Below are 72,089 nucleotides of genomic sequence, written 5' to 3'. Positions count from 1 at the left end.
GAAAAACAAAGTTATATAGAAAGGAATTATATGAGGAATATTGAAAGAGCAACTAACTTTAAAATTTATTATTCATCTTCATTAAAATTTGCCCAATATTAGCACATCTATCTACAAGAGTCTATTTATCTTCCCATAAACCTAATGTGTTTGATTTAATAAGTATGAAACTACTGGTATACCATTCACCCTAAATTGCTCATTGAATGTATATTATGCTAGATTTGTTGAGATGGGGCCGAAGTGGGAATATATGAGGAATATTGGATAACTATTTAGGTTGTTTTGCATATATATCACTATAAAATCCTATAATTCATTGTTTTCTTCTATAAATATGTAATGTTATTGTCTTTTCACATATACCCCTTGAAACACCCGAATTTAATGTAATAATTTTCACTTTCTAAAAATTATCAGTTTTAATTAGAATGTCTTATTAAATATTTAATTGTAAACCAATTTAATTCCCTTAACCAAATTAATGCCATTAAATCTTTTCTAATAACAATAATTATTTTACAACATGAGATTTTTATAAATAATCATTGTTGATTGGAATTCGTTATATTTACTTAATTATAATTGTAAAGTTCCTCAAAGGGATAATTAAATTATAAAATGCTCTTTCATTGCTTCTTTTGAAATAGAATCTATCGCTCCAGTATTTGTTTTTTAATTTTTCATATTTAATGCAATACCAAATAGGTTTAAAAGAATTAGTTAAGATTTCTGCTTTTCCAAAGAGTATTGGTTTCCATTGTCAGGTATTAATAAATATTTAATGGGAAACAAATTTACCCTTAACAAATTAACAACATTCACTTTATTATTATTATTATTATTATTATTATTATTATTATTATTATTATTATTATTATTATTTTTTTAAATAATTTCTTTCGATAGAAATTCATTTTATTCACTTAATAATAATTTTAAAGTTCCCAAAGGGTATAACGAAATTATAAAATGCTATTGTTTCTTAAAATATTATCTATTGTTCTCAAATTGGTTTCTTTTCTTTTCTTTCCTTTTTCTAAGTTATCATATTTAATGTAATACCAAATACATATTTTTAAATATTTTTTAAGCAAGAAAGTTAAAAAAATTTTAGAAAAGATTTCTAATTTACATACAATATCAAGTTTGATTGGAAGTTCTTATTGATTTTTTAACAGAAAAACAATTTAATTCCTTTAATAAAATGTTAAACTAGGTATTCTTGTCTGCTTCGCATCAGAGTTTTTAAAATTTTGTGAGGAGGTTTTGAGGTAATATATAAAAAATGATATAATTAACGGCTCGTTTGGCATCATTTTTGTTGTTTTTGTTTTTGTTTCACTTTTGTTTCATTTTTGCTTCGTTTTTGTTTTGTTTTCAATTTTTTGAAAATAAAAACATGTTTGGTTATATTAACTATTTTTTATTTTAAAAAGCTAAAAACAAAAACACATTTGGTTAACACAAAATTTTATGATATTTTTTTATCAATTTTTGTTTCAAATTCTCATTTTTATATATTTTTTTATAAAACTTTATTTTTCATATTAGGTAGTGTTTGTTTTGAAGTATTTGAAGTTACATTGTAACTTCAAATATTACATCCAAAATTCTTTTGTTTGGTTTGAGAGATTTTAAAATACCAAGATAAAACCAAATACTCCAATAAATGTATTTGACTTACATCCAAATTGGGCGTAAGTCAAAATCCCGGGAGTTGAAAATCTTTAGGTGATGTATATATATACATATATGTGTATACATTAGCATACACAAATATATACATATATATATATACATACACATATAAAAATATATACACATACACATAGGCATACTTATATACATATATATATATATATATACATATATAGAAATATATACATATACACATACACATATGCATAATATACACATACATATACTTATACACATATATATATACATATACATTTATATATTTATATAAACATACATAGGTATTTTTACATATGTATACATACATATAAATGTATGTATATATATGCATATACACACACATGCATAGACGACATGGTTTGGCATTATATGACAAGCCAAGAGGTGACATGGCAAGAGAAGATGACGTAACAATGATGACTTGACAAAAAGAAGGAATGACTAGGATGATGATGTGGGAAAATATGGATGTCATGACATGTGAAGATACAAGGGTTAGAAGATCAAGATGAAGATTATGTTTAGAACATATTCCTCTCAACGGAGTCATGTGATGATCAACTATTTTCGAAAGAGCTTCAAGTCTAAAGGATCTCTTCAAGAAGAGTAAATTTTATTTAAAATATGTTTATCTATCCTTGGTAAGATCTGGGATGATAAATCATATCTTTGATAGAACTTTTGTTTTGGAAAGATCTATTTTGGAGAGAGAGAGAGGAATATTTTAACATTGGCAAGAATAGAAGATCATAAAGATTGCATGAAACCTAGTATAGTGTAAAGCTAATTGAAGACACAAACTAAGTTAGGCAAGGACAAGACAATGAGATTATCAAGACCATATTTAGCAACACAATTTGAAGGAAGATCCAAGAGCTAATTATGGGGAACTATTCATGGAGACTAATCATGTAATAAAGATTGTGTGAAGATGACATGAGAAATTTGAAGATCCAAGCATGGATGATTGAAGATCATGCTTGAAGTTATTGAAGGATAAACTTGGATGAAGATGAGATCAAGTTTAGTAACAATATTTTCATGAGTTAAATGAAAATCTTTTGGGAAGACCAAACTTGGGCCAAGTTTGGAAAGAAGATCGGGAGATCTTCAGTGACCATCTTTGGCGAGATGGTTGCGTATGCCTTGGTAGCACATTCCTCGGGAAAGGAGACCTACTGAAGTGATGTGAGACGGACTGAAGGAACTGGGAAGGTTGAAGATCGCAGATTCGAGTGCAACTGGCTAGAACTCAGTCATGTTAAGTAAAGTGGGTCATGTTGCAACTGGGTGTTGCAACATCTAACTTTGGAAGATGTCTAAGTTAGGAAGCCACGGAGAATTCTAAAAGTGGAAGATTTATTTGGACGTCGGTGCGTCTATATAAGAGATCATGCTTGAAGATTTAGGATGAGCCACCAAGTAAGAAGACCCTTGGGTGGGGGTTGAGGAGTGTGGCCATCGGTCAATCTTAAGGGGATATTTTTGTTTTGAGAGAAAGAGTGTGTGTTGTACTCATAATTCTTAAGCCTCTTTTAGTGGATTGATTCTCCGGGCCTGGCCCCCCAGATGTAGGTAAGATTGTGCCGAACTGGGTTACCAATTTGCTTGTCTTCTTTCTCTTGCATGATTGTGTGTGTGTGTCCAATCTTCAAGTGAGTTTTTAAGTGATTCTCCTTGTCACACCACCAACCAGAACCATCATACTCATACACATCTATGTATACATATGTATGTACACACACATATACATATATATATATATATACATACATAGGTATTTTTACATATGTATGCATATATACACGTGTTTTCCAATTCCTGATTTATAAATCCTTCCAAACAAACATAAAATCTTATAATACTGTTATTCCAGTTACATTCAACCAAACAGAAGATTTGACTGCACTGTATTTTGAAAGCCAAGTATTTTCAGTTACATTGTAACTAAAAATTCACTGCATTTGGAATTACATCCAACCAAACACCCCCTTAGTGTACATGATTGCATTATCAAATAAAATTAATAACATAGACTAGTATTGTATATGTAAAAAAATTTTCATAAAAACTTACACCATTTGAAACTTAAAATTTTTTTGAGTTTGCCTTAAAAAAAATTAATATATATATATATTTAAAATGGACCCATCCAATTTAAAAAAAAAAATAATAATGGGAAGGAGGGGCACTATAAAAACAGTCATAATTCTTTTTAGATCAACTAAAAAATCAATAGCTCAAACAATAGATTTTTGCAAATATTTTTCCAATATATATATATATATATATATATATGTATTTTATATGGTATATCTTAGTTTACAAAAATCATGTTCAAACAATAATTTTCACAAATACACTAAAAATATAATTTTTTATACTATATAAACTAATTTGTAAAATATCAAGCCCAAATAATAAATTTTTATAAATATTTTTTAAAAAAAAATAAAAATTATCAGTATTAATTTGTAAAATTTTTTTTTAAAAAATAAAAATCAAAAGGAATTAAAAAATTAAAAGGAGTGATGGAGAGATAGAGGAGTAGAAGAAAAAATGTTTTATGGTAGAATGAGTTTAGAAAATGTTTCCAAAAAAGTTGAAAACATAAAAATGTTGTTTCCTCTTTTTTTGGAAACACGAGGATTGTTGCCAAAATTTTTGAAAACAAAAACAATGTGCCAAACATGTTTTATTAGTTTTATTTCCAAAACATAAAATTGAAAAAAAAACAAGAATTAGCCTTTAGCGGCACTTATATAAACGCCACTAAATTTATGACAAGCGTTTTTATAAAACCCCGCGGCCAGTGCCGTTAAAGAGAACGTCGGTATTTTAGCGGCGTTTACTTAGTAAAACACCGGAAACCTAGTGGCGTTTTATAACTAAATGCCAGAAAAATTGGTAGCGAAGTAGACATATAAGGCATCAAACTAGTGGCACTTCTCCAAACAAATGCCGCTATTATTGAGGTGATTATTACTATAAACGCGTGCAATGGTGGGTTGTAATTTTTTTAAAAAAAATGAAAATTAGCAGTGTTTTTATGAAAAATGCCACTATGTTATTTCCAAGCTTCACATTATCAGAGAAGTGCACATTAAAGTTCTCAAATTATTCTTATCTGTTGCATATGTGATTGCTGCAGCCGGAGTCCAAGAACCTAATGAATGGGGAACAGATGCATGGCAATCCAAATAAGGTAAAGCAAAGACAAACCGCTTAACAGAGAAAGAAGGAAGATTACAAAGCACATGGGTGGTTCACGACCTTTTGCTGTTCATGGTATCAAGTTGGTATGTATTTATATTTTATAAATATCTTGTGATATCTTAATAGTAACCTATGATCCTTCTAAAGATAGGTTCATACTTAAAGGTTTATACTTCAAGGGTTATACTTCAAGGGTTAGCTTTCACTCAACTTATCATGAAGAAGGTAGTCTCATTAGCCTTAATACACTAATAATCCCTTAACTATATCATTATAAACAAGGTAGTCTCTAAATTATATTTTGTAATAAAATTTTCGTTGAACATGGCATAATTTGTAAGATAGTAATTTTCAATGATGATGAGTACGAATTCACCTAAAGTTTCATAAAATCTACTTAAAATGCTTTATTAATCTTTGTTAGAACATGGCATGATTTGGTTGAACGTGGCACTATTAGTGATAGTTATTATTTATTATTTTATTATTTTTAATCTTTGTTTAATGTTTTATTTTAATATTTATTCTTATATTCAAATTTCTCAAATTTGAAACTCATGCATGAATGAACATTATCCAAATATTTGTTTTACCATTGTGCTCTTGCATTATTTGAGTGGGCCTTGATGCTCTTGCATTATTTTGAGTTCAACTAAAAATAAACGAAATGTGAATGAATGAAAAGGACATGGATTGTGATGCTTGTTCATGAATGAAAAGGACATGGATTGTAAATGAATGAAAAGGACATGAATGAAATGAACTTAAATATTAGTTCATTTTGCTCACCTACTCCAACAAGAAAGAACCAAGATCTTATTTATACTTGTTCTTATTTATGTTATAGCACTAGCTATTACTATGTTGTTGCTATTTTTTTTTTCTTTTTTGTCATTTTGAATTGAAGTACTTTGTGTCACTTTTGTTAAATTATTAGTACTTATAATGAACAATCTATTTCTTTTATTTATGTCTTCCTACACTTTAAATTAAAATACAGGCAGAGAAACTAGGTAGGGAGGTTGGATATTCAGAAATTTTTCAGGCTACACACAAGCGCAAGTGTGGAGAGGGTGATTTTATAGACAACAAGTCAAGAGTTGTTAATGTAAGTGAATTTGAGTCATTTTTCATTTTTTTTAATTGTTATCATTAAAGTTTTGATTCACAAGTGTGATGGAATTTTTGTTTTATATATATTAGATGTAATTTGCATGAAGCCATTGTTTAAGTGTATTACATGTAATTTGCATGAAGCCATAAAAGTTAATGAGTTTTCCTTTTTATCATTCATTTTTATTGTATGAGTTATAAATGTTAATATTTACTTTTAAACGTGTTATAGGAAAAGTATAATGCTGCATTGATCGACAAATATGGTGATGATATCTCTTCCCATCCAAGTTTTGATGGTTAGTCATGGTATGATGCAATTGGGGGATTAAAGGCTACACACACATGTGTATATGGTTTTGGGAGTAGGGTAGACTCAAGACAATTGTTTAGTGTAGCATCTACATGTCCTTCCACATCTGATTCAGCGTGTGGACCTTCAACTTATCAAACTTTTGCAATATATGAATCTATGTTGCAAACCCAGCAACTTGCGGAGAAAGTTCAGAATTTAGAAAGTACAGTTCTTGATATTCAACAAGGTCAAGCAGGGTTACAAAGTAAATTGGACAAAATATTGGAGTTGGTAGAACGCGGTCATCCAACATTATTCTCAAGCAAGCCAATCGGGAATTAATTCAAGAGATGCCAGTACTGGAGATGGTGGAGAAGATGCATAAGTAGATTCAGATGACCTTTACAATGTTGTTGTTAACTTTTGTTTTGTTAGAGTACCTCTAAAACTATTTTAATATTTTTTGTGATTGCTTGCAACTTTATAACTTCATATACCTTACATGTGTTGTTGGATTGTAGTATGAATTTAAGTTTTTTTTTGTTGTTGTGATGAACAAGTGATTGTATTATGGTTTGTAACTTTGTTATATGGATATGATATTATGTTCATGTTATGCATAATACAAGTTTAATGTGTGAAATATGTATGTATAATGAATTAATAATAGTATTCCATACAGAAAAGTATATTATTTACCGATGGAATTGCAATTATTACCGACAAAGAAATTAGTTTTTGGTGAATATAAAATACATTTACCAACGGAATTCCTAAATTTTAATGTTTATTACCAACGAAAAAATGCAATACCGACAAAAATTATAGTAATGATATTATGCTTCACCGACTAATAATAATATTTGCTCCTACGGAACTATAACTTCTACCGACGAATAGTATTAAATTAATAGTTTTTTACCAACAGAAAAAAAAACTTTCTACCGACGGAAAACTTTCTTTACCGAAATATTTTTCATTATTAAATTATTTTTAGTGACAAGAAAAATACCTATTTCCGATAGAAATTTGCCTTTTACCGACGGAATTATCGTAATTTAATATTTTCACCAACGGAAAAAATAGTTTTTACCGACAAATACATTCCATTAACGACAAACAACACCGACAAAATGAATTAAATTTTTATTTTTAAATAATTATTACCGACGGAAATGTAATCATTACACAAAGTTCCGTCAGTAAGTATTTATTTTTACCGACAGATTTTCTTATTACCGATGAAAAAGCATTACCGACACGAGATTTAGTGACGGATTATTTCCGACCAAAGTTCCGTCGGTAATGATTTCTACAGACGGAATGTCTACTATTACCGACAAAAATTTCTGTAGGTAGTGGACTGTTTTCTTGTAGTGGTATCACCGTACTCTATTGGGTAACATAGGCAAAGATGGAAACAATGGTTTTTTCCATATCGCCTTCGGTATTGTCGACAACGAGACCGATGCCAATTGGACGTGGCTCATTTTCAAGTTAGGTGATGCTTTATACGATGAAGGAGATTATCAAGAGATAATTACATTCATGTCAGACAAGTCTAAGGGCCGTGTGAACGCCATTGCAAGAGTCTTCCTATCTTCCCCACATGCATACTGTCTTCGACACTTGGAGGCCAATTTTATGAAAGCCAATGTCAGACTTGGGAAGGCATTGAGGGAGGAGTGCTGGTCCATATACTTTCATATTGCGTGGGCATCTACGGATAAAGAATTCGATGATACCGTGAATGAACTGCAGGCCACATTACCCAAAGCCTATTAGTGGTTGATTCATAAATCGGATATGTCACATTGGTCGAATTATCTGTTCAGAGGTGATCGCTTGGGAAATATGTATTCAAATGTCGCGGAGTCATTCAATGCGTGGATCTAAGAAGCTCGGCATTTACCGATGACAAAAATGATAGACTCCATAAGGTATTTGAATGTTGATTTTATTTAACGCTTAAGAATTGTTCTTATCCTTTAAAAAGTTTTCCAAATCATTGTCTGTGTTTAACTATCTGGCTCTTCGTTGAATTTCTTATCCTACCATTTAAAAATATTTGTTTCTGTTTAAACATCAGTGTCTTTGCTTAACCTTGTTTAAGTGTTCGTGTTCTACGTTGTATAAGTTCAAGTTGATGCGCATGTTATGCAACCGTCCTGAGCAAGTGAACAAATGGGAGACCTACTTATGCCCGGATATACATTTAAAGGTAGAGATACTTGTTGAGGAAAGCCAAAATCTTCATGTTGGTCGTTGTGTCGATGATCGTTATGAAGTGATTGACCAGTGCAACAACTCTGTAGATCTTGCCAATAGAACTTGCTCATGTCACAGATGGCAAGTTTATGGTATCCCGTGCAAATACGCTTGCGCTGCAATAATGTAGATAGACACCAATGTTCATCGATTTATTAGCAGCTACTTCACCGTTGACAATTACAAACTGGCTTATAAGGAAGCTATATTCCTCATACCTGACAATGAGAAGCCTATGGACAAAAATCGTGAACTGCGTCTATGATCACTTGTGACGAGAAGGCAACCTGGGTGTCCTAGATGAAAGAGGATCGAGTCACAAGTGTTTGAGGTCCGCGAGTTACGTTGCAGCCGCTGTCATGCGTCCAGTCACAATCGTAGATCTTGCAATGAAACCTGTCACCAACTAGGCATTGTAAATAGACAAATATTTAAAAAGAAACAAACTTATTTGAGTATCAACTTTTGATATTTAAACAGAGACATTGTCTCTTAAACATTTTGAGAAATAAAAATGACATTGTAAATAAATAAAAATTTAAATAGAAACGCTTAGTATTTAAACAGAGACAATGATATTTAAACAAAATCAATAATATTTAAACAGGGAAACAATGTTATTTAAATGGTAACTCTGAAAGATAAATAGAAAATTAAGAATTTAAACAGAGAAACTTAGAAATTAAACAGTGACAATGATATTTAAACAAAAGCAATGATAATTAAATGAGATACAGTGTTATTTACACGGTAACTCTATTTTACATGATTACATATTAATCTTTTTTCACCCGGTGAATGAATACCTTTTCTCAGTGATTCCGGCTGCACTCCCTTCCTTAAGTATGCGGGTAACATATTTTAAGCACCAGTAAGGGACGCCCGCTTGCGGTAGCCGTAGCTTTTCACTGTTGAGTAGTTGTTCGATAAACCGCATGACATAGACGGCGCAGTCGACACTTCCTTGTTTCTCCCTTAGGATGTCAGTGTCATGAACAAAGGGGTCAGTTATAGTCGCCGAGATTTAAAATTTGATGTTAGAATCCCGATCAAGAGAGCACTATTCATAAAACTCTAGTTATCAAAGCACTTACCATCTCGGCGGCATCTCTTTCATACTCCTCACTTTCTGCAGAAGTATAGTGGCTGTATTCTTGCTTGTCGTTATCAAGAACGACCAAATGGAAGTGGCCATTTATGATGATTGACAGGATGACTATGTCAACATCATACAGGTTACACGTTGCATCTCCCATCATAGTGAGAGTTGTTTCATTCGCGCCCTCCTGCTTGGACATAAATAGTGCCAATGGTCGTGTGATGGAGGCGCGCTTCATATATGGATATGGTACTGTCGTCATAGATTTCTGGATTATGCAAACGAACACGTCCATCACATTATCTGTCACCATTTTCTTCCTGTCCAGCATCGTGTATAGGCTGGCTCGTGTGGTGCTGACATAGTCATTCTTCTATACGACAGTCTTGTGGTTAAACGGTAAAAGATAAAGTTAAACGGAGACAAAATAATTTAAGTGGTAACTCATAAATTTAAATGGTAACATAAATATTTAAATGAAAACTAAGTTATTTAAATGGTAACTCATAATGTTAAATGATATCATATATATTTAAAGTATAACGAAAATACTTGATAATTACGAATCCATCATGCAATTCAAGTAGATCTTTAATAACTCCTGCTCGAAAGTGTCTAGGTGCCCCTGTCTGGGCTATCTTTTCTTCTTCGGTAGAAAGTTTGTCCGCACTTCCTTATATTGTTGGTTGGCGAGGATCATACTGTCAACTGCAGCACCGGTCATCGTTGTTTTTTCGCTGATGTTTTCTTGCCCCTCGTCAGCAGAATCTTTCAGTTTATCTCTAGGTGCTATTGTTGACAGTTGTGGGAGTGTTCCTCTCTTCGATGCGGCGGTGCCGTCCGCCGATTCGACCAAGATAGGGATTTTGTTGACAATGCTGTCAATGATCTTGTCAATCGCGGCTATGACGACAGCATCAACCGGAGACACAATCTTTGCTGGTTCTTATTGTTGAGGGATTGTGTCTACCTTCAATGCGATACTGTCAACCGCCGGTTCCACAAAGATGGGAATCTCTTTGGCCATCGCATTGACTATAGCAGCAGCTTCTTCCGGAGTAATTTCCTCAGACGTTGTTATTGTAGCCGACAGATCAACCATAGATGGTGCTGCTATTGTTTCATCATCGGCCGGTGGAGGGAGAGACATTATTGTTTTTCTTCTTTTGGTGATTCTCTTTAAATGTGGCCCTCTTCGAACGACCGTCCAAATGACGTCGTCGTTATCAAAATCTGACGCCATCTCACTCACGTCCTCGGCAATTGAGGGAACTACCTCGGCTGCATCCAAGCTTTCCTGGATGACGTTCATGTTGGGTGCTTCATTTGTTTGTAGGGACAGCGTATTCGATTGTACCCATCCTTCTAATGACTCAACCTGAGCAACAAGCCGAGGGAACTCAGCTATCAATATGTGGCATGCCTATAGTAGACGCACGGTGACATCGTTGCCAAAGGGGGCCGTAGCTGTTGGGGGGGCTGTTGCGATCGGGGGGCTGTTCTGGTAGGAGGGGATGTTGCTGTCAGGGGAGGGGGTGTTTCAGCCTGGCGGGATAGGGCGGGGCTCCTGTGACACCGACGAATTCATGCACAGGTTGGGTTGTTATTATGTGAACGGTGTTGAGGGCGCCTTGAAGAAGATGACCTCTCATCCTACCTTCGCGCCAGTGGATCGGGAGCAGTAGCATTCCCTCGGCGGATGGCCCGAACAAAGATTTCTTCATCCGCATTCACCATGACCAGCTCAGTAAACTAACATAGTTAAACAACATAATGTCAGTGAAAGCATTCCATTTAAACAATAACAAATGGTTTTAAACAGTTAACTCAATTATTTAAACAATTTACATAGGATTTTAAACGATATCCCAAATAGTAAAACAGAAAACCGATATTTTAAATACTAAATCATATTTTTAAACATAAAAGTTTGATATTTAAACAGAGACTCATGATTTATTACCTCTTTTTCTTCGAGTGATGACAATATTGCTTTTATCGACGCTTGTTTCTGGTAACTAGTTTCACCGTAGCACAGCATCCTCGGGGTCATGCCAAATCGCACCTTCTTTCCGGTGCCAGTCAGCTGGTAAAACCAGATCTTCAGTGTAATAGAGCAACCTTTGACGTACCATGTGTTTGTCTTCTTCCCGGTGTATCTCATTTGCACTCAGTGGCTGCTTGTAGGACGTCCTCCATCAGCTACTTGTATATTGCTTGTATCCATGCATATTGTCCCATGTCAGGTAGGTCATCGACATAGTCAATGATCCAGTTCGGAACCGAGCATGACATGTTTGGGAAGAGGATTGTACCCATGACGTATACCAGCAGGAGCTTGATAAAATTTTCTTCTTCTCCCCTCTGCTGAATAAACTGCTTAAGTGTTCTCTTGATGGAGTCTCTGTGTCTTTCATAGGTTCTGAAAAAAATATCTATCTTCAAAAGCGGAGTGCCATTATATCTCTGTAGAAAAGAATCAAGGAGGGCCCTCTCTTGGAACACAGCTTCAATCTCGGTGAATGCTGCAAACGGTGTCCTCCGGATTATCTCCCAGTGTCGTCCACTCATGTGAACTTTCAACTCAGCCACAGTCTCCACTATCGGTGTCAAGTAGCATCGTCCATTAACTAGGTTGACCGCCATAATCACAAGCCTGCGACAATAACTATACATTAAATAGTATTCAGATAAATTTAAGAGGAAAGTAAAGTTTTTTAAACAGTAACCTAAATATTATTAAACGGAAACATAAATATTTAAACAGAAACAACAACTCTTAAACAGAAACATCAAATGTTTAAATAAAATCCCATTACTTAAACGAAAACCTCGTTTTTAAAAATGCAACCATATCAACGTAAAGGGGAAACCAACATTGTAAACATTACACAGCATAACAATCGAAAAATCTCTTTCGATCGTGTACATAGATGAAAATGAAAACCAAAACAAAATCCAAGCTGATAAATCTCCCTGCATACTTCAATATCGTACAATAAAAATAGAATCACAAAACAAAACCGAAAAATCTCTTTTTCTAACAGAATCATTTATAAAAAAAACCATAAGCACAACTTCTTCAACTGCGTCCACCTCGGCTCAATACCTTACACTGCAAACTGATGAAATGCCGAATACTTGAGCGGGAATTCTTCTTTGAGACAACATTGGAAAGTGAAGTTCTTCTTCAAGACAAGGATGCCCAGGTAAAGACAACTTTGGAAATAGAAAAGCTGAAGAGGTGAAGAGAGAAAAAAAGTATAACCGGTGCCAATAATGGTTGTCTGTAGGGATTACCCAAAAAAAAAATAACCCCCCACTTCCTCTCAAACCGGAAACATAATTGCACTGCCATAACTTCCCATGCAAGGGGCAATTTCATCCATAAAATTCAAAAGTAACTCTGTTAACGCCGGTTACAACCTTTGGGATTTGAAAATCATTGAGTTTAAAAGGAATGTGTTTTTAGGAATACACAAAGTTAGGGAGTGTTTTTGTGCATATTGCAAAGTTAGGGTTTTTTTTGGCAATTTCCTATAATAATAATAATAATAATAATAATAATAGTAATAATAGCTAGCAACCTAGGTCTAGCACTAGTGAAACTTCACAGTCCATGCATCAACTTAGTGGACCTAATGTCAGCATGGCATGGCATGGATTCTAGATCACGACCTAGCATTGCATTAGTTGGCCCATGCTAGCCCATGGGTGCCTTGCTAGGCCTGTAAAATAGTGAAAACACTATGTTTTAACTAGTAAATTTGAATTGCATCAAATGTTTCTTCATTGACAATAGAAACATAGAACTTCAAAAAACTAATAACAAACTTTCGGGTTATTATGACGTGTCCTGTTCTTTAATTTTTTTTTTTGTTTTTGATCAATTTTTTTTAACAGGTGAACAAACCACATGAGCATTGAGATCCCCAATTCAATGGGTGTGCATAGGAGTTAAATTATCATGTGCTTTTATACTATACCAGTGAGGAGTTGAGCTCAGGACTCATTTTGAAAACATGAGACTGAATGTCACCAAGCTATGTGTGTTTTGACAGATTCTGTTTTTTATATATTTCAATTACTTGAGGTATTGATAAAGTAGTTAAATATTTCTTCAAATGTGGAAATAACTTTTTTTTAAAAGGTGGATAAACCACTTTCATTAAAGCAAAGGAACAGAAATACAAACCTCCAACAACCACTGAGGAGAGACAACACTAAGAGCTACAGACCACAAGCAGTGGCACAACAACAACAAAATAGAGCCTCCTCAACACAACAACAACATAACAACGACAAGAAATGACAAAAAAAAAACAACAAAAGGGAAGGATAGCAAACATCCTCCAAGATCCCCAAAAGAGCACTAGCCCGAGCCCTGATCTGAAGCCTCCTCGACTGGCGGAGCCTCCAAAGAATTCGCCACATGAGGACCAAGGAACTCCAAACTTCGACGGATAGCCGACATGGAATCACTCAACTTCTCTTGAGTACCCTCTGTAACAAATGAGAAACAGGATAAAAGTATAGTGTCAATTTTCAAAATAATCACATGCGAAGGCAAAACATTGGCGTTAAAAATACAATCATTCATAGCAAGCCAAATATTCCAAACAAGAGCTTTGACGACAAGATCTCCCATCCCCCTCGGGTAAGGTTGAATCGACATCCTCCACGAATCTCAGGGTAAGCTCATGGAAGGTGGTGGCTCAGGCAAATGGAGGAGCCTGATAAAATAATCCCAAACGTGTCTAGCGAAGGGGCAAAGGAAGAAAAGATGATTAAACGATTCTATCCTAGAGTGACACAACACACATGTAGTAGTTGGTAATTTGTTGCATCTTCTTTTCTCAAGATTATGGAGAGTCATGATCTTATCCTTCCAGACCAACCAATTAAAAAGATTGATTTTACGCCGGTATGTGTTATGCTAGAAGAACTTTACCACCGGGCAGCGCAAAGCTCTTGTTTTTGTAACATTTATTAAAAGTTTATTATTATTGTAACATTTATTGAAAGTTTTCAACTTTCTTTTTACCGATAATATCTTCTTGGTAGGCCCTCATTTGATTTACCATTTCTTGGTTTTTTTTTCTCATGGGGAGCTTTCATGGCCTCATACTTTTTCATTTTAAGATTTTCCAAAGTTATTCTTAAAAATTGCAATGTTAAAGTTGTAGTTTAATGATGTGTACCATAGTACAATGCTATTAAAACCATATCTGACAAAAACTGGCCTCACATTTGGGTCAAAGATAATTATTATTATATTATAAATATATTTTGTAACAATTAAATAACATATATATAACTTACGATGTAAAAATATATATATTTATAAATGAGATAGAAATATTTTTTTAATCTAATGATTACAATCAAAAAGTGAAATCATAACCAAGTTAATTCGATATCCAGCAAGAAAGCAAATACAATTCCACATAATTCCAAATTGCATTAAGAAAATTTAAATAGTTGACCACAAAGTCCACAATATCCAAAGGTGAATATAAAAACCTATCAAATCAACAACATAACATAAGCATTTTCATTAAATTTAAGGGCAAATGACCCAAATGGTCACTAAACTATGCGCCAATTCCTATTTTGGCCACTGGAGTAAAAACAAATTCTATTCGAGTCACTAAACTTATTAAATCTTTCCAATCAAGTCACTCATGCATATGTCGTTAACGGAAGGCTTAGCTGGCTTGCCACCTCACCATTGGCCCCGTCCCGTCAGCGACACTCGCACATTGTTCATCCTCACTATTCTCCTATTACATACAAACAACTCCTTCATCTCCTTCCAAACTCCTCTCTTTCTCTTCTTTTCTATCTTCTCCATCTCCTTCTTCATCTCTTCAACCTTCATATCCTTCTCCCCCATTATCATCACCTTCTTCTTCCTCTCATTCTCACTACTAAGCTTATCTCCATTAATGAGCACCTCCCTTATCCTTATCTGCTCAATTGTGGGGTTAATACCAACCAAGAGAGGATCAATGCATGCATAAAATCTCCTTCAAATTCTACATACCGCCATTGACGTGTGTGCAAATAAGGCATGCATTCATGGGCTTGACTCCATAATAGCCATGCAGCTCACTGAAGTCTCCACTAAAGATCTTTTAACCCATGACATAGAGTGCATGAAGAGAATACTTGGTTACTTTCATTGCAAGCAGTGAAAGTGAATCAAATGCAAAAGAAGCAGAGGTTATGATTGAGATCATGGAGGAGTATGCAGGAGAGATGGCAAGAGAAGATAGTTTGGGGAAGGATGAGTTTGTGGAGTTTATGGATAGAATGAGAGTGTTGTTGGATCCTTTGGAGAGATGTTATGATGGAGCTTATAGAGCGATGTATATATACTTGGATGCTCATGGCGATTTGAGTGAGATGGAGAGGGAGAAAGTTTGTAGAGTATTAAGTTGCAAGAGAATGTCTGAAGAAACATGCGTGCATGCTACACAGAATGAGAGATTGCCAGTGAGGTATGTAGCTCAAGTGTTGTTTATTGGGCAGATAAGGATAAGAGAGGTGCTCATTAATGGAGATGAGCTAAGTAATAGTAAGAAGGAGAGGAAGAAGAAGGTGATGATAATGGGGGGAGGGAGGGGGAGGACGAGATGAAGGTTGAAAAGATGAATAAGGAGATGGAGAAGATAGAGAAGAAGAGAAAAAGAGGAGTTTGGAAAGAGATGAATGAGTTGTTTGGACGTAAGAGGAGAATTGTGAGGATGAACAGTATACGGGTGTCGCTGACGGGGTGAGGCCAATGGTGAGGTGGCAATCCAACTCTGCCTTCCGTTAACGTCGTTTGCCTGGGGGACTTGATTGGAAGGATTTGATAAGTTTAGTGACTCGAATAGAATTTTTTTTATTTCAGTGACCAAAATAGGAATTGGCGCATAGTTTAGTGACCATTTGGGTCATTTACCCTAAATTTAAAAAACTTGCTAAAGGTTTGAAGGATTTAATTTTTCGTTTCTAAATAATTCTTTTTTTTTTCTTTTTGGAGTTTTCATAAAAAGATCAGTTATAAATTTATTTTAAAAAAATAAAATATACATACCTAAAACTTGAGGTTGCCAAGAATTTTTAAAAAAAAGTTTATATATACTTTATCGTGATTAAACAACCATGGAGGGATGCCACAGGTGAACTACATAGTCAAACGTTACAATTAACATTAAGATAATGAATGCGGCTTTTTTTTTTTATTTCATTTTTTTTTAAAATGTGAAGTGTTCGAAAATGAAATAGTCAATAAAGGAAAGAAGGAAAACTATTGCTCCATAAAAAATTATTATGAAAACCAAACCCTAATAGGTATATTCTCATTTTACGCCTTTAAGATGGGGCTTGGTTAGGGGTAATCTAATATTTCCGGAATTTGATAATTTTGACAACATTGCTAGTAATGTAAGATCCATGGCAGAATGTAATGTTTTTTCCATTATACCCTTTAAATCAAATAAAATCACAAAAATATTAATTTTTTAAAATAAAAAATCATGTTTTTTCTTTTCATATAAATCTTTTATATGAAAAATATTTATCAAAATAAGTTGAAGAGAAAATTTAAATTTATTTAAAATAATTAAGCTTCACTTAATTAATATTAATAAAAATTAAATATTTTAAAATAAAAACTTTATTTATTTTCAATAAATATACATTTTATTATTAAATAATTTTTAATATATATATATATATATATATATATCAAAATATAAATTTTGATATATTTAACACCTATTACTCAAGAATATTTTAGTAAATAAGACAATTGATAATATAAGATTTCTGGTTAACTAGATATGATCGATTATGTTATTGGTAACTAAATAGCAATTGCACATATTCTTATCAAGGAATCACGAGAGATTCAATGGCTAATAGATCAAGAGATAGTTGGCAAAGCTCTTAAATCAATTACAACCAATGCTCAACAAATTTTTAGAAAAAAATGTGGACAAGCCACAAGATGGATTCAAACCTTCCACCAGGTCGGGAGAATAATGACATACTAACTACCATATTATATGAGTGGTGGTCTCAACAAAAATATTAATTTCGATAGTATGAATTATGAAAAGAAACACAATAAATCAAAGCTCTTTATACAAGTCATATCTCATGCTATAAAAATGTATTAACTTGTTTTTGGGAAGAGGAGCAGGGCGAACCCACTAGAGACCCTAGGGACGTGCACAAGTCTCGGTGGAACAAGTGGGGACGAGACCGCGCTCACGTGGGCGCTGGAACCACTCGTACACAACCACTATTCATAACTCCCAGAAATGTACCCTCAGCCGAAAATCGAACTCTCACCACTCGGTGAGAGCTCTATCGGCGACCCGTATACCAATAGACCCGCATGTCGTTAAAAATATATTAACTTGTTAAAAGGTCTTTAGTCTAGTGGTATTGGAATCACCACAAAAGGAGTTGTTTGAGGGATGTTAATTGTGAGGGATTGAAATACACTAGACGTAAATGAGTGTTAAAAATACCTCGCTAGACTTGAAACCCAAATCTTACAGTGTTGGAATGAGGGGAGCACAGACGGAACCTCATTGCTAGCTAGCTGGGTGCACACTCCTTAATATTGACCATCTTCTAAAAATAAAAAAATGTATTAACTTCAACAATAATGTATTCTAAACGAAATGTAAATCAAAGCCTTATACAATATCGCCCAAGAAAGGTATTATATATACTATTTCAACATAGTTGGAGCTTGCAAAACAATATAATATACAATAAATCAAAGCCTTTGACCAACAATGGCTACAGAGCCGCCACCATCAACAACAGCAGCAGCAACGACAACAACAGCTAACAAAACAAGCGCAACAGTTGAAAGCAAAAGTCAAGAAAACAAAGACGAGTGGTCTAAAGAAATACGTGGCTCTGGTTCCTGGTCCTTGCCATCCTCGCCGTTGTTGGTTTAATCCATACGAGATTCGCGGGTTGGTGGGTGTTTCTCATCCAAAATTTCGTGAGCCCTATGGAGAAAAGCCAGCTGGGTTGGTTGTGTTGGGATTTGAAGCACATGCGTTGTTTGTCACTGTACACGTGAAGAGCTGGAGCTCGTACATTGGGGAGATTTGTTTTTGAATCGCTGTATCTTTTGTCTGTATGGCTCCTTGTCACTTCAGTCTTTTCTTTAGTACTGGTCAGAGTTAATGGCTCACATGGGGCTGTTTTAGTTTATTTTTTTTAAAATCTTTTGGAGTATTAGTAGTATGTTTTGTATCTTCAAAAGCATGAGAGAAAGAAAAAAAAGTTAGTTGTCTTGTTGCTCATCCTCTCCTTGTTGTATTTGAACTTTGAGAAGAAGTGAATCCATGTACTGAAGATCATTGACTTCAGGAGTTTCACCTTGGTGTTGGCTTGTGTTCGTGGTGATCTCGCTCTGGCTCTTAATCAACACGTGGTATCAGAGCTCCGGGTGCATGCCAAAGTACTTACGGCCGGAAGACATGGTGATCACCACCCAGCAAGCGGCGAAGGAGGGAGTCGTACCGCTGCACTATCCTATGTTAACGCCCACAAACTACTCCACATGGGCGATTAAGATGGAGGCTAATATGGATGCTCAAGGTGTGTGGGAGGCGATCGAGCCAGCCGATAGAGTGACGGTGGACGTGAGGAAGGATAAGATGGCTCGCGCTTGTATTTTCCAGGCGGTGCCGGAGGATATACTGCTGCAGATCGCGAAGAAAAAGACCGCAAAGGAGGCGTGGGAGAGTATTAAAACCCGTTATCTTGGTGTGGATAGGGTGAAGAAGGCGAGGGTGTAGACTCTTAAGAGTGAGTTTGAAGCCCTAAGAATGAAGGAAAATGATTCCATTGATGAATTTGTCGGAAAACCGAGTGCACTGGCTAACAAGTTTGGTGAACTTGGACAAACTCTGGATGATGCCACTCTTGTGAAGAAACTGTTTGGCTCCGCTCCAGCTAGATTTTTGCAGGTTGTTGCTTCAATCGAACAACTGGTTGACGTGGAAACAATGCCGTTTGAGGAGGCCATCGGACGCCTGAAGGCATACGAGGAACGAATCCGAAAGGATGATAGTCATGGAGACCAACTGCTCCTCACTCATGAAGAGTGGAGTGCAAGAGCAAGAAGAAACAATGAAGAGACCTGGAAACTAAACAGGGGAGGACTGGATGGACGAAGCTGGGGTAGGGGACGCAGCAGAGGCCAAGGACGTGGGAGGAGAGGTCGAGGGCTTCCTACTTCGTCGCACCAAGAAGGTAGCAGCAGTGGAAGCAGGGACAAAAGACATATAAAATGTTACAACTGTAGCAAAACAGGGCACTATGCGTCTGAATGTTGGAATGAGAAAAAGGAAGAGGAGATTAATCTCATCCAGGATGAAGAACCGGCTCTTATGTTGGCTATGTCACAAGAGAAAACACAAATGGGAGGAAAGATGCAAGGTTTTGTAATGCTAACTGAGGAAGAAGTGTTCCCAGAACTACATTGTGCAGAGAAAGAACAATCCTATAATAGCATATGGTACTTAGACAATGGAGCTAGCAACCACATGACCGGTGATCGTGCGAAGTTCCAGAGTTTGGATGAAAGCATCACTGGGTTTGTGAAATTTGGAGATGGCTCCACTGTTGAAATAAAGGGAAGAGGTTCCATACTACTGCAGTGCAAAAACGGTGATCACCGTGTTCTCCCTGAAGTGTATTTCATACCAAAGCTTCGAAGTAACATCATAAGCTTGGGTCAGATGACAGAGGATGGATATCAAGTCGAGATGGTCGGTGAATTCTTGAGAATCTATGATGAAGATGGAGTGCTCTTGATGTCTGTAAGGCGCACGTCGAATAGGCTTTACAAGATCCAGCTTGAAACAAGTGAGCCGTCTTGCCTCATGGCAAGCCTTGATAATCCTGCATGGCTCTGGCATACAAGACTCGGCCACGTGAATTTCCATGCACTAAAGATGATGGTTGACAAACATATGGTCAATGGACTCCCGATGATTACACACCCAAATAGAATCTGTGAAGGTTGCCTCGTTGCAAAGCAAACCCGAAACCCACTCCCAGCTCAAGCTAACTTCAGAGCAGAGGAACCCTTGGAGCTTTTGCATGTGGATCTATGCGGGCCTATTACACCATGCACATTAGCAGGTAACAAGTATTTTTTCTTGATCGTAGATGACCACACTCGTTGGATGTGGGTTTATTTTGTAAAGACTAAGAGTCAAGTATGTGATGAATTTAAAAAATTCAAAAATCTAGCAGAAAATTTGTCAGGGCATAAAATTAAAACTGTAAGGTCAGATCGTGGCGGGGAATTTATATCAAACATGTTTGCAGAGATGTGTGGCGAATGGGGCATCAAGCGACATCTCACTGCGCCATATACACCGCAGCAGAATGGCGTGGTGCAGAGGAGAAATCGCACCGTCATGAACACCGCGAGAGCTCTTCTCAAAAGCAAACACATGCCCGGGAGGTTCTGGGGAGAAGCCGTAAGACATGCTGTGTATCTATTGAATCGTCTACCAACGAAAGCTTTGAAGAATTGCACCCCGTTTGAAGCTTGGAATGGGAAGAAGCCTCACCTGGGACATGTGAGGGTGTTTGGTTGTGTGGCGCATGCTAAGGTGACGGAGCCACACCTTTAGAAACTAGATGATCGTAGCAAGGCCTTGGTATATCTTGGGGTGGAGGAAGGAAGCAAAGCGCACCGTTTGTATGACCCTCACTGCAACAAATTACTTGTGAGCCACGATGTGTTATTCCAAGAAGATATAGAATGGGAGTGGTGCAAAAACAATGAAGTAAATACTCATGACTGCCCTGATTTCATAGTGTCGACAACAGCGAGAGAGACTGCGATATCGGGGCGTTCTGCTGGTGCAGAGGAGAGAGGTATGATAGATACAATGGGAACCCCATCAACACCAACATCTGAGATAAAAGGAGGGACGAGAGAAAGTCCCTTGCTGCATGAGGAAGTAACACCATGCATTGAAGCTGCACCTCATGCTGGTGGGACCATGTACACTAGGGAAGAAGCAGAGACCTTATCAGACACAGACGGGAGACAAGAGAGGTACAGGACACTTGCAGATATATATGCAGAGACTGTGAGTGAACCAGCGGTTGAAGATCTCTTGTTGTTGGAAGCTGAAGAACCTTCTTCATACTCCAATGCAGCAGGTGAAACCATATGGAAGGAGGCCATGAAGAGAGAAATAGAGGCCATTGAAGAGAATGATACCTGGACCTTGACTGAACTACCACTCGGTCATAAACTCATCGGACTGAAATGGGTCAAGATGAAGCGAGACTCGGAGGGCAAGATCATCAAGCACAAGGCAAGGGTGGTGGCAAAGGGGTACGCTCAGCGCTATGGGGTTAATTTCGATGAAGTTTTTGCTCCGGTAGCAAAACTTGATACCGTACGGGTAATACTCGCAATTGCCGCCAATCGAGGCTGGGAAGTCCACCACATGGACGTAAAGTCGGCTTTTTTGAATGGGTTTCTAACGGAAGAGGTATATGTTACTCAACCGGAGGGGTTTGTGGTGACGGGCAAGGAACACATGGTGTACAAACTATCGAAAGCGCTGTATGGTTTAAGACAGGCCCCTAGAGCATGGAACTCATGTTTGGATGACCACTTGAAATCTCTCAATTTTGTGAAATGCTCACAGGAACAAGCTTTGTACACCAGGCAGGAAGATGGAATTGCTGTTATAGTTGGAGTTTATGTGGATGATCTAGTCGTGACTGGGAGAAGTAATGAAGAAATCAATCAGTTTAAGGTTGAAATGAAGGAGGAGTTTAAAATGAGTGATCTGGGCTCATTATCATATTACTTGGGCATTGAGGTTGAACAGAAGGAGAGGTCGATCACACTCAAGCAATCCACCTATGCAAACAAGATCCTGCAACAATTTGGAATGAAGGAATGTAATGCTGCCAAGCTTCCCATGGAACATAAAATGAAATTACATAAGGATACCGAAGGAGAGCCGATAGGGCGCTCTGAGAATATCGTCGCATGATTGGGTGTCTCGGTACCTTACGCACACTCGACCCGGACTTATCTTATCTTTGTGGGAGTGTACAGCAGATATATGGAGAGACCAACCACTTTACATCTCAAGGGTGTGAAACAAATTCTAAGATATCTAAAAGGGACCATTCTTTTTGGTTTGATGTACACAAAAGGAGGAAACGATGAAGAACTCACTGGCTACTCAGACAGTGACCTTGCAGGTGATCCTGATGATAGGAAAAGCACTGGAGGAATGGCATTCTATGTTAACAATAATCTTGTATCTTGGGGATCATACAAACAAAGGACTGTAGCTCTATCGTCTTGTGAAGCTGAGTACATGGCTGCAGCTGCTGCAGCGTGTCAAGCGGTTTGGTTGGCAAGCATAATCAAGGAGATAACTGGGAGCCAGCTTGAACCAGCGAAGATACATGTTGACAATAACTCAGCCATTGCTCTGATGAAAAACCCTGTACACCATGGTCGCAGCAAACATATTGACATGCGATTCCATTTTATCAGAGAATGTATTGAAAGGGGGAAGATAGCTGTGGAGTCGGTGAGCTCTGGAGAACAGCGGGCGGATATTTTGACGAAAGCTCTGTCTGGCATGAAGTTCGCAGCCATGCGTCAACTGCTGGGAATAATAGAACTCGAACCTCGTGGCATGGATTAGGGGGGAGCAATGTTGGTTTAATCCATACGAGATTCGCGGGTTGGTGGGTGTTTCTCATCCAAAATTTCGTGAGCCCTATGGAGAAAAGCCAGCTGGGTTGGTTGTGTTGGGATTTGAAGCACATGCGTTGTTTGTCACTGTACACGTGAAGAGCTGGAGCTCGTACATTGGGGAGATTTGTTTTTGAATCGTTTGTATCTTTTTGATCCGTATGGCTCCTTGTCACTTCAGTCTTTTCTTTAGTACTTGGTCGGAGTTAATGGCTCACATGGGGCTGTTTTAGTTTATTTTTTTTAAAATCTTTTGGAGTATTAGTAGTATGTTTTGTATCTTCAAAAGCATGAGAGAAAGAAAAAAAAGTTAGTTGTCTTGTTGCTCATCCTCTCCTTGTTGTATTTGAACTTTGAGAAGAAGTGAATCCCTGTACTGAAGATCATTGACTTCAGGAGTTTCACCTTGGTGTTGGCTTGTGTTCGTGGTGATCTCGCTCTGGCTCTTAATCAACAACCGTCACTGTGACCTACCAAGCTATCCTTAACCCGCCCGACGGCTTCTGGCAAGATGACATGGCCGGTCATACAGCCGGAAACCCGGTCATGGCCACTAAGAACCCTCATCTCTATGGAACCTATATTGCACTCAATACCTTAGCATTTGTTATTTCTCTTGTAATTATGGCTGCTCTTTTCATACAGCCAATCTACCGCAAAGTGGGTGAACATTACATCGTTCAGTATTATCTGGTATGGGTTAGTATTTGTTTGTTGTTTGCTTTAGGTCCAGGGAGTTTTCAGTATCTAAATGGACCAGTACTTATTAGTGTTTTCGTTACTGCATTGACATTAATCCTCGTTTGTTTCGTTGCATCACTCTTCATTGGTATCATGTATGGAAAGTGGAAGTGCGGAAGAAGAGTGATACAAAGAAGTTGGGAAGGAACTCAGTGTGAGATATGGACAAATGTATAGTACGTAGTCACTGCTTATTGATCCTGCCATTTAATTAATTATTATAAATATAGCTTTGCAAGCTCTAGTGTTTGTCAAGTTTATGTGTTCAATGTACTGCACTTTGAAAAAGTTGGAGAAAGGAATGAGATCATTTTAATTATGTCCCTCATATTCTTAGTTCTTCTTTGTTTAATATAGATCATTAATTGTTGCAATTCTAGAGTTTTGTTTAGCTAGTGTTCCTTATATATAGATAGAATATCTTGATGACTAATTACTTGCGTACTTAATTGGAATTTCAATACGACAAATACAAACAAACTGATTGGATCTAATTAAAAGATATTACGATTTATCTTAGTCGTGATGTATTGTGAATGATTTGTCCATCGATCTTATATATAAAAAAAAGCACTCGGATAACATTATATATCTGCTTCCCTAAAATCTCTTATGTTAATTATGAAAACCTCTAAATCTTTTATAATTACATACTCCAATATATATATATATATATATAATATTAATTTCTGAAAAGCATTATAAAATATGCAATAATAAATCACAGCCTTTCAAGCAAGCCATGCCTAATATTCAAGAAAGGCATTAATTTCAACAACAATTAATGAATTCTAAAAAACAATTATAATTAATCAAATCCGTTCAAGAAGTCACAACGCAAGTGCTCAAGAAAAGCATTAATTTCAAAAGAAAATGGATTTAAAAAAAAATATATAATGAATCAAAGCCCTTCAAGAAATCACAACACAAGTGCTTAAGAAAAGCATTAATTTCAAATGAAAATAGATTTATTAAAATAATAATAATAATAATAATAAGGAAAAATTATTTTCCCTCCTAACAGTTTCAAAACTTTCCAGACAGCCCCTCTGACTTCTGAATTTACCATACAACCCTTCCTTTTTGTTTCACTTCAATTTTTCCCCTGTAGCTCATTATGTCGAGCTCATTTAATTAAATTCCATCTTTACCCTTGGCAATTGTGGAAAAAAACACATCATCCTTTTGAAAATTGTATTTTTCACCATCAAATCACCTAGTTTTTTTTCCTTCTTTTTAAACATTTTTTTGGAAGGCCTTGAGCCTTACCGTGCATCTCTAGTGGGCTTCGATCGTTTTCGTTGCCGCCTTCTGTTGCTATGGATTCTTTGGATTTGCTTTCTAGTTTGGCGGCTGAGTCGGGTGGGAAAGGCTCGCTTGGCCTTGGCTCGGCCTTGAAGAGGAAGAGACCGGCGATGATCGATATACCAATGGGGGATGTGCTGTGCTTTGGAGAACCGAAGAAATCTGATGGGGCGGAAGGAGGGGCGGAAGGAGGATGAGGAGGGTGAGAGGTATGAGGTGTTTTGTAAGAGAGGAAGGAAGAGGCTTGAGATGGAGGACCGATTTAGGGCTTATGTCGATCCCCTTGGAGATTTTGAATTGGTACATGTGTGTGTCTTTTTTAAATTCCTATTCATCCGATTTATGTCCATTTTTTTGTATAGATAAATTTAAAATTGTTGGAATGTTTACCATTGGGTTGATTGTTGGGAACACGTTAGCTTAAACACAAATCCAGATAATTAAACGGAAACAAGGTAATTTAAACAAAAATAATTACTATTAAACAGAAACCAAGATTATTAAACGGAAACGTGTTAACTTAAACAGAAACAAGATAACTTAAACCAAAAAACTATTGTTAAATGTAAAAAATGTATTCATAAATAGAAACCAAAACTATTAAACACAAACTAGTAAACTTAATCAGATACGCATTAACATATATTGTAAAACTATTGAAACCCAAAAAATTAAAAGTAAAACATTTAACAATGTGCTTTAACGTAATTAGATAAATATAAACAAGTAAACTTAAACAGTGACCGAGATTGTTACAAGGAAACGTGTTAAATTAAACGGAAACCGTGATTGATAGACGGAAACAAAATAACTTAAACAAAAACAACTATTGTTAAACGTAAAACGTTAAAATTTATCTTTATATTTAATTTACTTCTTCAACTTCTAACAACTCATATTCAAATTCACATTTCATTAAATCATATTTTAAATAAAGATAATTTTGAAACCCGAACAAGGATTAATTATGAATTAGAGAGGATTTGAGGGGATAATAATTTTTAAATTCAAAGGGAAATATTGATAGAAATTTGTATGATTTAAAGGATTACGGTAAAATAGTCTAAAGTTTATAGAACAAAAATTAATTGAGAATTAGAGAGGATTTGAGGGGGTAATATGCAAATAATCCAATAAATTAGATGATCATTTAATACTAAAGAAACGAAAAGAGAGAGAGAGAGAGAGAGAGAGAGAGAGAGGTTGTGAATAAGAATTAATTGAGAATTAGAGAGGATTTGAGGGGGTAATATGCAAATGAGCATTTAATCCTTCGCTTTGCAAAGCTGGGAGGCGAAAAGCTGCATCATTTCTCTAAGCCGCCTCATTCAACTCAGAGCCGGAGAGATTGATCCATATATCTATGAAAAAGGTAACTCTTTTACGTTCCGATTCCCTAAAGTTCTTGTTCCCTTTTTTTCTATTTTGTTTAATTGATTTGGTGATGGCTTTGGTATTTGACTTTGAAGATCGAATCTTTATTGGATCATTTTATTGATTTGTTAGTAATTTTGGTTGTTTGATTTTGGCTAGAATCGATTTGAATGGTTATTGTTGCTTCCCATGTGATCGTTTTTATGTGATCTATGTTGCAATGGATGAGCGCGTTAGCTTAAACAAAACCTAGATTGATAAATTGAAACAAGGTAATTTAAACAAAAAAACAACTGTTGTTAAACAGAAACCAAGACTATTAAACGGAAACGTGTTAACTTAAACATAAACCAGGATTGATAAACGGAAACAAGATAGTTAAACGTAAAAAGCGTATTCGTAAACAACAACCCAAAACTATTAAACAGAAACTACTAAACTTAATCAGATACGCATTAACATATAAGGTAAAACTATAACACAAATTCTTAATGACTTATTGTAAGCCCAGTGACCCATCAACATTGAACAAGGACTTGAAATCAGAATCCATCGAAGGTGGTCCTTCTTCCATTCCCATTGTTGGAGCATGGACTTGAATAGGAATCCATAGTTTCTAAAGCAAGAAGGAAGATCAGAAACTAGAAAAAGAAAGAAGCTTACCAACATGAGAAGGAAGTTAAGTTGACAGTGGAGGTCCAAGGTCAGTATTGAAAGCCAAAGAATGCATCCAGGACTCGGTAAGAAGGAGAAAAGAAATGAGTGGAGAGCAAAGTTCACCTCATCGCGTTCGAGGAATGACAACATAGGTACTAAGGAAGCTTGCTTCTAGTAACTATTTTCTCCATAACACAGTATCTTTGGGGATCAAACGCTTGGAGAACAAGGGAAAGAAGTGCGGGTCCTCTCTTGCAAGTAGATGAAAGGCCGAAGAGAGGAAAAAAGTTTCGCCAATAAAGATGAATACTAAAAAAAACCTGTTTATTTTCTGGTTTTATCTTCTCAAGTGCGAAAGTGGTTACATGATGGGCATGATGGTCATTTCGCACTATATAGTGGTTGTCCACAACTTCCCATGCAAAGGTAATATTGTCCATGAAAATTTTAATTGATTCTGTTTCTATCTGTTAGATGCATAATGGGTTGAAAAGTCAGTTGAGAAAAAAAGAGGGGTTTTTTGAAGATACTAAAAGTTATGAGGGGTAATTGTCCATAAAGAAAATTATCAAGGGGTTTTTGGCAATTACCACTAATAATAATAATGAATCAAAGCCTTCAAGCAAGGCGTAATCACCACTAAAAAGTGTATTCTTTTCCAAGAAAAAGGTTATAACAAACATTGCTCAAGGTTGGTGTTATTTTCAAGGGGAAGGATTTTAAAAAACAATAATTAAATCAAGTTCCACGGTACTCAAGCAAGCCATAACCAGTGCTTAAGAGCTATATTAATTTTGAAAATAAAGGATTCCAACAAATGCAATATCTCTCCATCTGAATTAGATGTGATTTTTAGAATTTTATTTTTCAAAATAATTGTCACTTTACGTTATCATGAAAAAATTCATTTATGTTTTTTTAATTAAATATGAATAAATCACATATTCATTTATGCTTTTAACTCTACTTGTATTCAATTTTCTATTAAAATTAATTATAAATTTTCAAAATCTATTAACAGAATACAAGCTTATCTATTTAATAATACTATTTGGTTTAAGAAAATTTTATTTAAATTAAAACAGTTATTTATAGATAAATTACCTTGTTATTGTTATATTAGACAAAAACAAAGTTTTATTTAAATTTAAGCAATTATTTATGAATAAATTAAGCTATTATGAAATAAGATCAAAACTTTATTTAAATTGAAACAAATCATTTTGATAATAAAAATAGAGTTTAATTAAAAATAAAGTTTTATTTAAATTAAAATTAGTCTACATGGTATAACATAAAAATAAAAATTTATCTATTATAAGATTAAAAAAAAATTATTGTTTGTTTATTTCATTTATTTTTGAGAACATTTTTTTTTCAATTCCCTAATAGATGAACGCAACAATGGGAATAAAAAATGTGGAACTACCATAAGCATCAATATCAATATATGAAAAATAAAATTGTGTTTGCCCTTCTTTGTTTTATAGAACAAGTTTTGATGGAAAATATAAATATTCATAATTTTAAATTAAAAATCTTAGTGGGAAAAAGTTTTGTACATTGGAAAGGTGGGGATAAAACATGCTGATTATTTTAGAAATAAAAGGAAAGACACACATTTAATGAGTAAAATATAAGGAGTTTGATGAAGAGAATCGTATTCTAGTCCAAAAAATAGTTTAAATTAGTAATTTAGTTTATTTTTATTGTAAAATATAGAGAATTTATTGTTATTTTTAAGATGCTTGAACGACAACAAATTCAGAACGAAAGGAGTAGATGAGAAGTTTCATTTTTTTTCCTGAATTTTACATAAATTTAGTTATGAAGAAAGACACCAGTAAAATTAATTGAATATACCAAAATCATACCTTGGAACAAACTCAAATACTCTCTCATTTTTTTTAATAGTTTTATGCATAGTTCAACTGTATTATTTATATGTATGTACAAACAGATATAATCTTTCATCAAATATATATTTTAAATATTATAAAAATAATTGTGTTAAGTCAAATTTTGTAGGTGTATGGAAGAATAATTGTGTTAAGAATGTATGTACAAGTTACAAGGTTGTTAGTTCTCAGTTCTTCTAGTCTAACTAACTGAGCTTTCAAAAACTTGTATAGTATTATAAATTAGTAGTTATATATATATATATATATATATATATATATATATATATATATATAATTTTTATTTTATATAAAAAATATTTTTTTAATAAAAGAGAGTATTATAGAATATATATGACAATATAATAGAATACATATATATCCAAATCCCTAAACAATATCCAAATCCCTCCCGTACACATACTATTAATCATACTAAACAATATCCAAATCCCTCCCGTACCGTCATTTGCTTGATTCTGATTGGGAATTTCTTTTAAAGTTGAGTGTGTCCCACACCACCCATTCTCTCTGTCAAAGCACACATATTATTAATATGTATTATATAATATATATTATATTATATATCTACTAATAATAATATTTTAATTTTAATTTTGTTTTAATTATTTTATATTATTTTCATATATATATATATATATATGATTTTTTATTATTTTTTATTGTTTGTATATTATATCATTAGTTATTGCTTTATAAATTCATCTAGCATAAATCTAGGCATCTAAGCTAGTATATATATATAATAAAAAGCATTTCAAGAAGTTATAACTAGTAACAATCATTGCCTAGTGTAGTGAGTTGTTGCATTGGATGGTGAATGGGCAAACTTAAAATCGAATCCCTGGATTGACAATATTGTGCATATATTGAAAAATACTGTAGTAGTAATATTTATTTACTAGTTATGAGTCCTTTGTGGGAGGATATTGAATTCGTTGTCTCTATGATTGTATGACGAGATTTATTAGTTTGGTTTAGTATTTAAAAATTTTTTGGGCATGCACTTAGTGAGTTGATAGGTCATCGTAACTGGTGTATTATTATTTTTGTTTATTCTTTGACAACATCTTTGTGGTATGGCACTTGTTGTAAAAAAAGAAAGAATTATAAATAGTTATGAGTTCCAAAAGAAAGTATTAATTTCAAAAGAAAAACAAAATATTTAAAAAAACAATAAGTCAAAGGCCTTCAAGCAAGCCATGCTCAAGAAAAGTATTATAGCGATCAGGGCGAAGCCATATATTACAGGAAGTGGGTGAATTACAAACTTAAAAAATAAATAAAAATAAAATTCAATGTTGAGGATTTTAGGTTGGTATTTTAAGTGAGAAGAGCAATCGAGAGAGTAGAGTGAGTAGAGTGAAAAACAAATGGTGTAAGAACTTAATTCCACTTCGACTTGCTTCACTTGCTATTACAAAGACTAAAGAGATACTTATAACAAAATTTGCACACATAACAAAGGCAATCAGACAAACTTTAAAAAGCTAAGATAACCAGAACAGTTGAGCCGTTCCTTTTTTTTCTTCATTCACGTACATAGACACTGTATGTAAGTTGACTTGAACTCATCTCTCCTGGTTCTGTAACCAGAAAATACTCTGGTTCTAACCTATTAAAACTTGACACGTGTTCTCAATCACAACAGAAAAAATATAATTATATCACATGGGACACGTGTCAGAATATGATAGGTTGGAAATAGTATATTCCCTGATTCCAAAACCAAGGGAGATTAACTCAGTTGACTTCCTCTCTTGTTTCAAGCCGAGCAAACAAGTTTAGCTCTTGCAGCTACATCATCGCACTCAGCCACTTTCTTTAGAGCTTTGTCGTTGAGATGCCAAGTATTGAAGTGACTCAGCTCACATTTATCATCAACAGAGAGCACCTAAGTCATGTGAGGTGGAGTATTAGTGTTGTTTTCCTCCCGGCTAGTTTGATTCCTTGGTTTCATGAATTGGAGAAATTTGAGCATGTTCAGGGATCAAGCCAGCAGCAGCTTCAGTAGTGAAAGTGTAGCACCTTTTTGTTTCTCAATGGCATATGAATGAACAGGATGTGTATTAGTGGATTTTATTATTATATTTACAAATATTTTATTCAACTAGACTGAAGTATATATTTATCTATACTCATTCCTATAAATTAGTCATAAATTTTTTAACATGCATGCATTGAATACACACAAAGCACAACAATTTGTGAAGAGTGTTCATAGTCACTAACGAACTTTTTTTCTCTGATTTGTTTGCTGAGTGCTTTCTTTTCTCTACTGTTACTTCCTTAATCGCACTATATATAATGAATATGGTATTAATTTCAACATTCAAAGAATTTAAAAAATTCTGTATATCAAAATTATTCAAGAAAGACATAATCCGTGCTAAAGAAAGAAAGGTACTATGGCAAGTGCGAAAGGAAGGTATTAATTCCAATAAGCAAAGTTTTTGAAAAACATCGTAAATCAAAGTCGTTCAATTAAGACATAACCATTGTTCAAGAAAGGTATTATAGCAAGTGCACAAGAATTAATTTAATCAAAGCCGTTCAAGCAAGATATAACCAATGCTCAAGCTAGGTATTAATTTCAATAGAAAAGGATCTTTAAAATAAATAACTAAATATGTAAAAGGCATTCATGTAGATCATAACATTTACTCAATATATATTTTATACAGAAAACAAAACAAGTTCGTACTAAAAATTAAACCATTAAAAGATCATCTTCAATAACACAATATTACATAACTACAAAAATTGAATTTAGATTATTATAAAGTTAAATTGAAATCTATATATAATATAAAATGATATGTTATTTATTGAATTATATTGTGTTATATTTTTATATTTATATAAGATATGTTAGCAATTTAATGACATTTGGTACTATAATACTATGAATTGTTAAATCAGATAATTGACAATTGAAGTACCGGTAGGAAAAAAAAAATCCAAATTAGAAGGTTGGGTGAGTGACAAATTGGACATAATGGTCCCAAAATGTGATGAAATTTTTATTATAATGATGTATTGATTACTTATTTAGGGAAAGCTCGAAAATAACTACACTTGACCAAATTCAAGAAATCTTATTCTTATTTGATTAGTAATAATATTTTTTTTATAATTATATAATTATTTCAAGTCAGGTTAATTACAACGTGAGGATCTATTCCCTCAATAATCAACCTTACTAGAGCATCTGTATCAAATATTTTAGTCTTATAAAATAGTTGATATTTGAATATAATGAAAACTAAAAATATATGTAAATATTTATAATTGTGTATAAATGTGTGTGTATATTATATGTGTGAATCACGTTGGTTTTAGGATTGTGTATAAATGTGTTGTGTGTGTGTGTGTGTGTGTGTGTATTAGAGGTGTGAATCACGCTTGTTTTAGAAGAATAGAGAATTGTACATTGTCCGTAGAAGTGTGAAAGAAATTGTAATAAAATAAGTTATTTTTAAAGAAATATCAATTATGACAAAAAAATTTTTAAGTTATATTAAATTTTAATTTGAAGCACAATAGAATTTTTTTTTTAAATCATAAAAATCATTAGAAAAAATCTAAAAAGAAACATTTAAAAAAAAATTATGAAGTTTAAAAAGATTATCTAAAAATGAGGGAATTCAGAAATAAATAAGTAAATAAATAAATAGAAGATTAAGAATGAAAATTTAGATAAAAAATTAGGATGAAAAAGAAGAAAAAGGATATAAGTGAAACAAAAATTTATGGCAATATTAGGTGAGAAACATATAATTTAATTTGAATTTGTACTCTTAAAAATATGATATGAAAAGTTTCTCATTATATATCCAAGAAATATCCCTGTATATACAACTAATGGTCCCAAATATTTATTAACTAAAGTCAAAGTACTAGGTACTAATTAATGATCCCAATTAATAATTATAGATAAACATTCTCATATGTTTCTTACCTTATGTTTCTTACCTTTCCTTTTACGTCAAACTCATATAGCGAATATACAAAAAAGTGCTTTCAGGATGTACAAAAAATTAACTCATTAAAATCGTGTGAGAGGTTAACCAGATCAAAGAAAAGGAAATGATAAAAAAAAAATTTATGGCATTGTGATTAGACCACGAGGGAAAATATGTATAAATATTGAATTAATAATTTGAATTGGAGTGCTAGATAGATTAGTGTTTGTATATATATATATATATATATATATATTAAAGTCAACTTCTTCTGTCTTCATCACTATATTTTTACTTCATTAAACTTATATTAACTTATATTTCCACGTGAGCCTTATTTATCACAAGCTTTAATTAGTAAATAGACAACACAATACATCTTGCAATTGTCAATTCACTGTTACAATAATTGATATCCAACTAATGCAAGTTCTTGTCTTTTTCACATTTATATATAGATTTCTCTTCAAAGTTAGGATGTAAACTAGTTTTCTCTGAGTATAAATACAAAGCCCAATCTAATAGTCATAATACATGTATTGCTTAGGAATATATATAGTAAGTTTATCCTGATTGACAATGGAAATGAGTGTTGCAGTGAAGTCTTTGGACAACAAGAGCATTTTGGTCACTGGTGCTACTGGTTTTCTAGCAAAATGTGAGTTTTCCATTCTTTTAATTAATTTGTAGGATTATAATTTAATTAATTTATTTCTTAATCTTCTTCTCTATGTTTGTTTAAGTATTTGTGGAGAAGGTACTACGGACTCAACCAAATGTCAAGAAGCTTTATCTTTTGGTGAGAGCCCATGATGCAATTTCAGCGAAGACGCGAGTTGAAAAAGAGGTGTATATATATATATGCTTTGCATTATAAACATTATATATCTATTTATTAAGAGAAAAAATATTGCTATATTTTTTAATAAATGTTTCACTGATAAATTTCAGGTTGTTTCTAAAGAACTATTTGATGTTTTAAGAGAAAAGTATGGAGCTTCATTTGATTCATTCTTTTGGAGCAAAGTGCATGCTGTGCAAGGTGATACCACTTTGGAGAATATAGGCATTAGAGATGTTAATCTCATTGAAGTTTTATGGAGAGAAGTTGATTATATTGTTCATTCAGCAGCAAATACAAGGTTCAATGAAAGGTACGTAATTGAAAATATGTATGTCACTAATTTATTAACTTTTTGAAACCATTTATAACGAAGAGAATTATCAAGCTAGTTTTGGGAAATAAATGTAGGTATGATGTTTCTTTAAGTATCAACACCTTAGGAGCAAGGAATATCACATTATTTGCCAAGGAATGTGAAAATCTTAGGATGTTTCTTCACATCTCCACAGGTAAGTTATTTGTGAGTAATATACATATGTTCATTCTTGATAATTAGTGCATAACTTCTCTATTCAATTTATCATATATATATATACACTCTGTTCATGCATAAATCTAATTTATTTTAAGTTGGGAAATTTCAGCTTATGTAACAAAGGAAAAGAAAGGGATTATAAGTGAAGAGATACCTGAATTTGATCAAGTGCTAATTCCGGAGTTAGAATTTGAATTAACTGAAAGCAAAATGAAAGAGTTGAATGCCAATTGCACTTCAAAAAATGAGATAAAGCTTTACATGAAGGAGTTAGGCATGGAAAGGTTTGATCTGCTTTCAATATTAAATTATATAAATGAACTAATAAAATTGAATGAACAGCTAGATTAGTCACTTTTTCTTTTGGATATTATAGAGCTAATAAATTTGGATGGCCAAATGTTTATTCATTCACGAAAGCAATGGGAGAGCTTCAAATAACTAAATTTAAGGGAAATCTTCCTGTTACTATATTACGTCCAACCATTATTCTAAGTACTTACAAAGAACCGTTTCCTGGTTGGATTGAAGGAATAAGGTATGTAATTATATAAATGTTTGAAATTTGCATATATATATATGATTTTGTTTTTCTTGGTTCTAACTTTTATAAGGCTTGGTTTTCAGAACTATAGACAAATTCATGGTTTCATATGGTGAAGGAGAAATAGTTTGCTTCCCTGGACATCCTGATGCAATTTTAGATGTGGTATGTTAATTATAATTTAATTAAAAACCAAACCATAACATAACTTTCATTAATTAATGTTTTGTGACAACATGCAGATACCTGGTGATATGGTTGTGAATGCAATGCTTGCAGCTATGACAAATACTGATTCTCATTTTACGAACAATTTAAATATATACCATGTTGGATCTTCAACAGTTAACACAATGAATTGCAGTTTGTTCTTTGAAGTCAGTTATAAGTACTTTTCTATGCATCCTCAGATAGGAAAAAATGGGGAGCTCATCACTGTGCAAAAGTTGTTTTTCTTCCCAACTTTGCATGCTTTCAGCATGTACATGTTTTTTCGCTTTAAGTTACCTCTACAGGTTGGTCTTTGATATCTTTTTCTAATCTAGTAGTTTGTCAATAACTAAGTATCATGTCGATGACATACATATGTATTTATATATATACTTTAATTAATTGCAAACAATATTTTGTAGGGTTTATCATTGGAGGAATTATCAGAAGAAAAGAGAAACCAATACAAGAAGCTCAACCAGACATTTAACAATGTTATGAAAATGGCTAAAGCATACAGCCCTTATTCTCTCATGCATGGAATGTATAACAATCAACTTCTTAACTCTTTATAATATCCAATAAAATTATCTCTGACAATTTTTTTTTCTCAATGAATATTGGACAGCTTTGATGATGCAAATACTACAATGCTGAGGATGAGAATGAACCAAGAGGAAAAAGAGTTGTTTTATTTTGATCCAAAATGTATTAATTGGCATCAATTCCTGATGGAAATACACATTCCAGGGGTTATCAAACATTACATGGATAATCAATGCTTATTGAGAAAAAGAGCACGAATGTAATTAAATATTAGATTGTGTTGGGTGAACAAGAATAAAAATATATGTTTGATAAGGTGATATTGAAGTAATAAATTGGCTTTAAACTTTATGCTAAAACCTCCTTTGCTCTTAATATTTATGACACTGAGCTAATTAATTTGAATTGGTGTTGACATAAACATGACATAGTTTATTTCATTAATATTGATGATTATTATCCTATCATTAATGCTTATGTTCCCCAACTATATAGGTTTAAATGAATTTTTACCATTTATACTTTGCTTCAATATTCATTTTGTCTCTACACTTCTACAATATTTAGAATGGCCCATATACTTCCCTGAAATCTCTAGCATTCATTGTAGAAGTCTACTAAGTCTTTTGTAATTACATATGTTAAATCTTTGTGTGGAGCCTCCTATCAACATTAATGTGAAAGCTTGTTAGTGAGGAGCTTAGGATGTTGATTTCTTCCACTTTTCCTTAACCCCATCTCCTTTGTCAGCTTGTATTGGAAATTTAGCTGAAATGAGGAGTTGCTGGAGGAATTTCTGGGCTTCCATCACATCCCTCCCTTCAGATAACCAATCTTTTAACTCCATTTACATCCTTCCTCTCCATTGCTTCCTTCTTCTCCACTTGGTCTTTGAAGGACTAAAGTGTTGACAAACTCTCGGCAACCGTGGCCGGGTGAGGTTGAGAAGCAATAGGAAGTCAATGGATTTCTACTTGATCGTTTTCTTATCCTTTCAATGTTGTGTAAACCTATGAGAGGCTAACTGCTCTCTGGTGCCCCGAATTCATGAACTTAGATGTTAATTTGTAGTTGATTTACTCTCTTGCAATGATTATGGAGTTCTATTGTTTTCTATGTTAAAACTTGTGTTATATATATAACTTGATGTGCATGATTTGCGTAGTTGTAATTGTAAAACTTGACATGTGTTGAACGCCATAGTTGTGATTGCCGTTGGGTACCTAGTTGCAAAACTTGATGCGCATGATTCCTGTATTTATATATAGTTGCAGGAATTAGCGTATTTGATTGCCATAGATGTGACAAGCCTTTGAGAGCACACTTAGAATCTATAGGATGTACCTGATAATCATTGTAGGAGAGTCACTGTAGGTTTCTCTAAGGGATTGTTCCGGGGTGCTACTCCCCATCACTGCTATTTGCTAAACTTATCCCCTCTTCTCTCATCCTCTCTTTTCTTCTCTTATTCATTCTTAGATTTATAGATTATAACTTTTCCCCAATCTTGAGTAGGCTAGATATTTGACGATCAATTAGTACTTAAAAATTGCTAGTCCCTGTGGATTCGAATACTCGATCCTCTATTTGGTATATTATACTACTTCATATGACCCGTGCACTTGTGGATATGCGAGAGGCGTATCAATAAGTTTATATGATGACTTTCGCTAAGCATCTGCAATCTCATTGGTTGTTCCCTTGCAATTATATATACATATAGATTCATGTGAAACTTGTGCTCAACTGAGCTTAATTCATATAAAGTATGATATATATATATATATATATATATGTATAGATATATCATTTATTTTTAGCTTAAAGTTGGTGTATATATATGTTTATGTTATCATTTGGATATATCTGTCAGCATCCTGACTTTTTCTTGACCTGCAGTTGTATGTATAGGATGTAGTTCTTTTAAGTGGGAAGTTATGTGAACCTTATATATATATATATATATATATATATATATCATTGTATATTTTGAGAACCTTCAGTTTGTATGAAAAATTAGTTTACTATAGATGAGAGGTTAAATGGCTAATTGGAAACCAATTGTTGATGCATGTGTAGCACCCTAGGCAGTACCCTTTTTTTATAAAATGTATATATATATACATATATGTGTGTATGTATGTGGTTGTATTAGTATTTACGTACAATAATTTTAGAGTGATTTTGTTTTAACTATGGTTATAAATAATTGGGATTTAGGAACTTTTTAAGGAGTGATCTTGGATCTCACTTTGGACTTAGGCTATACTAGATAAGTAATCCCATTTGAACTCTTGTATTTTGGAAATTATAAAATTTTAGAAATTCTATTCAAAATGAATTATAATTTATTAATTTGGATTACCATCATATATTATGTTTTGTTCATTTAGTTAAATTATTTTAATTAATGGCACTTGTTGGTACCCATGTTTTCAACGGCCATTGCTTTCAAAATGTTTATTTAAATATATATCTACCATTTCCATTATTAATTACTTGTTTAAATAGCTATATTAATTCAGTCAGCTAATAATTTATCCATTTTACTTAAATACTTATTACTTGTACATTGATTTTCTATGGTTATCTTTCCATCCAATCATGGTGATAGAATTGTTTTAGTTATTTATTTTAAAAATTATTATTATTTCTTTAGAGTGGAAGCATATGTTAGTTTGAAATTTTATATTTTTTTAGTTACGTGTATATTTGGGAAATTTTGTGGACATTTCCATGATTATGAGTTTTGTTTGAGGATTTCTGTCTCAAAGTGAACTATACTTAACCCTATCAAATGGGGTTAAACACTGACCTTGTCGACAAGAATTTCTGTAAAAAATGAGACTACAACCTCTGATATTCAGTCTCAGGTTACTGAAGATAAATAAATGACCTCTATCATTCGGAAATCTGTTACATTTTGTTTTGCACTTAATTTCTGATTTTTCACCGATTGCTATATTGGTGGGATGTTGATTACTCTATATATTTCAAATCCGAACTTTTTGTTTTCAAATTTTTGGATTACTTATTGGGCTAGTGAGCTCATGAAATTGTTTTGAATCCTTTTCAGATCAGGAGCAGTAGACCCAGGGATTTTAGCAAGCTTCCAGTAGTTGCATTTCCTTTTGGAGTTACGTCTTGTGTTATTATATCTTGTTGTATGGTTGCTAAAACCCTACCCTTTGTGACATTTATGTATTTTAATTATTCTGTATTAAACCTGGTTGTATTCTTTAAGTTGTACCCATATTATGTATTTTTGTTAGTTTATTTCATTTTCCACTCTGAGTTAGGTTTTGAGGCTTGAAGGTGCACTGAGCTCATGCCTTGTGGGATTGCGGTCATTTGTCCCCGCACCTGGTTCGACTTGGCTAGGTCCGGGGCATGACACTTTGTACTTGATCTTGTGAAGGATTTTTAATTCAAAGGCTATCAGTGCCTTAAAGGGGAAGTTCTTTATAACTGTTATAACTCCTCATCCTCCTTTGGATGTTACTCTTTTACTGATGCTTCCTGGATCTCCAATAGTCTTTTTAGAGGAGTAGGTTTTGTAATTACAAATTCTCATGGAAAACTATTGTTGCAAATTGTAGCAGAATTGAAGTTGCCTCTATCTTAGAAGTTGAATTGCATGCTATAGAGCTAGGCCTTGATGTTGCTGGTGATTGGAGATACAAATTGCTACAATGTTCATAGATTGCATTGGTGTTAAACAACTGATTAATCAAACTTAAAATGACAAGACTTGGTGAGTTAATCAGAAGCTTGCAAGTTTTAAACAACATTTTGATTTAATTTGTATTGTATAAGCATTGAAACTTTCTCAAAAATCTTTCTTTTTTTCTTATCCGCTATTTCTATTGCTTTAGTTTTTTGTATTATTCATATATTTTGTTTTCTTTCTGGTCTTCTAAATAAAATAATTATTTATTCACTTTTTTTTATAAAAAAAAAACTATCCCCAAAAATGCAATGCTTTGTCTGATAAATTAGCAGCAAAAGGAAGAATTGTCATGTGATCTCTTTATATTATAGAGGTCTTGAGCTTCCATGATGATTGATGAAAAATGCTGAACATTCTGGTTTTTTCTTTTGATGTTGTATTTTTAGTTCTGTTTCATTTGTTATAAGCATCTTACGTTTCTCACGTATTGTTTGCTCTTTAATTTAATTTCATTGCTACTAAGTAGCTCTTTTTTTTCTTAAAAAAACATCAGTTACAACTTACAACTCCAAATAATATTTAAAGTTTAAAATATTATAAAAAGTGAATAAATTACGTCAATAAATAATTTAGAGTAGTGTCAAAATTTCAAAAAATAGTAAAAATGAAAAAAAATATTTGTATATAATAAGTTAAAGAACTATATATGAAAAAAATATTGAACACTATAGAACTTTGGCATTTTATTAAAATAAAAAAATATTGTTGTATTCCATTCAATTTAAGTCACCCAAATGGTGGGTGAGTGGTGCAAGGTTGAATCCTCTGTGCCATAGTACTGTTCAAATATTGTAGTATACTTAGAAATGTTGTAATAGCAATGCTCATATACTATTTATTGGATCTTCTATTGGAAGAATTGTATTCTTCACCCCTCTATGATTATAAGATAGGGGATTTACCTCAAGTAGTATAGGATGCTAAAAAACAAGGTTATTGATCCATCAGGAACTAAATAATATTAATACTAATTCTAAATTCATCAATTAACTTAATCAAAATTGTGGGTGATAAATTTGAAATAGAAACTAAAACTGGGACAAAAGTAAAACCACGACAAATCAAGGATGTAAGAAAGGTGTTTGGGCATAGACTTCCCCTAGTGTTTTGTTAAGTCTTGGACAAGGTTGCACAAGGATTTGCAATATGTTCAACCGAGAGAGCTCTTAAATTATATCATTCCCTTTCTCAATGTGAACAATAATTAGTCCTATATGGCATTGATACAGACTACCCTATGACTGCATTACATTTGGTGAACTCTACTCAAAACTTTGACTGATTAGAAATCTGGACTCCTCCCCCTGGGTAATCTATGGGGATTTCAATGTGTCTTTTTCACCCCTAGATAAAAGTAAAGGTCAACCTAATTTATGTGAGATTCTTCTCACTCAAAATTTTTTACAAGAACTTGAATTATTTGATCCACCTTTACATGTTAGAGGGTTCACTTGGGCCAATGGTTAATCAGATCTGTTGTGGGTCCGACTAGATCGCTTTCTACTTTCCCATACCTGGACGTCAGTTTTCCCGAGAGCATTTCAATCCACACTTCCCAGATATGGATCGGATAATACTCCCCTTTTCTTAGATTTTGGAAACCATACCATACGCTCCAGGATCTTTCGTTTAGAGAAATCTTGGTACTCCAACAATTAGTTGAATTTCCTAATCCAACACTGTTGGTTGGAACCTCACCGTGAAGAATGTTGTGATTTTATTTTTACAAAAAAAATTAGAGAACTTTAGATCATTCAATATGGTAAGAAATTCATTACTTCTGGAAATAGATTCCTTAGATACCATCAGCGAAAATAGATCTCTTTCCACTTGTGAATCTCAATGCCTTTCACAAGTAAGACTGGAACTCTATTCCTTACAACACTAAGAGGAAACTCATTGGCAACAACATTCCAAAATTAAGTGGCTTAAAGAAGGGGACTTGAACACCGAATTCTTTCACTTTGTCACTAATGGTCGACGCAATTTGAATCTCATCCCTAGAATTAGTCATAATGGGAACTAGACTGAAGAGGATCAAGAGCTGGGTAGGATCTTTACAAATCATTTTCAACAACTACTTGGTTCCCCTAGACCAAATTGTTTCCTCTTTTATTGGCAAGCTTTGTTTGCTCATAAGGAGAGAATTGACTTCTCTCCTTTTGAAAGCCCATTTATCTTGGAGGAAGTCAAACAAGTTATCTTTGATCTGGTACCTGATAAGGCCTGGGACCAGATGAATTTCCTACCTTCTTCTTCTAGAGACACTAGTCCCAGATCCAAGGGGGCATCCTTAAGTTGTATATGGACTTCTATGATGGAAGAGCCAACGTAGAATGCCTCAACTGGGTTAATTTAATCCTTATCGCTAAAAGTAATTCTCCTGAGCTCGTATCAGATTTCTGGCCAATCAATATCATCAAAATCATTTCTGAAGTACTAGCCAACAAATTGGACAGTGTTATTGATGACATAGTAGATAAGACACAATTGGCGTTCATTATAGGTAGGTGATAAGTGCTTGTGCGATATGAATGCGAAGCGTTCATTCCTTATGTTGAGCATTACTTTTCTCAGGTTTTTACATTAATATGTGTGTTTTTATGTTACTTTTATGCAGGTAGGGTTGTGAGGCCGAGTATGAAGGAAATAGGCCAATGTGGATCATAATGCACCTATTTTGGAGGAGATCTTGCTAAGGTTCAAACGCGAAGACATAGGCCAGGTGTGAGATGCTAGAGTGTGTGCCAACCTCCTCGTATTCGAGTGAGCACATTCATTTGGAGGGGCACAAAGGCAGTCACACTCGAGCATTCCGACTTATGCATATAAGAACAAGAGATCCACCAACATGTACATCATTGAAGAAGCAAGTGATTCACGACGTAAACGTGTACCCGTTTGCGTTACCCCAATGAAAGTATGGAATTCGGGAGTATTTCCGGCAGAGTACTGTAGCAAAGCAATGTAGCAGCACTGTTCACAGCCGGCCGAGAAATCAGAGAAACAGAGAATCCACACGGCCGTGTGGAAATTCCACAAGGGCGTGTGACATCATACACGCCCGTGTAGTCGCCCGATTCTAGCCCTATTTAAAGCCGATTTCAGCCCCGATTTGAGTATTCTTTTTCTCCATCTTTTCCCCAACTTGCGAGAGAGCTTCGGCTAAGGTTTCAAGGGGTATTGGCCAAGGTTTTGGAGAAGTTCTACGGCTCCGACATCGTGATTCCATTAGGAAGAAGGTTGGTAGGGGAGCTTCGATCGAGGCGTATCTTATACCGGACGAAGGAATCCTTGGACGACGAGTAGAGGACTCTCCACAAGACCATCGACACGACCATCGAGGGGGTTTCTTTATGGATTCATTGCTTTTACATTCGATTTCTTTGATTGTACTAAGCTCCATGGAGAGCTAAACCCCTAGTGGGTGCTTGGATGATTGTGAACCCTAGGATGTATTCGTTTCATTGAACTTCTTTATTATGCTTTCAATAAATTGATGTTTATTGTGAGTTCCAACCTTGAATGTTTAATTGTATGAACATTTTCCCTAGAGTGACACTGGAGTTGAGAGTTCTTGTTGGTAACCTTGTGAGTGAGTGACACACCACGAGCGTTAGACAAAGCTAGGTTGGAGAGGGTTAAGAGGGTGAGTCGAGAGGTACAGGAGCGTCCCCTTTCTCCTCCGGCGTGATAGATTCTACCTCCGTTCCTCGAGTTCTTTGCGGCCATAATAGAGTGAGTGATCTAAGGGATGAACCTCCGCTGGGGCCTAGTTGCGCGTGCAATGGAGTGAAGCGTTGAGAGGATCTTAGTATCTAGGGCTTAATTGTGGCTAGGGACCTTCCGCCTGGACCAAAGGGTTAGGTCTACTTTTAGGAAGAGATTTATCACTTGGAATCTCTAGAGCTCATTGCAACTTTATGCGAGTGCGAGGTGTTGAGATTGTTCGATTTCTCCTCCGGGACATGTATAGAGTTAGGCATAGTTGACCTTAGATTTGGTACTATGTATGTAAGGATTTCCACGACTCACCACGGCATTGATTAGGAAGTATAATAGAGAGTTCTTGCACTTGAAACGATTATCCTAGGTGAAGCATCATCCGAGTACCCCATCTTTATCGATTGCCTTGCCCTCTTCTTTATTCTTGCTCTCTCACTTGTTGCTTTTATTGTTGAGAATTGAATCAATTTCACACTAATCACTATTGATCTTCCACATAGCTAAGAACCAAATTAAGTATTTTCATTCCCTACTCCCTGTGGATTCGACCCCGCTCACCCGGGATTATTACTTCGACAAACCCGTGCACTTGCGAGATATACGCAAGGGGACCTTATCAGTAGGTGCATCTCAGATAACATAATTGCAGCACAGGAAATAATCTTCAGTCTCCAAAATAGCAAATTTCCTGGATTAGCCATCAAGGTAGATTTTACCAAAGCCTTTGACTCCCTAGACTTGAATTTTCTCCTGAAAATTTTAGCTTCCAAGGGATTTGGCCCTCACTGGATCTCATAGATCCAAACCATTCTCTTATCAGCCAAATGTCGGATCCTCTTTAATGGCTCATTACATGGTTACATCAGTTGTAAACGAGGTCTACGGTAAGGAGACCCTTTGTCTCCTTTGCTCTTTGTACTTGCTTCAGATACATTAAGGGTATTGTTCACACATACACTCCGCTCCAAGACCCTCTTAAGGATCCCCATATGGTAAAAAATTCCTTACTTCTAGAATTAGATTCTCTCGATAACATCAGTGAAAATAGATCTCTTTCCACTTCTGAATCTCAGTGCCTTTCACAAGTAAGACTAGAACTCTATTCCTTGTAGTGCCAAGAGGAAACTCATTGGCAACAACATTCCAAAATTAAGTGGCTTAAAGAAGGGGACTTGAATACCAGATTCTTTAACCTTATTGCTAATGGTCGACACAATTTGAATATCATCCTTAGATTTAGTCATAATGGGAACTAGACTGAAGAGGATCAAGAGCTGGGTAGGATCTTTACAAATCATTTTCAACAACTACTCTGTTCCCCTAGACCAAATCGTTTCCTCGTTGATTGGCAAGCATTGTTTGCTCCTAAGGAGAGAATTGACCTCTCTCTTCTTGAAGCCCGTTTACCTTGGAGGAAGTCTAATCAGTCTCATTAATTCCTCTTGAAAAATCATTTCTAAACTACTAGCCAACAGATTGAGCCGTGTTATTGATGACCCACTGGATGATACACAATCATTGTTTATTAAAGGTAGATGTATATCAAATAACATAATTGTAGCACAAGAAATAATCTTTAGTCTCTAAAAACACAAATTGCCTAGATTAGCCTTCAAGGTATATTTTGCCAAAGCCTATAACTCCTTTTACTGGAATTTTCTCTTGAAAATTTTAGTTGCCAAGGTGTTTGGCCCTCACTTGATCTCATGGATCCAAAACATTCTCTCATCACGCAAATGTCAGATCCAATTTAATGGCTCATTACATGGTTACATCTATTGTAAACGAGGTCTACCACAAGGAGACCCTTTGTCCCCTCTTCTCTTTGCACTTGCTTCAGATACATTAAGTGCAATGTTCACACATGCACTCCACTTTAGGACCCACTTTGGGGTCCCCATTGGAGGACTTCAGAACATCAGTCACCCGCAATATGCAGATGATCTGATCATTTTCTCCGTAGGGGTGTAGGAAGACCTTCATGTTATCAAACTTATTCTCTATCTGTTCGAAGGCTCTTCTAGTCTCATAATTAACTTTACCAAAAGTTGCCAGTTTTCTACCGTCTTTGGTTTCCAACCACATGAATCATTGGCAGCTATCCTTAACTACATGAAGGATTGCCTTCCCCTAACCTATCTAAGGGTTCCAATTTTTGGGAGAAGACAGAGATGACAAGATTGGTTGAAACACATTCTATTGGTCCGCGCTAGACTTACCTCTTGGAAAGCGAACTACCTCTCACTAGGCGGTCGACTCACTCTTCTTAACTCAGCCCTTTCTTCTATTCCAACCTATTGGATGTCTATTTTTAAATTACCGGTTTGGGTTTCTAAAGAGATAGACATGATTTATAGAGACTTTCTTTGGAAAGAACTTGAGTTGGATTCAAAAGGAGTTTGACTAGTTGCTTGGAACAAGATTTGCAGACCTCGTAAGATGGGAGGTTGGGGTATCCTCAATCTTCAAGACTTTAACAAGGTACTCTTGGGCAAGTGGTGGTGGAGGATCATCTCAGAGGACAAAAGTTGTTGGCTTAAAATCATCAACTTTAACTACCTAAACAGAGGATCCAAGGAACCTCTGTTTCACATTCCACCTAGAAACAAATCTTTCTTCTGGGCAGGAGTCATACCCATATAAGATAATTCATTTAACACTTGATTGGATTTTTGCAACTAGGGACTCAACTAAATACTCTCCAGGCGACTCTACTCGGACTCTTAGGCGCTCCCTCGACTTCCTTAGTGCCAAACCGAATGATCACATCTGTGCTACAACATCACCCAATATCGAGGAGTGATCCACTCCATGCCAGTTTTCAACTTAGGAAACCCTTAAATACCAGACGGTGGACCTCGCCTTATGAGCTTCTCTTTCTTTTGTTTTTTGGTTGCTTGTTTAGTTGGGTGCATTACCTCTGGTTATTATACTTGACCCTTTTCCTGGTTTGTAGTTATATCTGTCTCTTTTTCTCTGTTTTTTGCATTTTCTTTTGCTGGTGTGCTCGTACTTATTTTCTTTTCTAATAAATTTGTGGTTTACCCATTTTATTAAAAAAAAATTAATTAATTAGTGAAAGCTCAAAAATAACTACACTTTACCAAGTTGAAATCCTATTTTAATTTGTTTAATAATGTGTGTGTAGTAGAGGTCTGAGTACTGTTGTTTCTTGAAAAGATGGTAAGCATTGTAGAAGCGTCCGGAAAGCGTCAAAAAAATTCTAACAAAACAAGTTATTTTCTAAAAAAAATATAAATTATGACAAAGAATTCAAATTAGATTTATTTTAAATTGAAGAAAAATAGAATTATAAAATCATTAAAAAAATTAATATCTAAAAATAAAAATTTTAATTTATAAATAAAAAATTATAAAAAAATTATGAAATTTTTAAAAAACAATCTAAAAATAAAGGAATTTAGAAATAATAAATAAATAGAAAATTAAGATTGAAAATTAAAATAAAAAAATTAAGATGAAAAATAAGAGAAATGACGGAAATAGGTGAAAAACAATTATAGAAATATTAGATGAGCTCTAAAAAGATTTGCTCCTTATATCTGAGGGGCGTTACTTTCAAATACAACTTATTAAGTCTCCCAGCTGATTATCAACCAAAATCAAGGTACAATACATCAGCTACCATAAATTAATATGGACAAAAATTCACATTTTTCTATTGTACTTTCTTCGTTCAAAGTCATATAAAGGGTATACAATGTTGTCTTTTTAGAATATATAAAAATTTAATGTGATTTTTTATTTGGCTCAATTAATATATATATATATATATATATATATATATATTATTAAAATTAAACTCAAATTTTGGGAGTTCTAGTCTCACCCAATTGGTATTTGTTTAAATTCTAATATGAAAGAAAAATATGATTAAAAATAAATTATAACAACGTAATTTAACCACAAGGAAAAATATATATATATATATATATAGATATTGAATTAATAAAGTCAAGCCTGAATTAGATTGCCAGATGTTTTCTAATATATATATATATATATATATATTTAAAAAATCAACTTAATGTCTCATTCATCAGTATATTTTTAAGTTATTAAACTTATATTAACTTATATTTTGATGTGAGCTTTTGTCGTGACAATTAAGTTTTAATTAGTGATTAGACAACACAATGAACTTTTGTAATTGTCAATGCACCGTTACATTATTTAACGTACATATATATTTATATATTACAAAAATCAATTAATATCTCATTCATCTGTATATTTTTAATTTATTAAACTTATATTGACTTATATTTTGATGTGAGCATTTGTCGTGACAATTAAGTTTTAATTAGTGAATAGACAACACAAGCATTTTTTTTGAAAAAATTGGATAAACAATCTTTTCTGTTTTATTGTTATCCATTCCTGTACTGTTTCTTGTCTTTTTAACACAAGCACTTTTGTAATTGTCAATGCACTGTTACATCATTTAACGTACAACTAAATCAAGTCCTAATTGTTTATTTTCATTTATTGATTTCTTTTCAAAGTTATGATGTAAACCAGTTCTTTATTTGCCTATAAATGGAAAGCTAAATCTAATAGCCTTATAAACATACCAGTTAGGAACATAACAAGTTTGCCCTGATTAACAATGGAAATTAGCATTGTAACGAAAGCTTTGGATAGTAAGATTGTTTTGGTCACTGGTGCAACTGGTTTTCTATCAAAGTGTGAGTTTTTATTTTTTATTTTTTTTTTAGTTCCGGTGATGTGGTTTGTGATTTAGTGAACACTCAAAACACTCAAATAAAAATTCACATACACCAAGCAAGAAGGAGACATACAAGATTGGTAACCCAGTTCGGCGTCCACTCGCCTACGTCTTCGAGGCCAAGCCCGGAGAAGAACAATCCACTAAAAAAGGTTAAAATAAAGGAGTACAAACACTTGTCACTCACACTCTCAACAATAAAGCTCACTACCCTCTCTAGATTGCCTACCGCTCTCCCACTCCTCTCAAAGAGTCTCCCAAGAGTCACCATGCTTGTCATGTCATCAATTATGCCTTGTCACCATGGTTGCCATGTCATCTTGCCTTGGTGTCAAATCATGGCAATTAAATAGTACGGTTGCACTAACAATCTCCCCCTTTGGCATAATTTGACACAACTGCTTCTGCACCCAGACTAACTCCTGTTACAACACTGACCTGGACACAGACTAGACTGACACTGTTACAACTTCCAATTACAACATCCACTGGAGAACAGAAACCATGACTGACACAAGATATCATCTAGTTGCTAACAAAATACTTGAGAAAATATTACAAACTGCAACTAGTGAGACACAATATGATTAAACATAATGAACTGACAAACATAACAGTGTTCAACACAAATAAGACTAAATGTTCAAATGTCCAGGAAACGAAAAAAAAACAAATAACTAGTCAGTCTGGTGCTAGCACACTTCTCCCCCTTTGTGACATAATTGATGCCGAAGTCTTCATGAATTGTTGCAAGACTTGTTACACCTTCTCCGGCAGCTCCCCCTATCTTCAGGCCTCGTGGTCTTCATCTCCCCTGAGTTGTGACCACCGTCTTCTCTCTTTTTCTTCTTCTCGAGAATTTCCAGGCGAGATAGAATCTTCTGCTTCTGTCGAGCAATGATGAACAATTCTGTAGATAATGCTCATTGCCTCCTCTCCGCATCTTCTAGTTGCTCTTTCAACATCTTCTCATATTCTTCTTCAACCAATAGATTTGCCTCTTCTTCATCTTCAGGCATTGGTGGTGGGGACACCCTTCCTACAGGTAAATCAATTTTCTTACCTGGGCTGAACAGCTTCTGTGAAATCTTCAGCTTTTTCACTGTAGTGACTGCTTCTCCCTTCCTGAGTTGTACTCCATGTTGTAACAAATACTGCGACAGCAGTGCAGGATACCCAAGTGATGTTGAGGAGTAAGAACAGTCAGCTTCTTTAACAATATTATGGAATATCAGCCTTCCCAGATTGAACTTCTTGCTAGTGCCAACAGCAAATAGTAACAAAGCAAGCTTCTTCACTATGCTAGAATTATGTGGGGCTGGTAACCAATTCTGAATGCCAAGTCTAAACAAAACATTGTACTTGGCCGTGAGAGAGGATGCTGGGAGTCTTGTTTCTTCTCCCCATGATTCTGTCCTTCCTCCAGTAATTTCTTTCAGAACCTCTTCATTCAACTCAAGCCCTTCTTCATAGTTGCTTTTCACCTCTGGTTTGAATTCCAAGAATCTGTTCAGACAAGCGGGAGTAAAAGGAATCCACTTACCTCGAACATAGACTCTAGTGATGCCTTTGTCAGATGACAACAAATTACTATAAAACTCTTGGACCAGAGACAAACTATAACTTTCTGGAAATGTTGCAGACTTGTACAAACTCCTTTCTTGCAATAACTTATCCAACCCATACTTCTCAAAAGCCACCTCATCTATCATTCTTTCAACCATAATTCCTCTCTCTTCAATAGACTCAAACTTCTTCTTAGATGCTTTATCACGAAATCTGTCTTCATCACTGTCATTTGCCTGTTGGTTGCTTTCTTCTTCTTTTCTTTCTTAGAGCTTGCTGATGGTTTCTCCCCCTATTTCGCAGCTTCAGTACACCTTCTCTTGGGCCTAGGGGAGGCTTCTACTTCGGGATATGCGAAAGACTTCCTTTTAGACTTGCCAGCCTTCTCCTTCTTCTGGATTTTCTTCCTTGGCGGGGCCTTCTTTTCAGACACTACTTTCTTCCCTTTAGCAATCTAGGCAACATGATTTTTGAGTGGGATTTCATCAAAACTATGTGAACTCTCTGATGTTGCAGAAGATGTTGTAACTTGTGCTGCGACATGTTCAGTATCTGCAGGTACATCAACACTTTGGTGAATATTTCCAAGAACCTCACTTAGTATAGCAGCAGCCTCTTCTTCAGCAATAGTGGGAGCATCTGTACTTCTTTCTCCAACAGTCTCTTCTACTTGTGTTGGGGTTGCTTCTTCTTCTGCAGCATCTTCAACCCTAGCCTGTTGTTCTTCTAAACTTTCTCCTTCTGGAACTGTAGCAGAGTCCTCCTGTTCATCTTCCTCTGTTCTCTGAACATAAGCTCCTGGGAAAGATTCACGCACCCATCTCAGGAGATCATCTCTCTCCTTGACACCACTGGGCACCTCTTGAGACGATGTTCCTGCTTTTCTTACTTCAGCATCCTGGGAAGAAACATAGGGGACAATCTCTTTCGCCAAGTCTTCTGATTCTTTTCCCTTTGGTGGACTTCCTCCAGAATCAGTCCCTCTCATCCTTACTTCCGCAATTCGGGCAGCAATTTCTTGTGGGGTCGGTGGAGCACGGCGGGCCATCCTCTTCGTCCTCATCTTTTCTCTCTGTCTTCGTCTTCTTCTTCTCTTTTTCCTGATTTCAATCTTTGGGAACAAATTGGGATATTAGGGTTTTTATGCCCCCATTAATTAGTTATAACTTCCAAGGCACCCTTTCATATTTTCAAAAAAAAAATCTCTTTTCAAAAAAAAAACAATCCCTCCTTTTTTTTTAATATTATTTTTTTTATTATCCCTTTTTTTATTTATTTCCCTTTTTTTTTTAACTTTGAGAGACATCAAGAGATTTTCACTCGTTTGAGTGTTTTGCTTGTTGACTTCATAGGACCACGGTCAACACTTTGCAAGTTGTAACACATTGTTGTAGTTGTCTGATTTTTCACCATCTTCATATCAGAATTGGAGACCTCTACATCTTCTCTTTGCTTTTTGTCCTTTTGGATCCATAATTTCTTGATTACTATAGTCTTTCCTCTGACTTTCCTTTTGATGACTGCTTGTACATGTCCAACTACTCTTCCATTTTTCAAGCCTTCTTTTAATTTGTTGCACTTGGGTCTTATGTGCCCAATCTTTCCACAATGAAAACATGCAGGTATTTCACTTTTCATTTCTTGCCTTACTTTGACTTGCTTCTCATCATTATTTTGTTGAGTAGTTGACTTGACAAACACAACTCCTGAACCTTCTGTCTTGACACTTGAGCTTTCTCCAATATACCCAATACCATGTCGGGCTTTGCTTGTTCTTCCAACTAATAAAATCTCATCAAGCTTGGATGTACCCTTGTTCATGGAGTTCAAGGTCTTCTCAGCATGTTGCAACTTTTCTTTACAATCACTCAACTCTTCCTCTAGACGTTGGTTTTATAGCATCATTTCATTGAATTTGTTCATCATAGCTTGATAACCTGTGAGAAGATCAGTTTCTGTTACCTTATTATAATCACTCTCAGTTTATATGGATGTTGTAGCTGATGTTGCAACATATTCTGCAACACGATTGGATTCATTCATCACAGCAGGAAGGATGTATGATGGTTACTAAGACTTCCTTCATCGTCTTCTTCAGTGCTACCATCTGAGTCATCACTCCATCTAGCATTTAATGACTTTCCCTTCTTCCTGAGAGTATTAGCACAATTGGCTTGATAGTGCCCAAGGCCTCCGCATTCTCTACACTTGATCTTCATGAGACGATCTTCGATTTCTTCCTTTTTGCCATGATCTTCAGCTTCTTCTTTTTCTTTATTTAGACCATCTTTTCTTTGAAATTTCTTGCCTTGTGTCTTGTATTTTCTGACCATCTCACGTAGCTTTCTTGTCAAGAGAACAACATCATCATCTTCTTCATCTTCATTGTTTGTTTCAATAGCTTGTTGTGGTTCTTTTTGTTTTCTTGCTTTAACCTTCAAGGCTATATCTTCTACTCTTCTTTCAGGATTGAGGTTCATCTCATATGCTTGTAAAGACCCCATCAGCTCGTCGAGTTTCATAGTTGAGATGTCTCTTGCTTCATCTATGCTGAGATTTTTGCATCAAATCTTCTTGGAAGTGATCTAAGAGTCTTCTGGACTAGCTTCTTATCTGAGTACTCCTTACCGAGCTGGTAGGCCTGATTTGCTATGTCCATCAATTTTGCATTGAACATGGCTACCGTCTCATCTTCTATCATCCTGAGATTCTCGAACATAGTTGTTAGCATTTGGAGTTTAGATTCTCTTACCAAGTTGGTGCCTTCATGAATGGTTTGAAGAATTTCTCAAGCTTTCTTGGCGCACTCGCATGTTGCAATGTACTTGAATTGGTTCTCATCTACTCCACCAAAGATTGCATTTGAGAGCCCTCCAATTTGCATTAGCTTTGCGCAAGTCTTCAGTATTCCAGTTACTTTTCTTCTTCAAGATTACGTTCTCGTCTTCATCAATTAGGGTAGGAGGAGACCATCCTTCTTCTATAGCAATTCATGCACTCTCATCAATGGACTTGATAAACGCCTTCATGCTTCCAGTATGGATAGTTGGATCCATTGAGCAACGGTGGTCTCATGACGGAAGTTCCTTCTTTTCTGGCCATCAATGGAACTTGTTAGGACCTCACCGACTTTGAAACCAAAGCGAAAACGGTGACCAAAGCTCTGATACCACATGTTAGTTCCGGTGATGTGGTTTGTGGTTTAGTGAACACTCAAAACACTCAAATAAAAATTCACACACACCAAGCAAAAAGGAGACACACAAGATTGGTAACCCAGTTCGGCGTCCACTCGCCTACGTCTGGGGGGCCAAGCCCAGAGAAGAACAATCCACTAAAAGAGGTAAAAATAGAGGAGTACAAACACTTGTCACTCACACTCTCAACAATAAAGCTCACTACCCTCTCTAGATTGCCTAGCGCTCTCCCACTCCTCTCAAAGAGTCTCCCAAGAGTCACCATGCTTGCCATGTCATCAATTATGCCTTGTCACCATGGTTGCCACGTCATCTTGCCTTGGTGTCAAATCATGCCAATTAAATAGTGCGGTTGCACTAACATTTTTTAATTAGCAGGATTATGATTTAATTAATTTCTTAAACTTCTTCTGAATGTATGTTAAGTACTTGTGGAGAAGGTACTTAGGACTCAGCCAAATGTCAAGAAGCTTTATCTTTTGGTGAGAGCCAATGATGCAATTTCGGCGAAGAAGCGTGTCGAAAAAGAGGTATATAGCTAGATTTTATATCATAAATATAGTAAATCTATTTGTAAGAGAAAAAATATTGTTATATTTCTGGATAAATGTTTCATTCATTATAAATTTCAGGTTGTTTCTAAGGAATTATTTAATGGGTTAAGAGAGAAATATGGAGCTTCATTTGATTCATTCTTTTGGAGCAAAGTGCACGTTGTGCAAGGTGATACAACTTTGTAGAATATAGGTATTAGAGATTTTGATCTCATTGAAGTTTTATGGAGAGAAGTTGATTATATTGTTAATTCATCAGCAAATACAAAGTTCAATGAAAGGTACGTGATTTAAAATATGTATGTAACTGTTTTATTAATTTTTTGAACCCATTTATAATCAAGAAAATTATATCAAATTTTGGGAAATAAATGTAGGTATGATGTCTCACTAAGTATCAACACCTTAGGAGCAAGGAATGTTACATTATTTGCCGGGGAATGTGAAAATCTTAGGATGTTTCTTCACATCTCACTACAACAAAATTGATGATTAGTGACAATTTTAATTTTGACATATTGACTTTTTGTCACAAAAAAATACATAATGTGACGAAATCATTTTTTAGTCACTCATTTTGCTTGTTTGATAAATTTATGTGACAATACTTTAAATTGTCACATGATATTGTCACAAAAGAATTAACTCCAAATGCACTCGTACTTTTAGTGACGATTTAAATATTAAGTCACAAATATAGTACATCATTAATATAATATTTTTTCGTGACAAATTTTAAAATTTCTTGTTTTTAAACTAAATTTAAATAATGCTACTAATATTAACATATATTATCAATGACAATTTGAATTTTTTTATGTACCTTAATTTATTTTTGTGACATATAGGTTTGCCACCAAAATATAAGTAATAATGATATTATAATAATGTTACAAATAAATATCGCATTACTTGATGATATTGGATAATGTCACTATTTGTTACTAAATTTAATGACACTAATCATCTCTCACTAATAATTTTTTTCATAGTCAAATGCTAAATACCATTGAAAGATAAAATGCTAAATGACATAAACATTCTTTTATGCTTTACAATTAATTTAGGAGAAAAATATAACAAAATTATTTATATAAATTGAAATAAATATGAGTAAGGACATGACAATAATTTTTTTAGGTGGGTCACGCAAAACGTTAATAAACCAAACAACAATTTTCATTTATAAATATTTTTATAAAATATAATTTTTAATATCATGCTTACCAATTTGTCGAATATAAAAGCAAATAATAGACTTTTCCAAATATTTTTTCTAAAATCATATATTTTTATACAATATAAATAGCTTTTGCAAGTAGAAAGACTTGAGAAAGCAAAACAATATATTTTTTGCAAAGAATATAAATTTTTTCATGTTATATAAACCAATTTAATACCTAGGGGCAAGGGGATAATTTTTTTTTATTTTTGCAAATATTTTTCCTAAAATTATAATTTTTTTAAACTATATTTATCAATTTATACATTGTTTATTTTCAAAAAAAAAATTTGTGAAGATAGGGTTGTAGCATCCCCATATTAGTTTAATTTCAGACTGATTTATTTTAAATTATTTATTTTTTATTCAAATATCTTTCTTTATCTCTTTTGAATTTTTCTATTTTTATAGATTTTATTAGAGATATTTTATATTAACACCTTCATATATATTATAATTTATTTTATTAATAAGGACTAAATTATAAAAGACCTTTATATTATTGAAGTAATTTTATATAGATATTAAAGAAGTTTTTATAACTACAGTATTAATTTAAAATTCAAATTTCATTGGTTTAAATTTGTTATAAGCTTTTTTAAAAAATTTATTGCGAAATATATTTAAACGATAATTTAAAATTCAAGTTTCATTGGTTTAAATTTGTTAATAATTTTTTAAAAAAATTATTGCGAATTTAATTAAAAACATATAATAAATATGTTAGTTTTTATATAGAATTTGAAAAGATTTTCATTCAATAAAAAGATATATCCTATAAAAAATTTTAAAAAATTTTAATTTATCTAAATTTAGTTTAAATTTTTTAATAATTTTCTTAAAAAAGTATTGCTAATTTAATTTAAAAAAATATAAAAATATGTTAGTTTTAATATAGACTTTGAACAGATTTTCGTTCAATAAAAAGATATATCCTATAAAAATTTCTAAATAATTTTAATTTATCTAAATTTAGTTTAAAGTTTATAAAAATTTAAAAACATAATTCTATATAAATCTCTATCTCAATTTATATTCTTTCTCAATCTTTCATTCTCTCTTATCATTACTAAGGTACATTATATTTCTCTTTCTCAATGTCTATACTACCGTCTATTTTTTATTTTATTGTTGCCTCCATCTTTAGGCACACTTCCACTTTTTTTTTTTAGTTCTTGATTTTTTTTTTATAATGCTTGTGTAAGTTTCTACTTCATCAAAGATCTCATGAATGTTTTAAGTATTTGCATTAGTGTTCCAATGCACTTAGTTCATAAATTTTTTATAATTGCTTGATTCGCTTCTAATTTTATGGGTTTTGTAGTGATAATGGTTCCGTTGTAGAAGGGAATATTTGAATGGGAAAGAGATTGACATCGGCTACAATCATTAGATTAAAGTTTTCTTTCCAAAGGGTTGCTAATAATATTGATTCTTGTGTTTTTTGATTAATTCATGTATTTTTTAATTATCATTATTTTATAATGGAATTATTGTTATAATTTCTATAGTTGTTTGATTAGCACTTTAAATTGTTAAAGTTTGTCATTAATCAATTAATTTTTGTTATGACTATCTATTGTGCTTATTATTAATTTTTTGGATGCATATTAGTATATATGTATATGTATATATAATTATATTTTGAACTTTACTTTTGTTAATTTACTCTTCTTATAAATTAATATTTATTATTTTAAAAATATTTATTTCAGGTTTTAATGAGGCAAGCTCTACATCAACAAAACACCATAAACACGAATGCCACAAGAGTTGCATGAAGAATAGTATTTATTTTGATATGATTTACTTAAGATTATAAGTTTTTAATGTTATTGAAATTTTACGAAATTAAAATTTGTTAATCCATAAGGTTAACTGTAAATTATGATAATTGTGTTATTTTCTTTTTTGCAATAATAATATTGATTTAATTTTATTTATGATATATTATCAAAAATTAAATTTTTGATAATTTATATAATTTATTAAAAAATATTCACTAAAATATATCACAAATTACAAATACATCTTAAAAACATGATTGATTGTGACATTATAAAAATATTACAAACTATATAATATCTAATTAATTGTGACATTACAAAAAAAATTAATTTATGGCATATTTTTATTAGTGATGCATTTTCATCATCACGAAAATAGACTTTTGCCACTAAATATTATATTTTTTAACAATATATAGTGACGTTAACCACTTTTTATGACGCTATTCTATTTGAAATGGTGACAAATATTTTTATTATTTATTATTTGAAAATCAATGGAATGTCACAAATGATAAAACTTTACCTTATATTTAGTGACAATTCATAACATTTTATGACAGTTTGGCACAACATTTAGTGATAAAAATGCATGTCATTAATGATTATAAAATAGGTAAAATATGATAACTTTGTCACATAAAAGGTATCATTATGTGACGAACATGTAAATCGTCACATTAACCCTTTAGCGACGGAGCAAAGGCGAGAAAATGTGGTGACGGCAACAAAGCGTCACAAAAAATTTTTAGTGACAAAAATATCTTATTTTATGACATTATCACATATGTCAATAATTGACAAATTTGTTGTAGTGTCTCCACGGGTAAGTTATTTGTAACTAATATATGTTCATTCTTGACAATTAATGAATAATTTCTCTATTCATTTTCTCATTCATATATATATATATATATATATATATATATATATATATATATATATATATATATATATATTGTTCATGCATAAGTTTTATTGTATGTGGATCTTCAGCTTATGTAACAAAAGAAAAGAAAGGAATTATAACCGAAGAGATACCTGAATTCAATGAAGTGTTAACTCCGGAGACAGAAATTGAATTAATTGAAAACAAAATGAAAGAGTTGAATGAGTATTGCACTTCAGACAGTGAGATCAAGCTTTACATGAAAGAGTTGGGCATGGAAAGGTTGGTTTATATGCTTTCAATATAATTAAATTATGTAAATGAACTAATAACATTGAACAAATAATTTGATAGCCTTTTCTTTTCTTATATATATATATATATATATATATATATAACATAGAGCTAAGAAATTTGGATAGCCAAATGTTTATTCATTCACAAAAGCAATGGGAGAGCTTCAAATAACTAAATTCAAGGGAAACCTTCCGGTTACTATATTACGTCCAACCATTATTCTAAGTACTTACAAAGAGCCATTTCCTGGTTGGATTGAAGGAATAAGGTACGTAATTATATAAATGTTTGAAATTTATAACCAAATTTTACTTTTCTTGGTTCTAATTAACTTTTATAAGGCTTGGTTTTCAGAACTATGGATAAATTCGTCATCTCATATGCCAAAGGAGAAATAGTCTACTTCCCTGTAAATTCTGATGCAATTCTAGATGTGGTATGTTAATTTTAATATAATTAAACACTAAACCATAACATAACTTTCATTAATTAATGTTTTGTGACAACATGCAGATACCTGGTGATATGGTTGTGAATGCAATGCTTGCAGCTATGACAAATACTGATTCTCGTTTTACGAACTATTTAACTATATATCATGTTGGATCTTCAACAGTTAACACAATGAAGTGCGGTTTGATCTTTGAAGTCTGTTATAAATACTTTTCCATGCATCCACAGACAAGAAAGGATGGAGAGTTCATCACTGTGCAAAAGCTGTTTGCTTTCCCAACTTTGCATGCTTTCTGCATATACATGTTTTTTCGCTTTAAGTTGCCTCTACAGGTTGGTCTTTGATTTCTTTTTTATAATCTATTATTGTGCCGCTACCTAAGTACCATCTCGGTGATTAGGACTCGTATCATATCATTAATGACAAAAATAAACTAGACTACAATTTTGAGCAATATATGTTAAATTTGCAAGAATAAGAGATATTCCTATATTACACAGTCGTTTGTCACTTTGACAGTGAGTGGAAAGATGTGGGTTTGAAACCCCGCGCCATGGTACTATGGAGTTTTGTTCACTCACTGTTTACTGGAAACATGTACTTTATACTGGGTCCCAGTATAAGTCTTTTGAAGAAAGAGTTGTATTCTAGCTTTACCCCTATAGGACTGCATGGCCAAGAGGATTTACCATAGTGTGATTTTGGTCCCTGATTATCATCTTGGACACACATGACAGACTTTCATTGCCCTGTGTGTTAGACCGCCTTATATGGTAAATTTCTAAAAGATCGTAAGTCACTGTCATTTGTCGCTTGTTTGCGAAAAAAAAAATTCACCAAGACAACCACACAAATATTTATATAGAAAACATAAAAAAATTATGTGGTTTGGCTGGCTACTCCTGGTATAGTTATCAGGCCTGACCTGAGAATTATAATAAAAAAGGAAACATAAAAGATTCACAAGAATAACTCAAATAGGCAATATAATGAAAAAGAAATCAATTATACATTCATCTTAAGGTTCAACTATCGAAGGCACCAACAAAGATTTAACACCAAATTTCATAATATTACTCTAATGCACGCCTAATGAGTGTACAAAATGATATTATATGATGTATAATTATACACTCATAGTACCACTACAGTGTCATTTAAACTTGACAGTATCTCACAATTATTAAAAATATGAAGGCATTCTTTTGTCACTTTTGCTCCAATAATATTCCAAAACTTTTGATAAAAGGTTGGCTTTATCCCGTCAAGGCTCGATGACTTATCTGGATGCATTTCATCTGGTGTTTGCTTTACTTCCAGTGCTATAAAAGGATCCGCCAATAACTCATTTTGCTCTCTTATATGTCTACTAGATATAGTTTGATAAACTGGGCCGGTGTTGGATCCTCTTGAATAGAAAAGGTCACAAAAATAATCGTTTATCAGGTCTCGCAAACCATCTTGCCTTTTATACCAGTTACCTTGATCATCTCCAAGTTAAGTAATTCTATTATTTCTCTTACGGTTGTTAGCAACTGCATGGAAATACTTTGAGTTAGCATCCCCATGACGCAACCAAAAGGTTTTCTCCCTCTCTTTCTAGTATTCATCCTGTTGGCGAAGCACAAGGAAGTATTGGGCTTTCATCTTGTCAAAGGCTTGGATGTTCTCATTACCACCTTTGTTTAATAGGAATTCCATGCATTGTTTGAGACCCTTAATTCTTCTTAAGAATTGTCTAGTCTTATGGTCACCCCACAATTTTAGATGTACCCCGCCATTATGAATTCTATTATGAATACTAGTGGGGTAATTCATTCCAACTTATGCACACAAACTCTACACATTTAGCCTCCTCCATCCAAAGATTTTCAAATCTAAATCTGCTTCTATGACGCATCTCCTCCCTCTTAAAAGGAAGCACCAAATTTGGAGAATGATCTGAGGAGGTATAAGCCAAATTCATTACTTGGTAGTCTGCAAACATGGCAATCCAATCATGAGAAGTCATTACCCTATCCAACTTATCTTCCACCAGAGCCCAGGTACCTTTACCACGTTGCTAAGTGAACTCGTAGCCCTCCATTTTCAAGTCAAAGAGACCTGCATCACCCACAACTTCATTAAAACCAGAAATTAAATAGCTTGGTTGAGGGTTACCTCCCTTTTTTTCCAAACCAGATAGATTATTATAATCACCAACACATAACTATGGAAGAGAGCATTTGGATGAGAGAACCCTCAATAAACTCCAAGAGATGGATCTTCGATTCCTATTCAATTCTCCATTGCCCTTTGCCATTAATCTACATTAATAAATCAACAAAATGTTTGGAATACCCAAGTAATTGAACTCCATCCTTCATATTACAAAAATAAAAAAAAAAAGGCTAATATTTTTAATTTACTTTTTATTTTTAAATCATCACAAGGATTAATTAAGTAAAGTTAGAAGAAAATAACAACCGGCCGATCCAAGCCATATCCAATGGGCCAATCCTATCCCTATCCAATAATTGATCTAAAGAGATATGCCCATAAATTGGGCCATGGACTTTTTATTTTAATATTTGGGTCGGCCTAATCCGGCCCAAACTATTCACAATGCCAGTCAGATCTGGGCTTGGGTAATATCAAAACCTCAATTTTCTAGCCCAAGCTAGCTCAACCCAATGATGAGAGTGATAAGTGAGTCCACAATAAAACTAATGCAAAATTACCATTATGTTTTTCATTATTCCTTTGCCCTCTTTCTTTTCCTTAAAAACCAATATGTTCTTACATCGTCTTTTTTTTCTTCATTTCGATCATTGTTCTTCCAATTTGAAATAAGTTTAATATTTTAGCTTTTAAGGCAACTTATAAAATACAAATGTTACCGAATCAATCTTATTTTATATATTTATATTAATTTTAAAAAATTAATTCTATTAAAAATAAAAGTTTTAGCACATATATTTATAAAGCAAACAAAACAAGTTCGTACTAAAAATTAAACCATTAAAAGATCATCTTCAATAACACAATATTACATAACCACAAAAATTAAATTTAGATTATTATAAAGTTAAATTCAAATCTATATATAATACAATATAACATGATATGATCGATATTTATTGTATTATATTGTGTTATATTTTTATATTTATATAAGATAGGTTAGCAATTTAATGACATTTGTACTATGATACTATGAATTGTTAAATCAGATAATTGGAATTGAAGTACTGGTAGGAAAAAGGAATCCAAATTAGAAGGTTGGGTGAGTGACAAATTGGACCTAATGGTCCCAAAATGTGATGAAAATTTTATTTTAAGGATGGATTGATTACTTATTTAGGGAAAGCTAAAAAATAACTACACTTAACCAAATTGACAAAATCTTATTTTTATTTGATTAGAAATAATATTTTTTAAAAAAATTATATAATTATTTCAAGTCAGGTTACAACGTGAGGATATATTCCCTCAATAATCAACCTTACTAGAGCATCTGTATCAAATATTTAAGTCATATAAAATTGTTGATATTTGAATATAATAAAAACTAAAAATATATGTAAATATTTATAATTGTGTATAAATGTGTGTGTATATATTATATGTGTGAATCACGTTGGTTTTAAAATTGTGTATAAATGTGTGTGTGTGTGTGTGTGTGTGTATTAGAGGTGTGAATCACGTTGGTTTTAGAAGGATATTGTACATTGTCCGTAGAAGTGTGAAAAAAAATTGTAATAAAACAAGTTATTTTTAAAGAAATATAAATTATGACAAAGAATTTAAGTTATATTAAATTTTAATTTGAAACACAATAGAATTTTTTTTAAAATCATAAAAATCATTAGCAAATATAATAAGAAAAATTATAAAAAATATTATGAACTTTAAAAAGATAATCTAAAAATGAGGGAATTTACAAATAAATAAATAAGTAAATAAATAAATTGAAGATTAAGAGTGAAAATTTAAATAAAAAATTAAGAGTAAAAAGAAGAAAAAGGATACAGGTGAAACAAAAATTTATGACAATATTAGTTGAGAAACAGATAATTTAAGTAAGTACTCTTAAAAATCGGATACGAAAAGTTTCTTATTATATATTCAAGAAATATCTCATTATATACAACTAATGGCCCCAATTAATTATCAACTAAAGTCAAGGTACTAGGTACTAATTAATGGTCCCAATTAATAATTGTAGATAAAAAGTTGAATATATTTTTTACCTTTACTTTTATGTCAAAGTCATATAGCGAGTATACAATAAAGTCTTTTTAGGATGTAAAGAAAATTAACTCATTAAAATTTTGTGAGAGCTTAACCAGATCAAAGAAAAGGAAACGATAAAAAGAATTTATGACATTGTGATTCAACCACGAGGAAAAATATGTATAGATATTGAATTAATAATTTGAATTGGAGTGCTAGATAGATTAGTATTTGTATATATAAATATATATTAATTAAAGTCAACTTCTTCTGTCTTCATCACTATATTTTTACTTCATTAAACTTATATTAACTTATATTTTCACGTGAGCCTTATTTATCACAAGCTTAAATTAGTAATTAGACAACACAATACATCTTGCAATTGTCAATTCACTGTTACAATAATTGATATCCAACTAATGCAAGTACTTGTCTTTTTTCATTTATATATAGATTTCTCTTTAAAGTTGTGACGTAAACTAGTTTTCTCTGAGTATAAATACAAAGCCAAATCTAATAGTCTTAATACATGTATTGCTTAGGAATATATATAGTAAGTTTATCCTGATTAACAATGGAAATGAGTGTTGCAGTGAAGTCTTTGGACAGCAAGAGCATTTTGGTCACTGGTGCTACTGGTTTTCTAGCAAAATGTGAGTTTTCCATTCTTTTAATTAATTTGTAGGATTATAATTTAATTAATTTATTTCTTAATCTTCTTCTCTATGTTTGTTTAAGTATTTGTGGAGAAGGTACTACGGACTCAACCAAATGTCAAGAAGCTTTATCTTTTGGTGAGAGCCCATGATGCAATTTCAGCGAAGACGCGAGTTGAAAAAGAGGTGTATATATATATATATATATATATGCTTTGCATTATAAACATTATATATCTATTTATTAAGAGAAAAAATATTGCTATATTTTTTAATAAATGTTTCACTGATAAATTTCAGGTTCTTTCTAAAGAACTATTTAATGTTTTAAGAGAAAAGTATGGAGCTTCATTTGATTCATTCTTTTGGAGCAAAGTGCATGTTGTGCAAGGTGATACCACTTCGGAGAATATAGGTATTAGAGATGTTGATCTCATTGAAGTTTTATGGAGAGAAGTTGATTATATTGTTAATTCAGCAGCAAATACAAGGTTCAATGAAAGGTAATTATACATACAAACATACATATATATATATATATATATATAACAAAATATCTTATTAAATTTAGTTTTAACACAAGAAAATAAATGTAGGTATGATGTTGCACTAAATGCAAACACCAATGGACCAAGGAATGTCATATTATTTGCAAAGAAATGTGTAAATCTTGAGATGTTTCTTCACGTCTCAACAGGTAATTAACTTTGTTGTGATTGTATAATTTTGTTTATTTACAAAATATCGAAGTTAATCAATTATATTGTCAATTAACTATACAGCTTATGTCACAAAGGAAAAGAAAGGAATTATAAGCGAAAAGATAGATGAATTCAATCAAATGTTAACCCCAGAGACCGAAATGGAATTAATTGAAAGCAAAATGAAGGAGATGAAGAACAATTGCATATCAGAGAGTGAGATCAAGATTTACATGAAAGAGTTAGGCTTGGAAAGGTTTGATATATATATACACACACTTTTTTAATGTTGACCTATTTATATAAATGATATTTCAAACTGATAAATTCCATTGATCTATTTCTTCGTTTTTTCAACAATATAGAGCTAATAAATATGGATGGCCGAATACTTATTCATTCACAAAAGCAATGGGAGAACTTCAAATAACTAAATATAAGGGAAATCTTCCGGTTACCATACTACGTCCAACCATTATTCTAAGTACTTACAAAGAGCCATTTCCCGGTTGGATCGAAGGAATAAGGTAATTAATTTTTTTAAATTTACATATAATTTAATTAGTTTCGGTTCTAAAGCTCATAACTTTTGGATTTCAGAACTATAGATAAAGCCATGGTCTCATATGGCAAGGCAGGCATACTCTACTTCCCTGCTCATCTTGATGCAGTCATAGATGTGGTATGTTAATTATAATATAATTAACATTAGTTAAACCATAATTAACATAATTTTCATTAATAATCTTAATTTAATGATGTATTTAATGTAATTAACCATGCAGATACCTGGAGACATGGTGGTGAATGCAATGCTTGCAGCTATGATCAGTAGGAATTATGGTACTTATGATACGAAATATTCGAATACTGTTATATATCATGTTGGATCATCAGCTAAAAACATCATGAGGTTTAATGTTATACCTGAAACATGTTACAAGTATTTTTCAATGAATCCTCAATCAAAGAAAAATGGAGAGTTTATTGCAGTGCAAAAGCCATTCTTCTTCCCAACTTTGTCTCTCTTTTGCAAGTTCATGTTTGTACGTTACAAGCTCCCCCTCAAGGTTTGTATTCTTTTTCACTGATCTCAAAGCAACATGTATAGGATAAAAATGTAAAGATGCTATTTTTTCAAATGTTTATGGGACAGTTTAATTTGATGTTTTAATTTAAAAAAATTATGTTAAAATAATTTTTTCAAGGACTTTTGTTTGTATAAAATCTGCAATTTGAAATAACTTTTTAATATGGTTAATTAATCTCATGACTACAACAAAGAGGGTGCTACAGATATTTTTATTACAGGTTTTATTTGATGTTTTAATAAAAAAATAATTTATGTTAAAATTAACTTTTTTTAATGACTTTTATTTATATAAACTCTGTAATTTGTAATAATCTTTTATTTTGGTTAATTAATCTCAAAGCAACCTGTATACGACAAAACATTAAAGAGGTTACTATTTCAAATATTTCTAGTACAGTTTTAGTTTGATATTTTATTAAAAAAAAATTATGCTAAAAATAAATTTTTACCTAAAAAAATTTATGCTAAAAATTTACCTCAAAAAAAATAATAATAAATAAATAACTTTTTCAATGACTTTTGTTCATATAAAATCTATAATTTATAATAACCTTTTTTTCTAGTTCACTAATCTCAAAGCAACATGCATATCTAAAGATGGTAGTTTTTCAAATATTTATGGGGCAATTTTAATTTGATGTTTTAATAAAAATAATTTAGGTTAAAATATCTTTTCTCAATGACTTTTGTTTATAAAAATTTGTAATTTGCAATACATATCGTAAAATATTAGTATATAACTTATCCTAATGAATAAAAACATAGATACTTTGTTTTAATTGAGAAATTATTTAGAAGAATTTTTTATGATTTTTATATCTATTATAAAATGCAGTGTATTAAAAAGAGATTCTATACAAATAAAGTAAAATAAATAATCAGTAATTCTAATCCAAGTACAAATATAATCAAATTAGGTATATAGTTTTTCATTTGTACATTTGTATGTATTTATTTATTTATTTTTGTGACTCAAGAACTGAGTGAACATTTGTTAATGTTGGTCTCTCTCTCTCTCTATATATATATAATAGGCATTATCTTTGGTGGCCATGATATCATTTTCAAAAAGATTGAGAGACAGTCCAATAAGCTCCAACCAAGCATACAAGAGTGCAATATTAATGGCTAAAAGCGTGCAGCCATTATAGTTTTATGTTTGGAAGGTAAATTAAATTAAATTCATACTAATGAATCTTTATAATATATTGTATAAATTTTTCATAAAATATTCTCACAAGATCAATGAATTAATGGACAGGTTTGATGACTCAAATACTGAAATGTTGAGGATGAAGATGACCAACAAGGATAAAGAACTGTTCTATTTTGATCCCGATTAATTAATTGGTATCAATTTATGATGGAGATTCACATCCCCAGGATAATTAAATATGGCTTAAATGCTTTAATTATATTAAGCATTGAGATCAACAACATGCTTAATTTCTAGCTTGTTTAATTGGGATTTTATTTCAAGTGGTAATATGTTCTATCACCCTTGATGTTTTTCTCACATATGTATGTGTATATATGGACATTTTTCAATAAATTTGGGTGTTGTGACTTGATTATGTCTTTGCATGAATATATTGTGTATCTGTGTATGATTAGCCTCAAAATTTCTTCATAAATTAATATATTATTGCTTCAATGTCTCTCATGAGTTAGTATTTGTAATTAAAATCTAGGGATGTATATCCTAAAGTGCTAAGTAGCCGTGTAGTAACTAACAATAAACTATGCACACCACCCCTATAAATAGCGAGTTATAAATCATAATCTAAAAAGGCTGCTATCAAAAGTCCCTAGATTTCAAAAACTAAGTATGTACCCAAAAATATATATCTAATATACATATATGAATTAATGAATATATAAATGCCTATGTAGTACATTTTATTATTATATATGTTTGGAAAAATATGTGAAAAATTATTTTTGCATATCTCCCATAGCAAAATTACAGAACATCCATATTTATTACTTTCATTTCTAATTTTATATACCTCTTATTAATTGTAGACAATGAATAGAAAATGACTAATTTGTCTTTTCTCTAATCAATGTACCCATTAAAATCAAAGTCTTCTATTTTACAAAAGATATAAACATCACACCACTCCCCAATTTTAACTCATATTATAGTAAGTTTCATTTAATCATCAAAGTTATGTTGAATTGGCATGGCCACAAACCTATATATATAATAAATTATAAAATATTTGAAGTGAAAATTGAAGCTTTGAGCATGTTAATAATTAAATTACAATAAAATGTAATCAAAAGTATGTGGTTTTAAAGGCTTCAAAATGAAGTAAATTTATAAAGGAAAATATTGGATCCAATTATTAATGAATCGTAGTGTGTTGGACATTATGATTTCTTCATTCTAGGCTCCAGTTAAATGACCTTCTGGCAACAAATCAAATGTCTGCTAGTAGAGCGGCGTGGTTATGGTAGCAGCTTTGGTAAAGAACCTCCTCACTAGTCTACGAATAAAACCACTAGTGAGTCATGGTAACATTGTCATTTGATCATTGACTTTTGACTAAATATATATATTACTTATTTTGAGTCCCCTACAAGGTAAGGTGCCACCTTCAAGTATATATTTATAAAATAGGCGTATATGCAGTAGTACAAGTATGTGTACGATTATTTTATTTTATTTCTTTTTATTTATATGGGGATGATGAGCACATCAACTCTGTGTGGTGGATTACTGCGACAATATCCTCACTCTTAAAATTGAGATGTGTGAGGGGAATCGAACCGTCGGCTGCCCTTGAGGGACGTCGGACTGTGAAAATGCCAGCTATAAAACCCACGCTGTACACTATATCATTTAATTGCAGAATAATTTCTGAAATCTATAACTTTTTAACACATTACAAGGTATAATTTCTCATTATACCTATATCATTAAGGCTTCAAAAGGACGGCGAATAAGACCCGTTAAAGGCAAAGGTAGGCATGTGAAGTGTGGGAAAAAGTAGGCGTAGGTATGATGCGGGATGATAATATAATAATTAGATAATTCATGTTATCCGAAACAGCGTAGCAATACCTCGATGCTTGGTAACATGAGGTGTGTAGTACGTAGCAAGGAGCAGACAAGGAAAAGTAGAACAAGAGAAGACAAGGATTATTTTAATTACAAATTCTTCTATAGTGCCACTGAGTAAGGATGTTTAAAATAGAATTCTCGAGCAGTTTTAAAAAGTAGATCTCATTAATGAGATAGTTCTCCTTCCAGTAAAGGTAAGTGCTTTTTGCTTCTCAGCCTCTATCATGTGTAGTGCTTTTGATTAATAGGCCAATATTCCAGTAAAGTAGTGTTTTTGATTTTAGCTCTCTCATTATATAATCTAGTAAGAAAACTTAGTTGATGATTATACGTCCCTTGGTTTTACGCCATCGTAATAATCCAGCATAGGAACTAGTGAGGATATTTATTAGTTTGTGCTCTGCTCATGTTTTAGATCCTCTGACTTTTAGCTTACGCCTACTATTAGCAGTGGTCTCTGCGCCATCATTCTTGAAACTTTTATTTATTGGCCTTAGCTGGGTTATATAATTATATTTAGATATATTTATCTATAGTAAGGGCTGCTGCTCAATATATTTTAGAAATTGATTTACATGTGAGAGGAACAAATTTATGTTGCCAATTGAGTTTGGTTTATATCCAACGTAAGAGAGAGTTAGAGATAGATACTGTGATTGTGAGTACCAGATACACTGGTACGGGACCATTGGACTCACAGCTTTAGATTGATCCTAGGCAGCCCTGCATGCGACTTTACATTTCACTGGCTTGGATGGTGGTCCATAGTCTTCTGCGATAATTTGTTTTATGGGTCTCTATACTACTCCAGCGTGCATTCACTCCTAAAAGTCTAAATAACTGCCATGTATCAACAGTGTGTTTTAGTATAATCTAATTCATCATATTTTCTACATACCATTTGGCTCCATATTTCAATAATAGTGGTCCATTTACTGAGGGTCATGAGCGATGGATTTCAAAAGTCTTCCGCCATCTACTAAGTACATTTCTTTTGTCTATTGTTTCTAGTTCCAGCGTCTGCCCGATTCACTTGGTCTATTTTACGAAATATCATTTCGAGGATTATATGTATTATAAGGGACTCATAGTATTGGCCACCGTAGTCGAGATGTGTTCCATAGAGGGGTGTCTGCTAACGCTTCCTCGAGAGGTATGAGGTGGAAGGGTTATGGGAGGGACTATGGCTACTCTACTCCAGATTCCATAAGACTTATTAGTTTTCGCTTTGGTTTTATGTATCATTTTCATTATTTTTCTCTGGATCTCATGTTATAAATCTAGTTACCAGATTTCCTTGTGTATCATGTTCTATTCTGTCGTATCATACAGTATGTCCTTTTTACCATTTCTGCTTCTAGTCTTAATGTTCATCCTAATGAAATTCTTTTGGATTATTATTATGGTTTTGTCGGAGACTATTCATCATTTGAACCATTTTAGATCAGTTGATTATTTTTATTTGAATTGGTTTATAACTACTGCAAACTAAGTGGTAATTATTATATAGGTCTTTGTAAATTCTGAGAGTTTGGGATGGTGGTATTTCTTTGTGGGTTTTAATAAATTCCTTCGGCATTCGGGACTCACTTTGAATCACTAATCCCCTTGGGTTTTATCATCATAACACCTTTCACATATAGCACCTAATAGTACCATTAATATCCAATTTATACTTAGGCGGTACTATTATACATTCAATTTTCCTACTCCGTCAACATTTATTAAAAGTTACTATGTTAGCAAATCTTGCCTCCTTTGGGTTGTATACCAACTCTATTTGGTTTAAGTCTTTATACTTCTTGATACGGTGCAATAGAATAAACCATAATTATTCCTCATATCTATTTTAATTCTTTGCTATCAAGGCATTCTGAGCATCGAGTTACCATCCTTTAGTCATTAAATATTACTAAATTACTTTTAAGGATTTCTTTCCTAACTAATCCTTTTATTCCTAATAATTAATCTAAATAGACTAATCTTTAGCACGTTCCTTTTTTATTTTTTGAGTAATTTGATTTGCCTAGGAATATTCTTCTTGTTGATACAAAAGTTCTTCTTCTCTATTAATTCTGTCATGTCAATTTAAAATTTCTATTTTATATAAAATTTTTGGTTTAATAATTCCTATTTGATAGTTATTATATATTTATATATCGCTCTGTCTCTTTCCTCTAAAGTAAGTTATTTTATTTTTTACTTATGAATTTATAGGTTTCTATCTTTCCTGGGTATGTTTTTGGTGCTGGCTAAAGTATTACTTTGTCCTTTCAGGCATATTTTTGTGTTCATTTCTTCAAAACAAATACTATTATTATCTTACTTCTCTTATTTGATTGGCCATCCCTGGTTTTTCGTTATTAATTTGCATAATTAAAGAGTCAATCTTAGATGTAGCTTCTTTTGCTTGATGTTCTTTTCTTTGTCTTCATCCTATTAATTTTAACTTATGTTCTTGTTCCTAGTTTGTCTAATACTTGTATTAATAAATTAATTTGCTAAGGTATTATTTTTGTTTATTGGCACCTTGATCGCTGCCTGATGCCATAAGTGCTTAATCCTGACTTTACTTTAGCACAAGGTGGTATACGCCGTTTCATCATCGTTACTGCCAAAGCATCTGGCTAGTGGCAGCTTTCATTGTATGATATCAGTCTTTGGTTCTTTAGTCTCAAATTCCTATACTATTATATTGGTCTTTTATTTTGTTTAGTTTCATTGCTGTATTGCTAATATATTATCGTATTTTAAGATTTTTAATTTATTTAGTAAACTTATTATGTCATTATTTTGGTTTGATGTAATCAGCTATTGTTTGATAAATCTTATCGGTTTATTTTTTGTTATTAGTTCCTATTTATAATGTCTCCCTTTCTGATTAAAATTTCTTTTGTCCACCGAAATTGATATATCTGCTAAACTATTTAGGCTTAGTTTAACACCATGAGGCACACCTGGGTAAAGTTTTAGGAAAATAACATTTTAATTTGGAAATTATTTCATCTATAGTTATGGGAAGAGGCTAGATCTAAAATATTTTACGTCCATTAGTTATAACAAGTTTCAATATTCTTTTATTTTCTTATGCTTTGGGTTTCAGATTTATTCTATCTAATTCAATTTCTTTTTTGCTATCTTAATTTCTGTTAAATCTATTCATTCTTTTGGTTGAATTCAATTTTTTTGTTAAATAAATAATTTTTTACTTCTATTATTAGGTGCTCTTACCTCTAATTTGATCTTCTATCTTTACAGACTTGCAATATATTTTTGAGGATTTAAAATATAAATATACCATTTCGATTCGATTTTCTAATAGAAAAGCTTTTTTTAATTTAAACAGGACAAGTATCATTATTAGAACTAATTCCTTTTTCTAACATTATAAATGTTTCAAATCTTGTCCTGTTTCTTTAGGAATGGGTTCTTCTTTTATCCATCTAATATGTCTATTGATGACTTGTTTCCTGTAGTATATTTGATAGTGGGTATAAGTTTTATGCTTCTTTTTAAATATCAAAATTTTATTTCTAAATAATCTTTTGCTTATTTAATAAGCCTAAGCTTTACCAAATCTATACTCGGTCTGATCTTCTATTTAATATTGTGCACTGGTTAAATATTTTCTAACTGTTTAAATATGGTTCTATATATACTATAGGGGTTACTATGCTAATGTCAGAAGAAATAACATTATTCATGATTTATTTATTCCAACATGTTGTTCATTTGTTCTTAAAGTAGTTTACTTCCTATTTTGATACTTCCCATAATCTCTTGGGTTTTAAATCTCTTAATTGGTGCAATTACCTTGAAAAAAAATGTGGATCCATCATCTCTTGTTCATTTGATCTCACCTTAATAGTATTTGTTTCTAATATGATAACTCTTGCTTTTTCAATATCTGCAAGGTTACTTTAAAATAATGCTCTTTACTTCTTATTATGTCTTCTTTCTCTGGAACTATTCCTAGAAATGTCAAAGGTTCCCTAAAGGTCTTGCGTATATTTTCTATTTCTAAGCTAAAGCTATATTTTAATTCTTCATTAGTATTCACGGAAGTT

General features: G+C 33.0%; 2 protein-coding genes, 1 long non-coding RNA gene and 1 pseudogene across 3 annotated transcripts; all 4 read left to right on the top strand.

Moving 5' to 3' along the window:
• Positions 1–4,950: 4,950 nt before the first annotated feature.
• Positions 4,951–6,874, top strand: LOC120256872. Its single transcript, XR_005535448.1, has 3 exons — positions 4,951–5,000; positions 5,918–6,025; positions 6,263–6,874. It is a non-coding gene; the product is annotated as an uncharacterized LOC120256872 (long non-coding RNA).
• A 27,118-nt stretch (positions 6,875–33,992) lies between these two features.
• LOC120256847 (alcohol-forming fatty acyl-CoA reductase-like) lies at positions 33,993–36,391 on the top strand. Its single transcript, XM_039264526.1, has 10 exons — positions 33,993–34,091; positions 34,177–34,280; positions 34,385–34,587; positions 34,686–34,786; positions 34,922–35,096; positions 35,189–35,350; positions 35,440–35,521; positions 35,599–35,871; positions 35,989–36,110; positions 36,195–36,391. The coding sequence occupies exons 1-10, from the start codon at positions 34,013–34,015 to the stop codon at positions 36,373–36,375; spliced, it is 1,482 nt and encodes a 493-aa protein (XP_039120460.1). The 5' UTR covers positions 33,993–34,012; the 3' UTR covers positions 36,376–36,391.
• An 11,807-nt stretch (positions 36,392–48,198) lies between these two features.
• Positions 48,199–58,628, top strand: LOC120255739 (annotated as a pseudogene).
• Positions 58,629–63,076: 4,448 nt separating this feature from the next.
• LOC120255728 (alcohol-forming fatty acyl-CoA reductase-like) lies at positions 63,077–66,103 on the top strand. The gene is made up of 9 exons (XM_039263491.1): positions 63,077–63,155; positions 63,241–63,344; positions 63,459–63,661; positions 63,755–63,855; positions 63,941–64,115; positions 64,225–64,386; positions 64,460–64,541; positions 64,645–64,929; positions 65,987–66,103. The coding sequence occupies exons 1-9, from the start codon at positions 63,077–63,079 to the stop codon at positions 66,101–66,103; spliced, it is 1,308 nt and encodes a 435-aa protein (XP_039119425.1).
• The last annotated feature ends 5,986 nt before the right edge of the window (positions 66,104–72,089 follow it).

Source organism: Dioscorea cayenensis, chromosome 3, assembly GCF_009730915.1.
Source record: "Dioscorea cayenensis subsp. rotundata cultivar TDr96_F1 chromosome 3, TDr96_F1_v2_PseudoChromosome.rev07_lg8_w22 25.fasta, whole genome shotgun sequence".
In the NCBI taxonomy this organism is placed as follows: Eukaryota; Viridiplantae; Streptophyta; class Magnoliopsida; order Dioscoreales; family Dioscoreaceae; genus Dioscorea; species Dioscorea cayenensis.
Note: the sequence above shows the minus strand (reverse complement) of the source record. Positions and strands in the feature narration are given on the sequence as shown.

Bases quoted from the DNA above. Each gene is read 5' to 3' on its own strand.
- LOC120256847 (XM_039264526.1), top strand. From the start codon at position 34,013: ATGGAAATGAGTGTTGCAGTGAAGTCTTTGGACAACAAGAGCATTTTG. The intron at 35,522-35,598 runs GTATGTTAATTA...GACAACATGCAG, and splicing joins CTGATGCAATTTTAGATGTG to ATACCTGGTGATATGGTTGT. The intron at 35,872-35,988 runs GTTGGTCTTTGA...AATATTTTGTAG, and splicing joins GCTTTAAGTTACCTCTACAG to GGTTTATCATTGGAGGAATT.
- LOC120255728 (XM_039263491.1), top strand. From the start codon at position 63,077: ATGGAAATGAGTGTTGCAGTGAAGTCTTTGGACAGCAAGAGCATTTTG. The intron at 63,156-63,240 runs GTGAGTTTTCCA...TGTTTGTTTAAG, and splicing joins TACTGGTTTTCTAGCAAAAT to TATTTGTGGAGAAGGTACTA. The intron at 64,542-64,644 runs GTATGTTAATTA...TTAACCATGCAG, and splicing joins TTGATGCAGTCATAGATGTG to ATACCTGGAGACATGGTGGT.